Raw genomic sequence first — 72,089 nt, forward strand, 5'->3', positions numbered from 1 at the left:
GTATAGTTTGCAAATATTTTTTCCCATTCTGTCGGTTGCCTCTTCACTTTCCTGTTTCTTTTGAAGTACAGAAACTTCTCAATTTGATGCAATCCCAAATGTTAATTTTGGTTTTGACTGCCTGTGCTCCTGGGGTCTTTCCCAAGAAGTCTTTGCCTGTACCTATATCTTGCAGGGTTTCTGCAATGCTCTCTAATAATTTGATGGTTTCGGGTCGTAGATTTAAGTCTTTAATCCATGTTGAGTGAATTTTTGTTTAAGGTGAAAGGTATGGGTCTTGCTTCAAGCTTCTGCACGTGGAAATCCAATTTTCCCAGACCATTTATTGAATAGGCTGTCCTTATTCCAGGGATTGGTTTTGGATCTTTGATCAAATATAAGTTGGCTGTAGATGTTTGGATTGATTTCTAGTGTTTCTATTCTGTTCCATTGGTCTATCCATCTGTTTCTGTACCAGTACCATGCTGTTTTGATAACAACTACCCTGTAGTATGCCCTGAAATCTGGTATTGTGATGCCTCCGGCTTTGTTTTTGTTGTACACGATTGCTTTGGATATTCGAGGTCTTCTGTGTCTCCGTATGAATTTCAGCATCATTTTTTCCAGATCTGAGAAGAATGTCTTCGGTATCTTGATTGGTATTGCATTGAATGTATAAATTGCTTTTGGGAGAATAGACATTTTGATGATATTGATTCTTCCAGTCCATGAGCATGGAAGATTTCTCCATTTTTTGGTATCCTCTTCTATTTCTTTCTTTAAGGTTTTGTGGTTTTCATCATAGAGATCTTTAACGTGCTTGGTTAAGTTTATTCCAAGGTATTTGATTGTTTTTGTAGCTATTGTGAATGGGATTGATCTTAGCAGTTCTTCCTCAGCCGTGGCATTGCCTGTGTATACAAAGGCTATTAATTTTTGTGCATTGATTTTATATCCTGCTACTTTGCCAAACTCTTCGATGAGTTCCAGTAGCCTCTTAGTAGAGTTCTTTGGCTCCCCCTAAATAAAGAATCATATCATCTGCAAAGAGGGATAGTTTGAATTCTTCCTTCCCAATTTGTATCCCTTTAATTTCTTTTTCTTGCTTAATAGCTCTGGCTAAAACTTCCAGAACTATATTGAATAGCAGTGGTGAGAGTGGGCATCCCTGTCTGGTACCAGATCTCAGCGGAAATGCTTCCAACTTTTCCCCATTCAATAGGTTTTTGGCTGTGGGTTTTTTATATATTGCTTTGATTGTATTGAGGAATGTTCCTTCCATACCCAGTTTGCTTAGAGTTTTCGTCATGAAAGGGTGTTGTATTTTATCAAATGCTTTCTCTGTGTCTATTGAGAGAATCATATGGTTTTTCTTCTGCAGCCTGTTAATGTAGTGTATTATGTTGATTGTTTTGCGGACGTTGAACCATCCTTGTATTCCAGGGATAAATCCCACTTGGTCTGGGTGGATGATCTTTCTGATGTGTTGTTGCATTCTATTGGCCAGAATTTTATTGAGTATTTTTGCATCTATGTTCATCAGGGATATTGGTCTGTAATTCTCTTTCAATGCTGCATCTTTTTCCGGCTTAGGAATTAAAGTGATGCTGATGATTCTTTTTATTTCTGTGGTGTCTGTTGTTATGTTTCCTTTTTCATCTCTGATCCTATTGATTTGGGTCTTTTCTCTTCTTTTTTTAGTTAGTTGGGCCAATGGGGTGTCAATTTTGTTGATTTTTACAAAAAACCAGCTCCTTTTTTGGCTGATTTTTTGTAATGTTTTTTTGGATTCAATCCTGATGATTTCTTCTTTGATTTTCATTATTTCCCTTCTTCTACTGGGTTTGGGTTTGGTTTGCTGCAGATTTTCTTGATCCTTGAGATGACTTGAAAGCTCATCTATTTGTTGCCTTTCGAATTTCTTGATGTAGGCACCTATTGATATAAATTTTCCTCTTAACACTGCTTTTGTTGTATCCCATAGGTTTTGGTATGTTGTGCTGTTATCCTCATTTACTTCCAGAAAATTTTTGATTTCTCTTTTAATTTCTTCTATGACCCATTGTTCATCCAGGAGCATGTTGTTCAATCTCCATGTGTTTGCACGTGCTCTAGGGATTCCTGAGTTGCCAATTTCCAATTTCATTCCTTTGTGGTCTGAGAAGCTGCATGGTATGATTCTAATTCTTTTGAATTTGCTGAGACTTGCTTTATGGCCTAGTATGTGGTCAATCCTAGAGAAGGTTCCATATACTGCTGAGAAGAATGTAAAGTCCTTACATATAGGATGAAATGTTCTGTAGATATCTGTTAGATCCATTTGGGCTATAGTGTCATTTAAATCTACTGTCTCCTTGTTGATCTTCTGTCCTGTTGATCTGTCTATCTCTGAGAGTGGAGTATTGAAATCCCCCAGTACTATTGTATTGGGGTCTAAGTCTCCCTTTAAGTCCCTTAACAAGTCTTTTAAATAAGCTGGTGCCCTGTGATTAGGTGCATATACATTGATAATTGTTATATCTTCCTGTTGAATGGATCCCTTAATCATTAAATAGTGCCCCTCTTTGTCTCTCCTGACAGTTTTTGTGGTAAAGTTTATGTTGTCCAATATTAAGATGGCTACGCCCGTTCTTTTTTCATTTCTGTTGGCATGGTATATATATTTTCCAGCCTTTCACTTTCAGCCTGTATGGATCATTGTTGGACAGATGAGTTTCTTGGAAGCAGCAAAAAGATGGGTTTTGTTCCTTAGCCCAATCAGCCAATCATTGTCTTTTAACTGGACAGTTCAAGCCATTAACATTCAATGTGACTATTGAGAAGGAGTAACTTTGCCCTGCCATTTGCCAAAGATATTTTCTAATATCTGGTTTGAGAATCCTGTGATCTTTTGCTCTGAGGTTTCCTTCCTTTACCTTCTTTCATATTGGTGACCGTGTTTCTGTGTTTCTGTATGTAACACATCTTTAAGCATCTTTTGCAGGGCTGGATGAGTGGCGACAAATTCTTTCAATTTCTGTTTGCTGTGAAAGGTCTTTATTTCACCTTCATTCACAAATGAGAGCTTTGCAGGATATAATATTCTGGGCTGGCAGTTTTTCTCTCTTAGTACCTGGGCTATATCTCGCCATTCTCTCCTAGCTTGTAGGGTTTCTGATGAGAAGTCAGCTGTAAGTCTAATTGGAGATCCTCTGAGAGTAATCTGGCGTTTCTCTCTTGCACATTTTAGGATCTTTTCTTTGTGTTTCACTGTGGTGAGTTTGATTACGACGTGTCGTGGTGAGGATCTCTTTTGGTCATGTTTATTAGGGGTTCTATGAGCTTCCTGTACTAGGATGTCTCTGTCCTTCTCCAAACCTGGGAAATTTTCTGCTAGTATCTCGCTAAAAAGGGCTTCTAATCCTTTCTCCCTCTCCATGCCTTCAGGAACTCCTAGAACCCGAATGTTGGGTTTTTTAATAGTATCCTGTGGATTCCTGACAGTATTTTTAGATTTCTGATTTTTTCTTCTTTTCTTTAATTTGCCTGTTTCCTTTCTTGTTGTCTGTCTTCTAATTCCGATATTCTCTCTTCTGCTTCACCCATTCTGTTTTTAAGGCTCTCTAATGTGTTTGTCATTTGATCTATTGAGTTCTTCATTTCATTGTGGTTTTTTGTCACTATCTCAGTTTCATGTTCTACTAGTTGTTTCATTTCATTTTGATTCCTCTTTAACATTTCATTTTCACGGGAGAGATTTTCTATCTTGTCCTTTAAGGATTTCCGTAGTTCAAGAATTTGTTTTTGAGAACTTCTTAATGTTCTTATCAATTTTTTGAGATCTGCTTCTTGCATTTCCTCTATCTCTTCATCTTCATAATCTTGCATTGGTGTGTCTTTCTCATTTTGGGGCGTCATAGTGTCTTCCTTGCTCTTGTTACCTCGGCTTCTATGTTTGTTTTTTGGCATGTTGGAGATAATTTATGGTGTTTTTGTTTGTTTGTTTGTTTGTTTTTTTGCTGTGGTGTTTTTTTTCTCGTTATACTATGCCTCTAAGTGAGCTGTCTGCTTTGTTGGATCCTTAGGGGCTGTGATGAGTGTGGCCAGAGAGCTCTGCTTGATTCTTCAGGTTTAAGGCTGTGCAAAGAGTGACTCTCCCAGATTGCTCACTCCCTTGCTCCTTGCTGGAATGCTCTCTCTCTCTCTCTCTCTCTCTCTCTCTCTTTTTGACTCAGTTGGGAGTGGAGTTGAGGGTAGTTGAAATCTGGCCTCTGTGAGTATTCGTTTGATCTACCCCTGGGACCACACGAAGAGTTTATGCAGCCCTCAATGTGTTCTTGAGTTTTGCTAAAGTTACTGAGTTTGGCTGCGCTTTACATATGTAAAATCGCGGTGCTCTTTGTTTTGCTTGGTGAGTGAAGGGAGAGGCCTCTGTTCCCCCCCCCCCACATTGTCTCGGCTTTCTGAGGTTTTTGTCTTACCCTCTTCCGTTGGTTCCCACGCTGGCGAGATTCTTTGGCTCATCTCCCGCCGCTCAGCTCGTCTCCCGCGGTTGGTTTTCCACGCGGTGGGCTCCCTGTAGGTCCTCTGTGTCACATCCACTGGATCCCCATTCTCAGGCTTATTAGCAGGGAACTAGATCAGAAGTGCAGAAGGGTCTGCTGCTGTGGTGTAGCAGGTAAAGCCACCACCTACAGTGCCAGCATCCCATATGGATGCCAGTTTGAGTCCTGGCTGCTCCACTTCTGATCCTTCTCTGACTGGGAAAGCAGTAGAAGATCGCCCAAGTCATCAGGCAGCTACACTTGAGTGAGAGATCTGGAGAAAGTTCCTAGGTCCTGGCTTCTGATCAGCTCAGCTCTATCTGTTGCAGCCATCTGGAGAGTGAATCAATGGATGAAAGACCTCTTTTTCTCTCTGTTTCTCCCTCTCTGTAGCTCTGCCTTTCAAATAAGTAAATAAATCTTTAAAAAAAAGAGAAAGAAGTGTAGCAGTTAGTACATGAAGCAGTGCCTATATAGGATGTCATCACTGCAGGCAGTGGACCCAAGATATATTTTTGATAACTGTAATGCTTGATATCTTGGGGATATTTGAACAGGTAAACACACACATAAATGACATACATCCCAGGGTTCATCTTTACCTTTTGGGTAGGGCTAAACATCAATGGCTCCTCAGCACTCCAATTCAGAACCACTCTCAGTGGGTTTATATATTACACTGATGAGTAAACTTGCTTCAAGTGTTCCACAATGAGAAATTACTGAAATGTGTCAATTGGACTCTCTAGGGAGCAATAGTGATGGGCAGTAAAACTCCAAATCCAGTGAATTGTTGGATCTTCCATAACTCACGTGGGTTATGGAAGCCACAGGAAGGCTTAGGAGACTGCAGCTGACAAACCTGTCATTTGGAGGTTCAGAAAAGGGAGCAGTAACATCTTTCTGTAACTTGGGGGTCCCAGCAGGGAAATCTTGTGGTGTTTCCTCCAAGTAGTACAGAGGCTGCTTCTCTCCTCTGGGATCAGGTCCCAGATTCCAGGTCTCTACAAAATTTAAATGTTCATTTGCACTACCAGCCAGTGCTGAAGTCTTCTATGACCCCTTGCTAGCTGAAAGCTGCTGTCATCACAGCATCCCTTGTGACCTGGAGGATGGATGGGCTCTTGTGGCAACAGTGTTCCTGCTCAGAAACTGAATCTCAGAGGAAACAGGTTTGGAGGAGTAGTGACTAGGTTTCAGAATATGAGGGACACTTGTAACATGTTGAGGTACTGTAGAGTATGACACATACAAAACCCCTTGACAAATACTCGCTGTCCCAGGAGCACTCTCAAAATATTGGAGGGGCACCATTGTGGCATAGTGGGTTAAGCCACTTCTAGTGATGCCAGCATCCCATGTGGGTGCCAATTTGAGTCTTGGCTTCTCCATTTCTGATCCAGTTCAATACTAGTGTGCCTAGGAAAGCATCAGAAGATGGCCCAGGGGCCAGCACAGTGGCATAGCGAGTGAAGCCACAGCCTGCAGTGCTGGCATCCCATATGGGATCTTTCATCTACTAGTCTACTCTCCAAATGGCCACAATAGCTGAGGCTGAGCCAGAACAAATCCAGGAGCCTGGAACTCCATTAAAGTCTTTCATGTTGATGAGGGGGCCCAAGTACTTGGGTGATGACTCTGGTGCTTTCCAACATATATTTATAGGGTGTTGGATTGGAAAAGGAGCAGTAAGGACTCAAATGAATGCTCATACAAGATGGTGGCATTGCAGGTTGAGGCCTAATATTTGCACCACAGTGCTGGCCCTGATTTTCAGAGATTTCTATTGGTCACTATGGATGTCATGTAGAATGCTTGTTTTCTTGGAAACAAGCAGTTAAACAGTCACTCCAAAGACACCATGTTAATCTGTCATACAGATTTAGATGTACTAGAAATCTCACATCAAGTATGCCCACTGTCACAAAATTTCAGACAATAGTAACATTTACTATGACACTACAATGGATGTTAAGCATTTTAGAGTATAAACCAAGCTTTGAAAAGTTGATGAATGTTGGTGAAGGATAAAGATATGGATAGTAGAAATTCCTGTAATTTTAGTATTTGTCTAAGAAAGATACATGCTTTCAACAGCTTGAATTAGAACATCTCCTTGAGTCTTATCTTTCTGTTGAAATGATTCTGGGATGCAACAGTGACATCACTGCTGAGGGTTTGCAATATGTTTAGTGTCTTGATCCACAAATATGCACATCTCATCTGAATGGTGTGTGACTTATCTGTGGGTTCTTTGTTGGGTCAGTCCATGTTGGGCTGTTTTGTTGCACTGGAGCTTACCCATGTCATGCAAAAGCTGGAAGTCATAAGTGATATCGCATGGAGGCCACTAAGGTAGCATGTGTGACACTTTTCCTGCACCAAGTCAAAAGCCTATGGCTTCATTTATACAATGAGGAGAGTTAGAGACAGTGGGAGGATTTTAGTAGGTGAGGAAACAAGAGTGCTTGGAACAGACAATCCAGAGAGGAGAGCACAAGGAGACTAATATGTCAGAGATCCTGAGACACTGGAACATCTAGAAGAAAAGTCAACCAGAGAAACAACCTGAGATGTGTTAAATAGCCTCCAGGAACAAGTCTGAGTGAAACCTACATTTGTTCTCAGAAAAATAAACTTTTCTCTGCCTTCTACTGCAGTTTAGTTCACAGGTTCAACACAAAAATGGAATAGGAAATAATCATCAAGAACATGAACATAAAATTCAGTTGCTGGGACTGACATTGTGGTACAGCACATTAAACTATCACTTACGATGCCTGCATCCCATATCAGAGTGCCAATTTGAATCCTAGCTGTGTTCTTTCTGATCCAAACTCCTAACCTGTATGTAGGAATTAGCAGATAATGGCTTGATTACTTGACCCATATGGGGTTCCTGACTGCTAGCTTCAGTCTGGCCCAGGCCCAACTGTTGTAGCCATTTAGGGGAGGGAATCAGTGAATGGAAATCTCTCTCTCTCTCTCTTTCTCTCTCTCTCTCTCTCTCTCTCTCTCTCTCTCTCTCTCTCTCTCTCTCTCTCTTTGCTCCTCCCTCATGTCTGTGAATCTCCTTCCCTGTCACTCTGCCTTTCAGCAAAATAAAATCTTCCATCATGATCAAGCATTTGGAGATACTACACTTTAGCAGGAAATGGATTGATTTGTTCAGAGTACTCAAAGCAGCTCTTTTATATCCCACACTTATGTTTTTATAGCACTTATTATGGCATCAGTGTGTTTTATTCATTTTCTCATATCTGGTCTGTGACCTATTAAAAAGCAGCCTTCCTGATTGTGTGTCTTTGTGCTGCTCCATCCCATATACTTAGAAGAGTGTCTAGTGCCTGATATGTAAAGAACAATTGCTGAATGAGCAAACTGAGTTATTTACTAAGTGTTATGAAGGAACTCATGTATAATCAATCCATTTATAAAATAAAGCTCAGCAGACTATGTAATGTTTATATTTTATATAAAATATATATGACTTTGCAGTCTGCCTTTGAACTTGGTCATAAGCATCATCATCCTGGTCTCCTAAATGTGTTGTGGGCAATAAGAAGATTTCTTTCTGCTCTGCTTAAAGGTCCTCATGGTTCTCAGTATTCAAAGATCTTTTCTATTGGTGACCTTTCATGTCCACCTGGTTTCTCTTTGTATCTAAGCCTGGACTTGAGGATTGTGATTGTTGATATGTATCCCAGCTCAAAACTTAAAATGGGGGCTGGCACTGTGGTTTAGTGGGTAAAGCCACCACCTATACTGCTGGCTTCCCATATGGATACCAGTTCGAGTCCCGGCTGCTCCACTTCTGATCTAGCTCTCTACTGTGGCCTGAGAAAGCAGCAGAAGATGGCACAGGTTCTCAGGCCCCTGTACCCATGAGGGAAATCCGGAAGAAGCTGCTGGCTCCTGGTTCCAGATTGGCTCAGCTTCGGCCATTGTGGCCATCTGGGGAATGATCCAGCAGATGGAAAACCTGCCTCTCTGCCTCTCCTTCTTTCTCTGTGTAACTCTGCCTTTCAAACAAATAAATAAATCTTTAAAAAAACTTCAAAATGAACCCACTGAAATATTTTTTTTATTTTCTTTTTCATTTCTTCTTCAAGCCAATGGCTGTTTGACAGTGTGAATTGAGATCCACGTATGTGTGACTTTTCCATTTTGTGGAGGAACCTAATGTTCATATCAGAGAATAGTTAACTCATGGTCATAGTTGATATGTCAGAATTAATTCATATTTAACTTCTTCATAATGAGTTAGGAGATGCATTTGAAACTGATAAGGAAAGAGTTTTGTATTCTTAAGTTCAAAAATTTATAATCATGTATAATTTCTCACTTTACTCAGACATCTACAGGCTATTTCACAGCATAGCTGTGACACTCCCATATATTGAAATGACTGACTCTTCAGACTGTGTACATATCCCAGTGATTGTGTGGGAAAGACACATGGAAGGCCAGCACAGGGAAATACTTGAGGGTAATCCCAAGCATGGTTTAAATTTTCTATCCATAGAGCCACCCCTTTGGTACAGTTATGACCTGATGGCCTTGGCTGAGCAAGGATGTCCATATTTTAGGAGTTAGTCACATTCAGGGATATGATTATGGATGTCACCAAGGAAGCTCAGACCCCGCTTGAGACATCTGTGGGAAAGCTGTAGAGGATGTGATTCTGAAGAACATCTTTTATAAGCAGTAAGACATATGGATTCTAATTCAATGAAGAGTTTTTAGGAAAAAAAATGTAGCATTCACTTACCTAACATTTTAACGCTCAGGTATTCACCCAAGGGAAGTGAAAATACATATTAAAAAACATTTTCTCAAATCTGCCAGTAGGCAAGGAGACAAGACCAGAGAGTCCTGGATTATATAAAGCAAATGGTCATAAATGAGATTAAAATAAAATCAGAGAGATTTTTTCAGATGCAGAATAGGATTGCAAATTGGGAGACAGATTCAGTTTAAAGTGAACCATGATTCTTCTGAGGGGGAGCAGGACTGAGACTTTTAAAATAAGGAAAGGGAGGGGATGTCCAGCTTTGCATTCTTTGAATACATATAGGATAGAATGAGTGAACTGGTTTGAATTGATGTAGGAACTAGCATGTGATTCAATAGGTTAAGCTGCTCTTCTGACATTGGCATCCCATAGAGGAGTGCAGGTTTGAGTCCTAGCAACTCCTCTTACAGTCTAGATTCTTGCTAGTTTGTCTGAGAAAGCAGTGGATAATGACCCAAGCATTTCTGTCAACCATATGGAAGACCTGGATGAAGCTCCTGACTCTTGTCTTTCATCAAATTCAGCCGTGATTGTGGTGGGCATTGTGTAGTAAGCCAACAGATGAGTGATTTCTGCTGCTTGTCTTTCTCAGTCTCTCTGACTTCCAAATAAAAACTAAATTAAAAATTAAGGAGTGGCCATTTGACCTAGTGGTGTGACCACTGCTTGGGATGCCTGCATCCCATGTCAGAGAGCCTGGGAAAAGTCCCAGCTCTGCTTCTGACTCCAGCTTCATGTTGGTGTGCATTCTGAGAGAAAGTGATGAGGGTTAAAGGAATTGAGTCTGTGCCACCCTTGTAGAGACCCAGATTGTGTTTCAGGTTTCTGGTTTCAACTTGGTCCTGCCCCAGTTGTGGCATAAAGTTGGGGAGTGAACCAACAGATTTGAGATACACCCCATTTCTACTTTTCAAGTACAAAAATAAAATAATTATTTTTAAAGAGCAACAGGGTTTTCAAAACCTTTAAAATAGAAAGATCAAGCTGTTTCCAAACTATCACAAATATATTCCCAAAAAAGAAATGCATTGTGAATGTTATTCTATTTTTTGTGCAGTCTCCACACAAGCATGTAGATGCTTAGAAGGGGACAAATTTTACAACTTTGGCCTAATAAGAATTGGGTAAGGTTTAGCTTTCATAGTATTTGTTGCTGCCCCTGCTTTACTAACATGATATGGATATTGTCATCTTACAAATTGGTCATTTTAAGAGTAGTTAATTTTGAAATTATTTCAAACTTACAGAAATACCATGAGTGAGTCCTATTCATTGAGAATGCCCAGTTATTATCCTTTTAGCACTTTTGCCTCTGACCCACCTTAGGGGGGTCCCTCCAGTGTTCCTTTCTGAGAAAATGTGGGCCCTGTATTATCAGAAGCACGGTGGTTTGATGCTGGGCTCTGCTCAGTCTCCCATCTATGCTATGATGGATGCTATCAACTTGGTATTTAGTGAATTTCTGCCAGATTGATTCACACACAACCTTTTAAGGATTTTTTAAGTGTGTTCTTATGCGAAGGGAAGGAGTGTTGGAGATCCAGAGTCTCAAGGTTGAGACATTTTCGGCCCGAAAGGGGAAGAATCCGCTTCCGCCACTGCACCCGGCCCATGCCGGCCCTTGCTTCCTGCGTCCAGCCTGGTGCTGCAGTGCCGCCTCTTCCTAGTCTCCCTCCTCAGCTCTCCCTCCATGTCGCGTGGTCGCCGGGCACCGGGGCTGCAGCAAGGAGTCCCCCAGAGGCCAGTTGGGCAAGGCGGGCAAAGCTAGCAGCATCCTGAAGTTTACATTAAACTTCTCCTAGTGGAACCCATGACTTCTGGTCAGGACGCTAAAGTTGTGGCTGAACTGCAGGCACAGTGAGGTCAAGAGGGCAAGGGCAGCTCTCATCTGATGAATGGTCCTATATCTCAAACCACTTCTCAAACAAGTTCCATCCCAGCTTTGAGTCAGGTACCGACAACTAAAGTTTCTGAGCTAAACCCTAATGCGAAAGTGTGGGGGACTTATGTTACATTTGGAAGCAAGTAGTGTAGCTGTCAGTTTGAGTGCTGCATGGGAGGAGACAGCTGGGCATGGTGCAGACTGCAGCCTGCAGGGATTGGATGTCAATGGTGATGGTGACAAAGTCATGAGAATGAAGCATTACCAGATTTACCTGAGTCAAAACAGACATGAATGCTTTGGCTCTGGATCATGCAGAATACAAATCTCTACCTGAAAATAGTGAAACAGGAGGAAATGCATCTCAACCAGAAAGCCAGGAAGATTCTCAAGAAGTACTTAAAAAAATTGGAATTCTGTTTATCTAGGGAGACTCTTGCTAGTGCCATCTATCTTACATCACAGATGGATAGTGATCAGTATGCTCAAATTACAATGGTAGCTAACCTTGACCATATCAAGAAACTCAGTACTAGTGTGGCTTTGATTGTTGAAGTGCTAAGGTGGATGAGAAGGCAGAAAAAGTAAGGCCAAATCAAAATCATTGCATAGTAATATTGCGAGAAATATCTGAATCTACCCCTGTGGAAGAAGTAGAAGCACTATTTAAAGGAAATAACTTACTGAAATTTATAAACTGTGAATTTGCCCATAATGATAATTGATTTATTACATTTGAAGCAGAAGTTGATGCACAACAGGCTTACAAATACCTGCGAAAAGTCAAAACTTTTCAAGGAAAACCAATTAAAGTGCAGCTAAAAGCAAAGGAAATAGCTATGATCCCATTTTTGCCAAAGAATGGATTTAGGTCTCTCTACATGAACCTTTATACATAGCAGTGTTACACATCATTTATTTACCTCCAGTATACAGCCCCCAACAAGAGTTTCCTCTGTACAGCCTGACTGCTCCCAGACATTGTCATTAATGCATAGCTATTTCAATCCACCCTTGGTAACTATTTCCAAATACTGGATTTATACATGGGTTTACATCCATCTCCAACCTTCAAGCCTGCAGCCTCTCCTCTGACTTCACTCATACAGTATCCTCCCAGAAGCAGGAAAAATTCCTTTGGCTATAAGAAGAAAAAGGAGGAAAAGTTTACAAGCAGCCAAACTCAGTCTCCAACACGACCAAAGCCTCCATCACAAACTTTGAACTGGGGCTGTCCAACTTCCCCCCATTACCTGGAGCTGAGGCAATTTGAAGACAGAGGACTTGTTTGAAAACAGGCTATCTAGCTTGATAATAGGATTGTCAAAGGAAAGGAGCCCCCATGCAGATGCAAGTAGGAACACTATTCCTGTAGTGGTCCCCAGAGAGCCCTCACCGCTGGCTTCTTGTGCTGTATCAGCAATGTATGAATGATCCCCATCCCTAGCTCATTTACCTGAGGATCCCAAGGTGGCAGAAAAGCAGAGGGAAACCCTCAGTGTGGACAGACTCCCTTCTGTCCTTACTACAACTGTGTGTAAATCAGAGCAGGTGCATGGAGCTGCCACAGAATTGCAAATGCCCAGATTTGTCAGAGAACGAGTAGAGAGCCACCTTCTTCTCCACTGCAACCCTCAAAAGAACAAAAGTCAAATGATGGCAGTTGTAGGAAGGAGGAGAAGAAGCTTTCTGCACCTGTGTGGAAATAGAGGGAGCCCCCTGTCCTCAAGTCCATTCCCAGAGTCCCCAAAGACCAGGGGAAGCAGCCTGGGCACTGGCCCTCACCACCAGCTGTTGGAAATTGTCTTCACAGAGGACTGAACACTACCCCCAAGTCTCATCAGTAAAAATTCTATGTCTGGGAGGGGTTGCAAAGAGCTGCGTTAGCCACAAATGAAACACTTTTCCCACTCAGTATGAGGATGAGTGGCTGGTTGGGCAGTTGCAGTATCTGTGAGACCCATGGAATGCCTGCAGATTATTTTTTCTTCTGTGAGTCAGATTCTCCCCCTCTAAAAAAACTATTTTTCAGGATTTAATTAATAGAAACCTTATTTTTCATTGGTGCTTAACTAGAGGTGATGTTTAAGTCTGATTTTTTAGGATAGAAAATGCATTTATCCCAACAGATTGGTGTTTTCTGTTAAGCCTCTGTGTGGTTCTGAATGCAAGCTATATATAGTGAATTTTTCTAAATTAAGGGAACTATACTACTTTATTTTTTTAAATAATATTGATCTACAAGTGCGTATCTCAGATGCCCCAGCAGATGTATGAGGGCTGTCAAGGGTGGCCTTAGCATCAAGGTGGAAGGGGGTTGGCAGTGTCAGGTCACTGACATACTGGCATGGGAGCTGTGCTTTCATCTAAACTGTTAACAAATAATTCTAGCATTTAAAAATACATATAAATGTACATATAGGACTTTTTTGATCCAGTGGGCAGAAATAATCTGCAGAGAACACCCTAGAGAAACCTGAAAGCTTTGAGTTTTGACATCCTGTCAGCAAGTAGCCAGCTTCTCCCCTCAATTGCAAGTGGCTATTACCTAAAATCAATTCAAAACAAGTGAATAGAACCTAAATGAAAATATACTTTTTTGGCCACTGACATGCTGCCAGTATGTTGTATCATGAAATGGTTTGGATCCCTGTGAGCTGGCTGCTCTGGCTCTTGGCCTAGTGCACCTGCTCCATGCACATTTCTGTCCATGTTCCCCCAACCCCCAGGCACTCTTTCAGAAGAGTTCTCATCTTAACTCCATGACAATGTCTTCCTGAACCTCTGCATCAGCACATGGATTTAAAAGTTATGTGTGAGAGTAGTGTTTGTAGTTTTATTCCCCTCTTTGGCTGGTGGAGGACAAAAATTGTTGCTCTTTTTACCTCCAAGATGAGGGTCTCATTGATTCACTTCTAGAAGTGTTGTACTTCTGAACAAGGAAGCACTAAAGTTATCAAGTTTATAATAAATTTAAATATAAATTATTTTGTCTTAAAATGCCTAAAATTATTCTCTTTATTTATTTGACAGATAGAGTTATATAGTGAAAGAGAGAGACAGAGAGAAATGTCTTCCTTCCATTGGTTCATCCCCCAAATGGCCACCATGACCAGAGCTATGCTGACCTGAAGCCAGGAGCCTGGTGCCTCCTCCTGGTCTCCAATGTGGGTGCAGGGGCCCAAGTACGTGGGCCATCCTCCACTGCCTTCCTGGGCCACAGCAGAGAGCTGGACTGGAAGAGGAGCAACTGGGACTAGAACCCGGCACCCATATGGGGTGCCAGCACTGCAGGTGGAGGATTAACCAAGTGAGCCACGGTGCTGGCCCCCAACATTTTTCTTTAATTATTCTAAGCAGCAGACATTAAAATATTTCCTGCTACATGTAACCATACAGTTTATTCCATAAAATGTTATTTAACAAGACTGAGGTTTTTTAAAAAAAAAATATTTTCATCCAATATTTAAAGGCTTGAATTGCATTTAAACTTGAAAATGACTTTGCTTTAACTTTTGTATAAGACAGCTAAGAGTTCATGGAGACACCCCAGGTTGACATGAGTGGATCATAATTACTCAGTTTCTGTGTGTGTATTTTGTCACTAGTTTTACTGAGTAAGCATACCATAGTACAAGAACTAGCAGCAGTTTTTGTAATATACCTTAAGGATCTTAAACAGGTGATCTTTTTTCTGATTGTTGAAAAATCCTGTAAATGCAAATAGTTGGTACTGTATTAGATATGTGCACTTTGGGAGTGTGCTTTGCTTGTACAGTTGTAAATAATCTGAACATATTAAAAAAAGGTTCCCTACAGAGAAAATCTGATAAAATTATTGATATATTATAAATGTTGATGTTGAGCTGGATGTAGACATACTTAATGCTGTGGTTTGAATGTTATTTTAATTTGTTGAGTTTTTTTTTTTCCCCCTCTCATACTGGTGTGTTGAACTGGCTTTGCCTATTTGCTGCAAAAGGGAAAAGGAAAGTTTTATTAAAAGCTGTGAGATGTTTGTATACTCTCTTTCAAAATATGGAAATGCATATTAGTCATATTTAATGTGAAAGAGTTCTGAAGACAACGTAGTAAGCAGGAACTGGTAGGATCTTTAAGTCAAAATGGAAAATGATCTACTAATTTGAATCATATATTACTAAGTGTGATTTACCCTACCAGAGAAAACCTGCCTGGTGTCTCTCATTGTTTTCTTCAGAGAAGTAGTCATTATTCAAAGATGAAGAAATACACATATTGCTAATAAGTTTCAAATGCCTGATTAAGGAATGGGAGAATTAATTTCTTGGTAGCTGTCAGACTGCTGGACCAAAAACTCAGAAATAATTGACCTCTCCAAACCAAACCAAGAGATGCTGTAAACACTCAAAGAATAAGTTCTGAGATCTGGGGCCCTTTGTGTCATTTCTTAGTAGCAGATGCCAGGGTGTGCTCAGCCATCCCTGTCCCCAAACACCAGTGGGTCTGTGACAGTAAGTCCTCTCTCAAACATGTGATATTTGCAGCATGCTGTGTGTGATTAGAGCCAACTGTGGTTGGTTGGTTGCAAACTAAAAGGCTAGAGCTCAAGAGCAGCATGCAGGAGAGCAGTGGGCATGTGGAGTGGTGTCATCACAGAGAAGGGGCTGTGCTTGTGGGTTCTGCTGCCATCTGGAAGAGGTCAGTACACTGTAATTATCACTTAGCCAGTGACAGTCTGTTGCATCCAGAGCCAAAACCTTGCTCAGATGTGATTTTTATAGTAAAGGTGATATGCCAAATAACTTTTTTAAAAAAAGATATATTTATTCAAAAGTCAGAGTAACACAGAGAGAGGAGAGGCAGAGAGAGGTCTTTCATCTAATGGTTCACTCCCTAATTGGCCATAATGGCCAGAGCTGTGCCAATTGGAAGCCAAGAGCCAGGAGCTGAATCAAAAGTGGTGCAGCCTGGTCTTGAAGTGGCTCACATAAGTGATGCTGGCACTTCAGGCCAGGGCATTAACCCACTGCCTGATATTAAAATAGTGCACTCAGAGAATTTCATCATGACAGCCTCCATTTTGGACTACACCTTCAACACTGTAAGTTTCTACAGCACCAGCAGCAGTGTGGGCCATTAAGGATTCTTGCTGGAAGAGATAAGAGGAAACTTTCAGCATCAGTGATTCATGTGGTGAACAGTCACACTCAAATGATTCATGACCCATTATTATAGCCCAATGAGGACCCCAGCAACACTCAGACCTCCTAGAGTTAATTAAACCAAAGATGTTCTTCAGTTAGCACACCTTCTCTCGCTTATTATTGAGAGAGGCACTTGAGGACTTAATCTAGGAGAGCTACTTTGTCAGATGCTTTGACCCTCAAGAGGAGAGTATTTGCACACAGTAATCATAAGCCTCTCTCCCTGGTCCATGTCCCTAGATGCAATGTGCAAGCTTCATGACACAGAAAAATTAACAAAAAGGAAGAAAGAAAAAGAATGAAAGAAAAAGAAATAGAAAGAAAGGAAAAGAGAGAAGAAAGAAAGAAAAAGAAAAGAAGGAAGGAAGGAAGAAAGGAAGGAACAAGGGAAGGAGAGAAGGAGGGAAGGAAGGAAGGAAAATTGTGTTGTGGTACAACTCATGGGTTTACTGTAAATTTAGATAAAGTGGGAAGCGGTGCGTGCCATAGTCATTAAGCCTCTGCCTGTGGCACTGGTATCCCATACAGGTGCCAGTTCATGTCTCAGCTGCTCCATTTCCAATCCAGCTCTGTGATAATGACCTGGGAAAGCAGAGGATGGTGGCCCAAGTGCTTGGACCCCTGCACCTATGTGAGAGACCCAGAAAAATCTCTGGCTCCTGGCTTTGGATTGGCCCAGCTCTGACCATTGTGGCCATTTGGGAGTGAACCAGGAAGACTTCTCTGTCTCTCTCCTGACTGTCAAATAAATAAGTAAAAATTTTAAAAAATAGATAAGGTGAAATTTATATGTGTAATTTCTGTTCTATAAAGTAAATCAGAAATTGGAGACTAAGTATATTGGTTTTCCAATGTTCTATAAATCAAAAATTTACCTCTTGTAGATTCATCCAGTAAAATTTACTTTCTCAGAGAAGAACACATTTAACAAGAGCCTTCAAAGAATTTTCTATGATGATCCAAATTCACTGTTGTCAGAAAAAAAATTTGTGAATTTTAGGAAGACCTATTAGAATAAATCAGATATGCCTTCTATTCACATGACTTTGTGAGATTAAGAGAGAGTGCTTTGTTTCAACCTTTTTTTTTACAGGCAGAGTTAGTTAGAGAGACAGAGAGAAAGGTCTTCCTTCCATTGGTTCACCCTCTAAATGGCCACTATGGCCAGTGTTGCACCGATCCTAAGCCAGGAGCCAGTTGCTTCCTCCTGGTCTCCCATGCGGGTGCAGGGCCCAAGGACTTGGGCCATCCTCCACTGCCTTCCTGGGCCACAGCAGAGAGCTGGACTGGAAGAGGAGCAACCGGGACGGAACCAGCACCGCAACCAGAACTAGAATGCGGAGTGCCAGGGCCGCAGGTGGAGGATTAGCCTAGTGAGCTGTGGTGCCAGCCTGTTTCAACCTTTTTCTACTAGGCTGATGAATATTGTCACTTGAAATATTTTTATTTAAAACTAAATTCTAATTACCAATAATTAATCATTCAAATTAGTACATGATAATATACATTGGTTGGCGCCACAGCTCAATAGGCTGATCTTCTGCCTGCGGCGCTGGCACACTGGGTTCTAGTCCTAGATGGGGCACCAGATTCTGTCCCGGTCACTCCTCTTCCTGTCCAGCTCTCTACTGTGGCCTGGGAGTGCAGTGGAGAATGGCCCAATTCCTGGGGCCCTGCACCCACATGGGAGACCAGGAGAAGCACCTTGCTCCTGGCTTCAGATCAGCGAGGTGTGCGGGCTACAGTGCACCGGCCACAGCAGCCATTGGAGGGTGAACCAATGGAGAAGGAAGACCTTTCTCTCTGTCTCTCTCTCCCATGTCCACTCTGCCTGTCAAAAAATATATACATTAATTATTTTTCTTTTAGTACATCATAGTGACAAAAGTGCAGTAGTAGCACATTTATAGTCTGTTCTGGAGTCCTTATTAAAATATTTATTTGTATTTTTCTTGAATCTGTTCTGCTTTCTTAGTTTCTTTTTTAAAAATTATTGATTTACTTATCTGAAAGTCAGACTTTCCAGAAGAGAGGGAGGGAGAAGGGGAGAGAGGGAGACAGGGAGAGTATAAAGCACTGTTTGAAGATTACTTTTACAGTTAATTCTCATATTACAACACATTAATGACAGAGGTCCTACATGGGGAGCAAGTGCACAATGACTCCTGTTGTTGATTTAACAATTGACACTCGCATTTATGATGTCAGTGATCACCCGAGGCTCTTGTCATGAGCTGCCAAAGCTATGGAAGTCTCTTGAGTTCACAAACTCTGACCTTATTTAGACAAGGCCAAAATCAAACTGGAAGTTCTCTCCTCCCTTCAGAGAAAGGTACCTCCTTCTTTGATGGCCCCTTCTTTCCACCAGGATCTCACTCACAGAGATCTTTCATTTAGGTCATTTTTTGCCGGTGTCTTGGCTTTCCATGCCTGAGAAACTCTCATGGGCTTTTTAGCAAGATCTGAATGCCTTAAGGGATGATTCTGAGGCCAGAGCGCTGTTTAGGGCATTTGTAATTCTATGAGTCTGCTGTGTATCCTACTTCCCATGTTGGCTCATTCTCTGCTTTTTAATTCTATCAATTATTATTATCAGGCACTGATCTTATTTATGTAATCTCTTTGACACTTAATCCTATCTTTATGATCAATTATGAACTTAAACTGATCACTTTGACTAGTAAGATGGCATTGGTACCTGCCAACTTAATGGGATTTGGAGTCCATGATCCATAGCAAGAGAACAAGTTTTTCAAATGTTGTTTAGTTAAAAGCATATCCATGGGGTTTTGTATATTTTTTCTTATTTAATCTTTGAAGTACACCTCTACTTATAGATTGAATTCCTGATTCCGTGTGAGGAGAAATGTAGGTCAAAGTTTTAGTAATATAACAAAATTGCCTTGCAAAATATAACATGGCAAGAATTTGCATTCATATGTACTTCTTTTCAAAGCTCAGAATCCTAAACATGTACATCTTTAGTGGTACGTATCAGATGCAAATTTTATCTGGAGTATCACCTTCTAGCTTATTCACACTATTGTTCTATATGACTCATTTATAGTACTGCAAGGGGATTCCCCCTCTATTGGACCCACTTCCAATAACACCAACCTCTTATTCATATTTTCCAGTTCACTGTAGTTATTCATTTCATCATACATTAAAAAAGACTCTAAATTCTCATTTACCACATCTTCTGGTTAAGGATGTAAGCTTGGTAACTCCAAACATTTGCAGATCCTGTGGCTGCTTCTGACAGAGCATATGACTAGTGTATTTATACTGGTATAACTAAACTCATCTTTACAAAATCACTTAATATGTGTATCTTTCTATATCTAAAAGTTACACAATTTTTGACCATGAATACTTTATATAATCATGCATGGATTGAGTATTTTCACATATTCAGATCACCATTCCCTGTTCATGTGGAATAGATAATATTACATAATGTCTCTACTGATGCCATAAGATTTATACATAGGGGCTGGCACTGTGGCATAGTGGGTAAAGCCACTGCCTGCAGTGCCAGCATCCCATATGGGAACCAGTTCAAGTCCTGGCTACTCCACTTCCAATTCATTTCAATAATAATTTTATTTTGCACATTGGAATCAAAGGGTGAACCCAATCACAACTCTCTCCATTCATCTTCTCTTCCAGTTATGATCATAAGTACATCTATATATTTCCAAGATCAAAGAAAATTAATTTTTCTCCAGTAAGGTGATTACTTAATTATTCTTAAGCTTATTTTCAGTCTTCTCTTATTTTTAATTCAATTTTCTGCAAACTCTTTGAAGTATGCTTTTTATGTTGGTTGCTAAATCTCATGGGCCTGGCACTGTGGCAAAGTGGATAAAGCCGCTGCCTGCAGTGCTGGAATCCTATGTAGATGCTTGTTGAAGTCCTGCCTGCTTCACTTCCCATAAAGCTTTCTGCTATGGCCTTGGAAAGCAGTGGAAGATGATCCTAGTCCTTGAGACGCTGCAATCACATGAGAGGCCCAGGAGAAGCTCTGGATCCTGGCTTCAGATTATCTCAGCTCTGGCTGTTTGTAGCCATTTGGGGAGTGAACCAGTGGATGAAAGACCTCTCTCACACTCTCTCTCTCTCTCTCTCTCACTCTCTCTCTCTCTCTCCTTCCGCCTCTCTGTAAATCTGCCTTTCAAATAAATAAATATTTAAAAAATCCTTCCCTATTCTCATTAGAAAATAGACATGAACTAAATTTAAAAAAAAATGGGGCCGGTGCTGTGGCATAACTGGTAAGCCTGTTGCTGGCAGTGCTGGCATCCATATGGACACTGGTTCAAGTCCCAGCTGCTCCACTTCCAATTCAGCTCTCTCTATGACCTAGGAAAGCAATAGAAGATGGCCCAAGTCCTTGGGCTCCTGCACCTGCTTGGGAAACCTGGAAGAAGCTCCTGGCTCCTGGCTTCAAATCAGTGCAGCTCCAGCTGTTGCAGCCAGATGGGGAGTGAACCAGTGGATAGAAGACCCCCCTCTCTCTCTGCCACTCCTTCTTTCTCTGTGTAACTCTTTCAAATAAATAAATCTTTAAAAATTTTAAAAATAAGGCCAGCGCCGCGGCTCACTAGGCTAATCCTCTGCCTTGTGGTGCCGGCACACCAGGTACTAGTCCCAGTCAGGGTGCCAGATTCTGTCCCGGTTGCCCCTCTTCCAGGCCAGCTCTCTGCTGTGGCCAGGGAGTGCAGTGGAGGATGGCCCAAGTGCTTGGGCCCTGCACCCCATGGGAGACCAGGAGAAGCACCTGGCTCTTGCCATCGGATCAGCGCAGTGAGCCGGCCGCAGCGCGCCAGCCATGGCAGCCATTGGAGGGTGAACCAATGGCAAAAAGGAAGACCTTTCTCTCTGTCTCTCTCTCTCTCACTCTCCACTCTGCCTGTCAAAAAAAATTTTTAAAATAAAAAACTTAATAGTCTCATGGTTTTCTAAAGTTCTGTGCTTTTCCTTCTCTTTTTTTAAATTAACACGATATCCTCCAGAAGCTAGTATTCTGTTTTGTTTTAAAGGTTTATTTATTTAATAGGCAGTATTACAGAGAGAGGGGAGGAGACAAGGAGAGAGAGAGAGGGAGGAAGTGGGAGAGAGAGAGAGAGACAGAGAGAGAGAGAATGAGAATATTCCATCCATTGGTTCACTCACCAATGGCTGCTATGTCCAGGGCTGGGTCAAGCTGAAGCCAGGAGTCAAGATCTTCATGCAATTCTCCCACATGAGTGCACACTCTCAAGTACTTAGGGCATCTTTTGTTGCTTTTCCAGGTATATTAATAAGGAGTGATCAGAAGTAAACCAAGCCAGGACTAGAATCAGTGCCCAAATAGGATGCCAGCACTCCAGGCAGCAGTTTAACCTGCTAAGCCACATGCTACCTCTCCATTTTCCTTCTCTCTTTCCTGAAGATGAGAAAATATGTATTGATCTATTTTCAGTCTTAGTCTATTTTGTATTGTTACAAAACTGGTGTACAATGTGTAATTTATAAAGAAAAAGTGTATCTTGCAGTCATATGAGAAGTCAATGATCAAGAGGCCCCATCAGGAGAGGGCCATATTCCTGTAACTTAACTTGGCAGAAGTCATTACATGGTGAGAGAGTGTAAGAGATAAAACTTATCACCTCAAGGTCCTTTTAAAATTGGTGTCAATCTATTCCTGAGGGTTGAAACTATTGTCTTGGGGATTTTTTTTAAGATTTTGTTTATTTGAGAGGTAGAGCTACAGACAGAGAGAGGGAGAGACAGAGAGAAAGATCTTCCATTTGATGGTTCACTCCTCAAATGGCAACAATGGCTGGAGCTTGGCCAGTCTGAACCTGGGAGCTAGGAGCTTCCTCCAGGTCTCCTATATCAATGTAGGGGTCAAAGCACTTGGGTCATTCTCCACTGCTTTCTCAGGTGGCAGAGAGCTAGATTGGAAGAGGATCAGCCAGAACATGAACTGGTAACATATGGGATGCTAGCACCACAGGCAGAGGCTCAGCCCACAGTGCCACAGCACCAGTCCCAGGTATTAGGTTTCCAATACATCATCTGGGATGATACATGTTAAAGTCAGACCATTTTAAAAATTATATTGCATTTTTATTACTATTCAAATTTATTTGGCCTACAAGTAGAATTTTTTATTGTAGTTATTCTATTTCACAGCTATTGAAATTAAATGTCAGTTTTTAATTTTTTTTAATTTAAGGTAAACAGATTTCACATATTTCATATATACAGATTTAGGAACATAGTGATACTTCCCATCTTATCCTCTCTCCCACCCACACATTCTCACTCATCCTTTCTCTCTAATTCCCTGTCTTATTTTTCCTTAAATATCTATTCATTTTTTATTTGAAAGGCAAAGTTACAAAGACAAAGGAAGGAAGAAACAGAGAAAGATTTTCCATCCACTGGTTTAGTCCCCACATGGCTGCGATGGCTGGAGATGGGCTGGTCCAAAGCCAGGAGCCAGAAGCTTCTTCCAAGTTTCCCATGTGGTTGCAGGGGCTCAAGCCCCTGAGTGATCTGATCTTTCCCAGACACATTAGCAGGGAGCTGGATTGGAAGTGGACCTCTGGGACTGAAACTGGGCACAGTTCTCCCCAATACTCCACAGTGTCAGCCCTACTTCCTACACTGATCTACTTTCAGTGGACTTTTTACTCTTAAGATTCACCCTATACTTAGTAAAGAGTACAGCACTGTTGTTCAGCAGTAGAGACAAGGGCTGTAAAAAATCATAAACTCTCAAAATGTCAATTTCACTCTTATACATTCCATTTTTTGCTGCTCTATTAGTTACCACAGATCAAGGAGAACATAAGGTGTTTGTCTTTTTGGGATTGGCTTATTTCACTAAATTTAATGGTTTTCAATTGTATTCATTTTGTTGCAAAACAAAGGATTTCATTATATTTTATAGCTGCGTAGTTGTTTATTATAAATACATATATAAGTATGTATATATATATATATACATTTATATATATATATACATTTTTTTATCCAGTCATCAGTTGATGGACATCTAGGTTGAATCCATATCTTAGCTATTGTTAATTGAGCTCAATGAACATGAGGATACAGAAAGCTCCTTCATATGCCTATTTCTTTTTTTAAGATTTAAATATTTGAAATACAGAGTTACAGAGAGAGGTAGAGACAGAGAGAGAGGTCTTCTACCTGCTGGTTCGCTCCCCAGATGACTGCAATGGCCAGAGCTGCACTGATCTGAAGCCAGAAGCCAGGAGCTTCCTCCAGGTCTCCCATGTGGTGCAGGGGCCCAAGGACTTGGGACATCTTCCACTGCTATCCCAGGCTATAGCAGAGAGCTGGATCGGAAGAGGAGCAGGCAAGACTAGAACTGGTGCCCATATGGGATGCCAGCACTTCAGGCCAGGGCATTAACCTACTGCACCACAGCACTGGCCCCTTATATGCCTATTTCATTTCACTTAGATTAATTCCCAGGATTAAGATTGCGGAGTCATATGGTATATCTACGTTCAAGTTTCTGAGGTGTCTCCATACGTCTTCCACAATAGCTGTGCTAGTTTATTTTCCCACCAATAGTGGATTAAGATGCCTTTCCCCCACATTCTGGCCAGCATTTGTTGATTGTTGATTTCTGTTTGAGAGCCACTCTGACAGGGGTGAGGTCAAACCTCACTGTGATTGTGATTTGTATTTCTCTGGTGACTAGTGATATTGAGCATTTTTCACTTGCCTGTGGTTTCTAAAATTTTCTCTTTTGATAAGTGCCTGTAGAGCAGCTCACATTGGTTGTCCAGAGAACCAGCTATATCCTGTGCCTTCTTATGCAGTCAGAGTTTCCACAGTCTCAGCACACAGGGCTCCCACTGTCAATGGGTGCAGAGGATTTGATCCACCTTGCTAGACTGTCTCATTCACAGAGAGGCAGAGACATTCCCAGAGCCTCGACAGTTTGAGCACTGAGAGATTGTGGGGACCTCAGTAATATGTGGGTGCACAGACTCTAGTCAATTTGCCCAGCCAGACTCAAAGTCAATGGGAAACATGGAGTTTTCCTTCTGTTAGAATCTCTGGATCACACACATGCACAATAGCCACCAACCAAATGCTTCCAATTCTCCCCATCAGTTGCAAGTTGCATGCACTCAAGCTGCTGCCACTGGTACTGTTAGAAGATGGCATCTTGTCTCAGCCAGGTGCTGAGCATGTGCACAAGAGCTTCTGCATCTTCTGTTTCTGTCCAAAATGGTGCCCACCTTCTCTCAACTGATTATTGGGCACCATTGTTTAGTGAATGTAGTGAGAGAAACATGCCCCCCTTGTTTTTTACTGGCTCAGCGGGTACACTTTCCCCCTCAGAGCTCCAGGCCAGACTCACGTCAAAGTCTCCCTATGTCTATATCACCAGTGGTATGGGTTGCTGCAGTCTGATCTCACCTCACTCTCCAAAGCCGGTGCTTTCTCCTCCTCTTGGCTGCTGGCATCCTGTTGTGTCTGTGTTCATGCTGCATGTCTGCATCTTCGACACAGATCCATGGCATTTATCTCCTGTAGAATTTCCACCACAGTTTTCTCTAACTCTTCCTCAATAATGTGCTTCCAACATTTTTTGAAACTAGTTACCACTAGTATATGTGCTTCCCTATTCCACCATCTTGGAATCTTCCAACATGCATGCTTTTTATGGAATTTTAGGTATATAAAATCTGGAGATACTCTATTGAAAAATGCTAACATGGCATCCCAAGAGTATCCCTGTATTAAGAGGAACATAGTTAATATCATTGAATTATTTTTCAATTGTTCATTTGTTAGTGACACATGATCTTTCTTTGGAATTCTGTAATTTATTTGGATAAAAATTCTTAAAATTATGTTATCTTTACTAACTTTATTTCTTTTTACAAAATCAGTAGCAAATGAATGTCTTCATGAAACCAAGTTGTGTTTAATCTTTACCAATTAATAAATTGTGAGTGCCCTTTCAAGAATGTCTTTCCAAAAACATTGTGAGGTGGAGAGTGGCAAGATGGCGGAATAGGAAGGGAGCACACTGATAGTCCGGGAAAGGACAGCTTAATAAAAGTGGAGATACTGCAGGTTCAAGGAAGTGTAGGGGAAAAAACAGCAGAGGAAACTCTTCCAGAACTTGTGATTCACAGTGGACCTGCGTGGAGAGCGTGGGAGCCCAAGTTCGGGACACCAGCGGCAGAATCAATGCACCAGAGCTGGAACATGAGGTGAGCCAAACCTCAATAGCTTGAGACACTGGCGGGCAAGCAGAAAGAGGAGACTAGAGGGAACGAGGCTTGAAACTCCGTGGGGAAAAGTTCACCAGGCTAACTAGAAGAGAGAGAGAGAGGGAAAAAAAAGTGACCAATATGGACACGAGTTTCTCTCATCTTGCTAATGCCTGGTCCCCATGACAGTCTGGTTTATGTAATCTCTGAACTGCAATTCTTCCTGTTCCTTCATGGGTCTGAAGACTCATTTCCTCCTTGAATGATTTTACATCCCTGTCGTCTGCTGAGAGTTGGGACAATATTGGATTGCTGGTGGAACCAAGCCCACCAAAAACTATAAATACATTCTTCCTGACCAATGACTTGACTGAGAAGGTGATGGAGGAGGCTCTGCATAAGAAGGCAGGTCTCATCTTTTCCTACATTCCACCTATTTTCCTACACATAAAGCATATTACCTGGATGTCCTGAAAGGAGCACCTGGTGTTCTAGGCTTTGGAGATCACAGTTGGCATCTACTCTCTTCACACAGCCTATGATGCTGCACCCCAGGGATTGAAAAAGTGGTTCTCCAAAGGGCTTAGAGCCTGCACATCGAGGCATATATATCCTTCCAAAACTCATGGCTATCCTATAGAGGGACCACTGAGTACAATTCAACATTAAGCATACCCAAGATATGGATAAAGTTGTGTCTGCAGTGAGAGAAGTTGAAGGTGTTCCTGTCACTTCTTTTTCTGCTAGGATTGATGAAGAGAAAAATAAGGATCAGCCTGGATTGTACAGAGAAGACTTTGATACAGGTGGTGGCTCAGCTCTCTCAAAACAGATAACTTTACCAGAGAACTGAAATTCTTTCACAGCAGAAGCCTTTGCTCTACATACTGGAATGGGTCAATCATGCACCCTGGATGAATCTGTTGCCCTGGCAACCATGATTGAGTGAATCAAAAGACACCTCAAACTAATTCATATTTACTTAGTAGCTCTTGGGATAGGAAGGACCTTAGCATCATGAGTCAAAGCGTTGGCCCTGTGTGCTGGTTCTGAGAGCAGGGTGTGGAAGCAGACCTGTACCTCAACAGGTGGAATGTCCCATTATGATGGTCTGGATGCTACTTCCTAAGGAATAAATGCCATCCTCTGTGAACACAGTAATACTGAATGAGGCTTTCCTACTGACCTTTGTGATATTCTGGGTGCCCACTTGGAGAATAAGATCAATATTATCCTGTCAGAGACGGACAGGGATCTTCTTTGTGTGGTATAAGGCATACAGAAACATCAAGATGATACAACCTAGAGATTGCATCTCCACTCATGTGGATGTGTAACATAAGTCAGTGGAGTCGACATATCATTCTGGAAGAGTATCTTAAGATGCATGAGGATGCTTCAAAAAGTTCATGGACATGTTTATTTTGAGAAAACTGCATACATTAAAAAATTCACAAAATAAATAACTTTTAACTCTATTTTCTGCCAACCTTTTGAACTGCCCTTATATTATCTTTTCTAGTTTATCTGGTTCAACAAATGTTTTATTGTTCATAAGGAAATAACTGAACTACCATAATGAAGAGCAAATATTAAGAAAGATCAACTAAAATCAGTTGACTAAAGATTCTTGGGAAGTAACCAAGTAATTCTCTCCTTAGTTTAATTATAGTTGGGATATGTTAACGTAGATGTCTCTGCCATTGGTTAGTTTTAAAATGTCCTTTAAAACTTGGAATTGAACACCTATTTTTAGGCAGTAGCCAGTTTGGGATGATATGGTCTGTCTCTGTGTCCATGTTCTGTAGATCCACCTAAATTCCAGTCTTTCACCTCAGTTTTAGAATCAACATGAGATTTATTAGGAGGAATTTTTAAAAATATGATTGGTATTCATATTACTATGTCTTTATTGCTTTTAATTTTATAAAAATAAACCAAATTATAACATTAGTCCAAGCCCTAATCCTTACCTTGGCCCTAGCCCTAGCCTTAGTCTTAGTCCTAGCCCTAACCCTAAACCTAATCCTAGATCTAAACCAATTCTGAAGCCTAATACTAGGTCTATCCCTAGACAAAGCATTAACCCCAAACTTGGCCCTCATCTTAACCATAACCTTACCTTAATTCTATACTTAGCCAAAATCCTAACTGTATCCTAACATGGTGCTTTAACCCAATCTAAACTCTAATCCTATCCCTAAAGTTAGCCTTAATAACTCAAGCATTAACCTTAATCCTAATATGAGCCCCACCTCTAACCATAACACTAATACCAAAACTTAAACCTAACCCTGCCTTAACCCTAACCCTAACCCTGGCCTAAAACCTATCCATAGTCCTAACTTTAACTATCACACTAGCTCTAACCATAGTCCTAACTCTGGCTCTAACTCTAAAATTTACCATAGAACTAAATATAACCCTAATCTTAAACTAATTTTAAATCTCACCCCAACACTAATCCTATCTTTCTGCTTTGGCCTAACCATAAATCAAACTAGCATTCAGTGTGAACTTAAACATAGTCCTGAAGCTAACTTTAATGCTATATCTAACACTAGCCTTAAACTAACCATCATGCTAACCAAAGACTAAGCCTCATCCTAGTGATGATGACCCTAACTTCAACTACAACTTTATATTATATATAACCAGAGCTCTCTCTATATATTATATATAGATATATAACCATATACATTTATAACCATATATATATATTGTATATATTATATATATAATGTATATAAAACCACAGCTCTAACTCTATCCCTAGCCCTACACCTAAACTTATCCCTAATCCTAGCTCTATCCCTAGGCCTAACAATAGTCAACCCTATCTATAACTGTAATCACAAATCTAATCCTAAATATAACACTAGTCCTAGACCTAATCCTTATTCTAACCCTAAAGCTAAACATAACTCTATGTCTAGCCCTAACCCTAAGCCTAGCCCTAACCATAACCCTAACAATGGCTTTTAATCTAACCCAGACCTAAGCCTAAACTTAACAGAACCCTAATCCTAAAACTAGCCCTGACTCTTGCCATAAGCCTAATACTAGCACCGACACTAAACATAAACCTAGCTCTAAATCTTACCCTAACCCCAACTCTAACAATAGCCTTAATAATAACGTTCATTCTAAACCTTAACACCAGTCCTAACTCTCATCCTAGTCCTAATAATAACCCTAATACTTATCCTATATCTAGCCCTACACTTACTTCTAACCCTAAATGACAGAATTTGCATTCACATGAACTGTGAGGATTTATATACACTTGAGTAACTGAAATGGTCAGAGAAACAGAAAGAGAGCCCAAGCCCTTTTGTGTTTGAATGGTGCCATCATTAGTCACCAATTCTGAAAACACCCCATTTTCAAGCAAATTGTTGTTAAAGTTCTAGGTGTCACTGTGGTGATACATATGGGGAGGCTTGTGGTTTAGGATGAGGAAAAACTGCAACTTGGCAAAAAAAATTCAGAAAACATCAGTTATTGAAGACATAGAATGGCCGGCGCCGTGGTTTAATAGGCTAATCCTCCGCCTTGCGGCGCCGGCACACCGGGTTCTAGTCCTGGTCGGGGCACCAGATTCTATCCCGGTTGCCCCTCTTCCAGGCCAGCTCTCTGCTATGGCCCGGGAAGGCAGTGGAGGATGGCCCAAGTGCTTGGGCCCTGCACCCACATGGGAGACAAGGAGAAGCATCTGGCTCCTGCCTTTGGATCAGCGCAGCGTGCTGGCCACAGCAGCCATTGGAGGGTGAACCAATGGCAAAGGAAGACCTTTCTCTCTGTCTCTCTCAGTCTCACTATCCACTCCGCCTGTCAAAAAAAAAAAAAAAGACTAATAGAGACTTTATGAGTAACTGCAATGGATTGGCCCTCTAGTCCTAGTATAAAATTTGTAACAGGAGGAAAGCAAACAAAATGCTGAAAATGTATCATTTGAAACATAGTAAGTGAAAAAATAAATATAGAAGGCAGATCAAATGAATTTTATTGTCTACAGATAAAAAAAATGAGCTGAATGCCAACAGTGGCTGTGTTCTATGATGAAAGATAATATCTGAGTAGTACTTGTGGAAATAAACTGCATCCTCTCAGGAAGGCCTGGAAAAGTGATGCTCGCAGTCAAGCATTTAGATGTAATGGGTAAAACACTCCACAGAAAAAGAAAACCTTGAATTTGATCCCAAGTCCAGCTCTAAATAACTCTTCAAACCACAAAAGAGAAAACAGGCATTTTGCATTTTTCCCCATCAGAATAGCAGAAAAATATGCAGTCATGGGAACAGAGAGGAAAGGGAGGACTGAGAAACAGTGAGCAAACCTAAATCTGTTTGTGATTTAATGGGGCTGTGACTTTGCACCTGTTCTCAAAACTGCCCATTTTAAAATAACTTTATCTTTTTATCTTCTTGTGGTGCATTGGCTTTGGGAAGTGGGTTGGCATGGGGACACAGTCACCTTGTGGGCTGCCTTAGATGCTAGAACTGAAGGCATCAAGATCGGCAATGGGGTCCAGCTCTGAGATTAGACCCGAGAACCCTGGGGCTGGCTGAGGTATCTCAGCTTCCAAGCAGGTCCTGGAGGCTGGGGGTGCCTCATCTTGCCAGGCTCTGCTAGATTTCCCCAGGTGCCAAAGTCTGTGCTGTAGGACAGGGTGCTGATGCTTCCCTGCCCCCATTCCTGGCCTTCTCCTACCACTTGCCTCATAGCAAGCAGCGCTGGTTTCTTTAGTGAATTCACTATTGTGTACATGGTGGTTTAATTTTCTGACTTTGTGTTGACTCTGAAACCAGATGCTGTGGAATTATATGGACTTATTATATTTATCCAGAGTAACTGAAATGCTGTTTGTAAAAATTCACCTGAGTATTTATTTTAAATACATAATTCAAGGTTTAGATGGTTACATTTTTAGATGCTTAATTTTGGTAGCAACCACAATATTTTGACAAAACTATTTGTAGAAATTTCTTTCAACCATGAATTCATATAATATAAAATGTGTGTTGTGTTGATGTTATCATTTGCTGCTGACTCTGTAAGTTCATGAAAACTGAGGAACTCAAGAGCAAAACCTGCCCAATTCAGTAAGAGGTGGAGCTCACTTGTGCTTTTCATTCCTTCCCAGCAGATGTCTCCCAGACTTGTTTCCATTACATAAAAGATTCCTTTTTTGCTATGTTTTATGTTTTCAGGTGGGAATGCTGCTTTCATTTTATAACCATAATGCTCTTCACAAGTGCCAGTAATGGGAGGATTGAATAAATGCTGAGATCCCTATCAATGCCAGCTCAGTAAACTAGAATAAACAGGAAATCAGATGTCATTTAAGGGATTTTTTTCCTAAATGTACAAGGTTTTATATATATATAATATATGTTATTATATTTATACAATTATATATTATATTATATTCATTTGTTATTAATATATTATATAATATTTATTTTATTATATATATACATATATATATAATAAAAGAACAAGCACTTGCCAAAAACAAATACAGTGCCAATCTTAAGTGATTTGGAGTGCTAGTTTATTGTGTTTTATATCTCAGCATATCAATTATATTCTTTTGTATGCATCAATATTACATAAGAATGTAAAATAGTCTTTACAAAAGAGAAGTAAATATAAGAAAAGTAAATATTACTAATATGCAGCAGTACGTATTTATTATTTGCAAATGGTTCAAAAATTACAAGGCCCATTTTTTATGATTAAACTTTTATTTAATGAATATAAATTTCCAAAGTACAGCTTATGGGTTATAATGGCTTCCCCCCTTCCAAAACTTCCCTCCCACCCACAACCCTCCCCTTTCCTGCTCCCTCTCCCCTTCCAATCACATCAAGATTCATTTTCAATTCTCTTTATAAACAGAAGATCAGTTCAGTATATATTAGGTAAAGATTTCAACAGTTTGCCCCCCCATAGCAACACAAAGTGAAAAAAAAAATACTGTTGGAGTACTAGTTATAGCATTAAATAAGAGTGTACAGCACATTAAAGACAGAGATCCTACATGATATTTTTTAAAAATTAATTAATTTTCTATGCCATTTCCAATTTAACACCAGGTTTTTTTTTTCATTTCCAATTATCTTTATATACAGAAGCTCGATTCAGTATATAATTAGTAAAGATCTCATCAGTTTGTACCCATGCAGAAACACAAACTGTAAAAATACTGTTTCAGTACTAGTTATAGCATCACTGCACATTAGACAACATATTAAGGACAGATCCCACATGGGATGTAAGTACACAGTGACTTCTGTTGCTGATTTAACAATTTGACACTCCTGTTCATGGCGTCAGTAATCTCCCTAGGCTCTAGTCATGAGTTGCCAGGGCTATGGAAGCCTTCAGAGTGGGCTGACTTTGATCTTATTCCGATAGGGTCATAGTCAAAGTGGAAGTTCTCTCCTCCCTTCAGAGAAAGGTACCTCCTTCTTTGATTACAAGGCCCATTATTAATAAGATAACAATACATGTGAATTATGACTTAGCAACATAGAGTGTAAAGGAATTTACATATTTATATTAAAAATACACGTGCAAATACATACCAGTCTCTCTCAAGTGCTCACCATACACTGCTTCAGAAGCAGGAGGCATGAAGCTGTAGCAGTTTGAGTATACACTACATATTGAAATCTCTCAAGCATAAAAACTGTACCTAAATTGCCATAATATTTTCTTTCTTCAAGTGTTTGGGTCTGAACTCAAAGAAAATAATGAACACCAATGATTTTCATTCTATGAAAATATAAACAGTTTAACAGTTGTAAAAATCTTGAAGAATATGGAGTTTATGAGAATGAGAAATGCATTTCATAAAAAAGGCCATAGTGGATCTATTTCTTTGGGGCTGTATATTTTTTAATTTAAGATCTCTGTCTCTTTTTCTTCCCCCTCCCTCTTTGTAACTCTGCCTTTCAATTAAGTAAACCAATCTTTAAAAACAGTGCTGTACACTCTTGTTTAATGCTATAACTAGTACTCCAACAGTATTTTTTTCACTTTGTGTTGCTATATGGGGGCATATAAGCTGTACTTTGGAAATTTATATTCATTAAATAAAAGTTTAATAAAAAAAAACAGATGGACAGATGTGGCTGCACATACCCAAAAGAATAGATACACAAAGGGAGAATGTTGGATACATGTAGTCTCCAAGTGCAGGATTAGAATGATACTGAACAATCAGTGGTAGGATGACAGCTGCACTGCAGTTATTTTCAGATCAGTGGCAACCCTCAATTCCACAATCCAACTTGCAAAAGTTGGAATTTAGAATTCTCTTTTCCCACTCAAGGATTACCTGAGCCACACATACTGAAAAGGAACTAAGAGGGAGGATCTTCAAGCACATATAGTCATCATTCAATTTCAAAGTCAGAGCTTCAAATGCTAAGGTTAGTCTGAAAGATACCAGGCCCTTTTAGCTTCTTAGGGAACACACACTATATTTTTATTTTTTAAGAAATCTTTTATTTAATAAATATAAATTTCATAGGTACAACTTTTAGAATATAGCAATTCTTCCTCCCATACCCACCCTCCCAACCCCGGGTCATCTTACCTCCTACTGCCTCTCCTATCCCATTCATCATTAAGATTAATTTTTAATTATCTTTATATACAAAAGATCAACTCTATACTAAGTAAAGATTTTAACAGTTTGCACCCACACAGACACACAAAGCACAAAGTAATGTTTGAAGACAAGTTTTACTATTAATTCTCATAGTACAATTCATTAAGAACAGAGGTTCTACATGTGGAGCAAGTGCACAGTGACTCCTGTTGTTGATCGAACAATTGAAACTCTTTTTTTTAACTTTTATTTAATGAATATAAATTTTCAAAGTGCAGCTTATGGACTACAATGGCTTCCACCCCCCCATAGCTTCCCCCCCACCCACAACCCTCCCCTTTCCCGCTTCCTCTCCCCTTCCATTCACATCAAGATTCATTTTCAATTCTCATTATATACAGAAGATCAGTTTAGCATATATTAAGTAAAGATTTCAACAGTTTGCAATCACATAGAAACACAGAGAGAAAAATACTCTGTTTGAGTACTAGTTATAGCATTAAATCACAATGTACAGCAGATTAGGAAGAGATCCTACATGAGGAGTAAGTGCACAGTGACTCCTGTTGTTGACTTAACAAATTGACACTTTTGTTTATGGCATCAGTAATCACCCTAGGCTCTTATCAAGAGTTTCCAAGGCTATGGAAGCCTTTTGAGTTCACCAACTCTGATCATATTTAGACAAGGTCATAGGCAAAGTGAAAGTTCTGTCCTCCCTTCACAGAAAGGTACCTCCTTCCTTGATGACCTGTTCTTTCCACTATGCTCTCACTCGCAGAGATTTTTCATTTAGGTCATTTTTTTTGCCAGAGTGTCTTGGCTTTCCATGCCTGAAATACTCTCATGGGCTTTTTAGCCAGATCTGCATGCCTTAAGGGCTGATTCTGAGGCCAGAGTGCTGTTTAGGACATCTGCCACTCTATGAGTCTGCTGTGTATCTCGCTTCCCATGTTGGATCGTTCCCTCCCTTTTTTATTCTATCCATTAGTATTTGCAGCCACTAGTCTTGTTTATGTGATCCCTTTGGCTCTTAGTCCTATCATTATGATCAATTGTGAACAGAAATTGATCACTTGGACTAGTGAGATGGCATTGGTACATGCCACCTTGAAGGGATTGAATTGGAATCCCCTGGTATGTTTCTAACTCTACGGTTTGGGGCAAGTCAGCTTGAGCATGTCCCAAATTGCACATCTCTTCCCTCTCTTATTCCCACTCTTATATTTAACAGTGATCACTTTTCAGTTAAGTTTCAACACTTAATAATAACTGTGTATTGATTACAGTATTCAACCAAAAGTACTAAGTAGAACAAACAAAAATACTAAGAGGGATAACGTATTAAATTGTTCATCAACAGTCAGTACAAGGGCTGATCAAGTCACTGTTTCTCAAAGTGTTCATTTCACTTTAACAGGTTTCCTTTTTGGTGCTTGATTAGTTGTCACTGATCAGGGAGAACATATGATATTTGTCCATTTGGGACTGGCTTATTTCACTCAGCATAATGCATTCCAAATTCCTAACAGGAATCATTTTTCAGTTAAAATTTAAACACCTAAGAATAATTGTGTGTTTATTACAAAGTTCAACCACTAGTACTAGAACAAAAAAATACTAAAATGGATAAAGTATTACATTGTACATCAACAGTCAGGACAAGAGCTGATCAAGTCACTGTTTCTCATAGTGTCCATTTCACTTCAACAGGTTTCCCCTTTGGTGCTCAGTTAGTTATCGCTGATCAGGGAAAACATATGATATTTGTCCCTTTGGGACTTGCTTAATTCACTCAGCATGATGTTTTCCAGATTCCTCCATCATGTTGCAAATGACTGGGTTTCATTTTTTTTGACTGATGTATAGTATTCTATAGAGTACATGTACCATAATTTCTTTATCCAGTCTACTGTTGATGGGCATTTGGGTTGGTTCCAGGTCTTAACTATTGTGAATTGAGCTTCAATAAACATTAATGTGCAGACCCCTTTTTTGTTTTCCAATTAATTGCCTTTGGGTAAATTTCAAGAAGTGGTATGTCTGGGTTGTATGGCAGGGTTATGTTCAGGTTTCTGAGGAATCTCCAGATTGACTTCCATAATGGCCTAACCAGTTTGCTTTTCCCACCATCAGTGGGTTAGTGTCCCTTTTCACCACATCCTCTCCAGCATCTGTTGTGGGTAGTTTTCTGAATGTGTGCCATTCTCAATGGGGTGAGGTGGAACCTCATTGTGGTTTTGATTTGCATTTCCCTGATTGCTAGTGATCTTGAACATTTTTTCATGTGTCTGTTGGCCATTTGGATTTCCTCTTTTGAAAAATGTCTATTGAGGTCCTTGGCCCATCTCTTAAGTGGGTTGTTTATTTTCATGTTGTGGATTTTCTTGATTTCTTTGTAGATTCTGGTTATCAACCCTTTATCTGTAGCATAGTTTGCAAATATTTTTCCCATTCTGTCGGTTGCCTCTTCACTTTCCTGACTGTTTCTTTTGAAGTACAGAAACTTCTCAATTTGATGCAATCCCAAATGTAAATTTTGGCTTTGACTGCCTGTGCTTCTGGGGTATTTTCCAAGAAATCTTTGGCAGTACCTATATCTTGCAGGGTTTCTCCAATTCTCTCTAATAATATCATAGTGTTGGGTCATAGATTTAAGTCTTTAATCCATGTTGAGTGGATTTTTGTGTAAAGTGAAAGGTATGGGTCTTGCTTCATGATTCTGCACATGGAAATCCAATTTTCCCAGCACCATTTATTGAATAGACTGTCCTTACTCCAGGTATTGATTTTGGATCCTTGATCAAATATAAGTTGGCTGTCGGTGTTTGGATTGATTTCTGGTGTTTCTATTCTGTTCCATTGGTCTATCCATCTGTTTCTGTACCAGTACCATGCTGTTTTGATAACTACTGCCCTGTAGTATGTCTTCAAATCTGCTATTGTGATGCCTCCGGCTTTGTTTTTGTTCTACAAGATTGCTTTAGCTATTCGAGGTCTTCTGTGTCTCCATATGAATTTCAGCATCATTTTTTGTAGATCTGAGAAGAATGTCTTTGGTATCTGGATTGGTATTGCATTGAATCTGTAAATTGCTTTTGTGAGAATGGACATTTTGATGATATTGATTCTTCCAATCCATGAGCATGGACATTTTTTTCCATTTTTTGGTATCCTCTTCTATTTCTTTCATTAAGGTTTTGTAATTTTCATCATAGAGATCTTTAAGATCCTTGGTTAAGTTTATTCCAAGGTAGTTGATTGTTTTTGTAGCTATTGTGAATGGGATTGATCTTAGTTCTTCCTCAGCCGTGGCATTGCCTGTGTATACAAAGGCTGTTGATTTTTGTGCATTGATTTTATATCCTGCCACTTTTCCAAACTCTTCGATGAGTTCCATTAGTCTCTTAGTGGAGTTCTTTGGGTCCCCTAAATAAAGAATCATATCATCTGCAAAGAGGGATAGTTTGAGTTCTTCCTTCCCAATTTGTATCCCTTTAATTTCTTTTTCATATGTTTTTTTTTTTCTTCTTCAGTCTCTTAATGTGGTGTATCACGTTGATTGTTTTGCGAACATTGAACCATCCCTGCATACCAGGGATAAATCCCACTTGGTCTGGGTGGATGATCTTTCTGATGTGTTGTTGCATTCTATTGGCCAGAATTTTATTGAGTATTTTTGCATCTATGTTCATCACGGATATTGGTCTGTAATTCTCTTTCAATGCTGCATCTTTTTCTGGCTTAGGAATTAAGGTGATGCTGGCTTCATAGAAAGAATTTGGGAGGATTCCCTCTTTTTCGATTGTTCTGAATAGTTTGTGAAGAATTGGAGTTAGTTCTTCTCTAAATGTCTGGTAGAACTCAGCAGTGAATCCATCTGGTCCTGGGCTTTTCTTTGTTGGGAGAGCCTTATTACTTTTTCAATTTCTGTGTCAGTTATGGGTCTGTTTAGGTTTTCTATGTCTTCCTGGCTCACTTTAGGTAGGTTGTATGTGTCCAGGAATCTATCCATTTCTGATAGATTTCCCTGTTTGCTGGCATACAAGTCCTTGTAGCAATTTCTGATGATTCTTTTTATTTCTGTGGTGTCTGTTGTTATATTTCTTTTTCATCTCTGATTTTATTGATTTGGGTCTTTTCTCTTTTTTTTTAGTTAGTTGGGCCAGTGGGGTGTCAGTTTTGTTTATTTTTTCAAAAAAACAGCTCCTCGTTTGGCTGATTATTTGTATTTTTTTTTTTTTGGATTCAATCCTGTTGATTTCTTCTCTGATTTTTTTTAACTTTTATTTAATGAATATAAATTTCCAATATACAGCTTATGTGTTACAATGGCTTCCCCCTTCCCATAACTTCCCTCCCACCACAACCCTCCCCTTTCCCGCTTCTTCTCTGATTTTAATTATTTCTCTTCTCCTACTAGAATTGGGTCTGGTTTGCTGCATATTTTCTAGATCCTTGAAATGAATTGAAAGCTCATCTATTTAGTACCTTTCCAATTTCTTGATGTAGGCACCTATTGATATAAACTTTCCTCTTAACACTGCTTTTGCTGTATCCCATAGGTTTTTGTATGTTGTGCTTTTATCCTCATTTACTTCCAGAAAATTTTTGATTTCTCTTTTAATTTCTTCTATGACCCAATGTTCATTCAGGAGCATGTTGTTCAATCTCCATGTGTTTGCACGTGCTCTAGGGATTCCCGAGTTGCTAATTTCCAACTTCATTCCTTTATTGTCTGAGAAGCTGCATTGTGTGATTCTAATTCTTTTGAATTTGCTGAGACTTGCTTTATGGCATAGTGTGTGGTCAATCCTAGAGAAGGTTCCATGTACTTCTGAGAAGAATGTAAAGTCCTTAGATATAGGATGAAATGTTCTGTAGATATCTGTTAGATCCATTTGGGCTATAGTGTCATTTAAATCTACTGTCTCCTTGTTGATCTTCTGCCCTGTTGATCTATTTCCAAGAGTGGAGTATTGAAGTATCCAAGTACTATTGTATTGGGGTCTAAGTCTCCCTTTAGGTCCCTTAACAAATCGTTTAAATAAACTGGTGCCCTGTAATTAGGTGCATATACATTGATAATTGTTATATCTTCCTGTTGAATGGATCCGTTAATCATTAAATAGTGCTGCTCTTTGTCTCTCCTAACAGATTTTGTGGTAAAGTTTCTGTTGTCCGATATTAAGATGGCTACGCCCGCTCTTTCTTCATTTCTGTTGGCATGGTATATATATTTTCCAGCCTTTCACTTTCAGTGTGTATGCATCTTTGTTGTGAAGATGTGTTTCTTGTAAACAGCAAAAAGATGGGTTTTGTTCCTTAACCCAATCAGCCAATCGGTGTCTTTTAACTGGACAGTTCAAGCCATTAACATTCAATGTGACTATTGAGAAGGAGTAACTTTGCCCTGCCATTTGCCAAAGATATTTTCTAATACATGCTTTGAGAATCCTGTGATTTTTTGCTGTGAGGTTTCCTTCCTTTACCTTCTTTCATATTGGTGACTGTGTTTCTGTGTTTCTGTGTGTAACACATCTTTAAGCATCTTTTGCTGGACTGGATGAGTTGAGACAAATTCTTTCAATTTCTGTTTGCTGTGAAAGGTCTTTATTTCACCTTCATTCATAAATGAGAGCTTTGCAGGATATAATATTCTGGGCTGGCAGTTTTTCTCTCTTAGTACCTGGGCTATGTCTCACCATTCTCTCCTAGCTTGCAGGGTTTCTGATGAGAAGTCAGCTGTAAGTCTAATTGGAGATCCTCTGAGAGTAATCTGACATTTCTCTCTTGCACATTTTAGAATCTTTTCTTTATGTTTCACTGTAGTGAGTTTAATTAAAACGTGTCCTGGTGAGTATCTCTTTTGGTCATGTTTATTAGGGGTTCTATAAGCTTCCTGTACTAAGGTGTCTCTGTCCTTCTCCAAACCTGGGAAATTTTTGCTAGTATCTCACTAAAAAGGCCTTCTACTCCTTTCTCCCTCTCCATGCCTTCAGGAACTCCTAGAACCTGAATGTTAGGTTTTTTAATACTATCCTCTAGATTCCTGACAGTATTTTTTAGATTTCTAATTTCCTCTTCTTTTCTTTGATTTGACTTTTTCCTTTCCTGTTCTCTGTCTTCTAAGTCTGATATTCTCTCTTCTGCTTTGCCCATTCTTTTTTAAGGCTCTCTAATGTGTTTGTCATTTGATCTATTGAATTCTTCATTTCATTATGATTTCTTGTCACTTTCACAGTTTCATGTTCTACTAGTTGTTTCATTTCATTTTGATTCCTCCTTAATATTTCATTTTCACGTGAGAGATTTTCTATCTTGTCCATTAAGGATTTCTGTAGTTCAAGAATTTGTTTTTGAGAACTTCTTAATGTTCTTATCAATTTTTTGAGATCCGCTTCTTGCATTTCCTCTATATCTTCATCTTCATAATCTTGAATTGGGGTGTCTTTTTCATTTGGAGGCGTCATAGTGTCTTCTTTGTTCTTGTTACCTCAGTTTCTGCATTTGTTGTTTATCATATTGGAGATATTCTTTGGTTTCTTTGCTGTGGTGTTTTTTTCTCATTATACTATGACTCTAGATTTAAGTGGACTGTCTGCTTTTGATAGATCCTTAGAGGCTGTGATGGGAGTGGCCAGAGAGCTCTGTTTGGTTCTTCAGGGTTAAGGGTATGCCAAAGGTGACTCACCTAGATTGTTCTCTTGCTGGCTCTCTCTCTATCTTCTCTCTCTCTCTCTCTCTCTTTTGACTTAGTTGAGAAGTAATTCCACACAGCTGAGTGGAATTGAGGGTAGTTGATATATGAAATCTGACCCCTATGGGTATTCATCTGCTCTACCCCTGGGACCACACAAAGAGTTTATGCAGCCCTCAGTGTGGTCTCAAATTTCTCGGCATTCTCTCACCAGGTTGCCCAGGTTACCGAGTTTGTGTACATGCTGAGTTCTCTCACCACCCCCTCAGATTTTCACAGTCTCAGTTTGTTGGCTCCACACTTTCATTAGGCCTTAAACTCCTGTTATTTCTTCTTACCAGAGTAAGGTTTTTCTGCTTGGTTAATGGCGGGTGCCACTTTACATATGCAAAATGGCACCTGCTCTTTGTTTTTCTTGGCTTTGTAAGGTGAATGGTGAGAGAGGCTAGTGTCCATGCTGGTTCCCCTTATTTATTCATTTTTTTCTCTCCTCCAGTCAGCCTGCTGAACTTTCCCCAGTGTGGCTTCAGGCCTAATTCCTTGTAGGCTCTTTTTTCCTTTCCCCACCAATGTCTCGGCTTACCGAGTTTTTTGTCTCACCTCCTCTTCCAGCGCTGGCATGCAGACTCTGTGGCTTGGCTCCCACAGCTCGGCTTCCACACGGTGGGTGACCTTGCTCTCCCTGTAGGTCCTCTGTGTCACATCCACTAGATCTGGAAGAGTTTCCTCTGCAATTTTTTTCCTGAGCCTTTTCCTCAGGCTATAGTAACGCCACTTTTATTAAACTATCTTTTCCCGGACTATTGGTGCATGCCCTCACTATTCCGCCATCTTGGCTCCACCTCCCAATTGACACTCTTATTTATGATGTCAGTGATCACCTGGGGCTCTTGATAGGAGCTGCCAAGGCTATGGAAGCATTTTGAGTCCACAAACTCCGTCAGTATTGAGACAAGGCCATAAGCAAAGTGGAAGTTCTCTCCTCCCTTAAGAGAAAAGTACATCCTTCTTTGATGGCCCCTCACTCACAGAGATTCTTCATGTAGATCATTTTTTTGCCACAGTGTCTTTGCTTTCCATGCCTGAAATGTTCTCATTGGGTTTTCAGCAGCTCTATGTTTTTAAGAATTATAATTCTCAGGGCCAGCACTGTGGCGCAGTGGGTTAATGCCCTGGCCTGAAGCGCTGGCATCCCATATGGGTGCCGATTCAGGTCTCGGCTGCTCCACTTCCAATCCAGCTCTCTGCTGTGGCCTGGGAAAGCAGTAGAAGATGGCCCAAGTCCTTGGGCCTCTGTACCCATTGGCAGACCAGAGGAAGCTCCTGGCTCCTGGCTTCAGATCGGCACAGCTCCAGCTGCAGTGGCCATCTAGGAAGTGTACCAGTGGACAGAAGACCTATCTCTCTGTTTCTCCTTCTCACTGTCTGTTACTCTAACTCTCAAATAAATAAAATCTTTTAAAAATGAATTATTATTCTCTATACAAAGCTGCAAGTAAAGCTAGAACAAGCCTGTGACAACATCTGAGAACATTTGTACTATGAGGTTCCTGAGTTAAAGGGATTTAAGTAAATAGATGTGGTTGATTTCCAATGAATCTTTATTTACAAAAAGAGGTGAATCTTTTTTTTTCAGAATATCTTGCATGCATGTTATTACCCATTTTACAGATACCAATGTGTGCCACCCCACATTTTTCAAGTGGAACTTCAAATAAAACTTTCAAATCTTTAATTACAAAATAAGGTTTCTTTCTGCTTTTTTTCTTTTATTTTGTAAGTAATTCAAAATTTAAATATGATTAAGAAATTTTATATTTGACTAGGTTAGAATTACCAAGTCTTTAAGATTTTCAAACATTTTATGGTATCTATAAATCTAAGCAAGATGATAAATAGTATACATTATACATATTTGGGAATTTTGAAGAAATCATTTTATTCTTTAGCTTTAGATGTGTATCATTTAGTACCTTGATCTGTCTTTTACTGCTATATATTCATTTCAGAGTTTAAAATCTTTGAAGTATTGCCAATATAATTTCTAACCATTATTTAAGGATTAGAAAACTCAGATAAAGTAAAATTAGATTGTGTATGATTATGTCACTCAGCAATGATGACTGTGAAAGGACTCTTTATGCATTGTCTCAAATATCCTTTTCCTTTACTCCTTAACTCATTCCAGTAATTTCCACTCCCCTGACCATTCACAATTTGTTCTCTCAAGGTTGACAGTTACTTTTATAAAATTAGAGGTCATTTCTTCAATGTTATTTAATATAACCTGCCAGTAGTATTGTTCTCAACAGAAAACTCTTCTCCAAAATAGCTTCCTCATTTGTCTTCCAAAATATTTGCATCTAGGGAGTTATTTTAGCTCATTTGTCAAATGTTAGTTGGTTGTCAATGTGTGTGTTCATTTCTGGTGTTTCTATTCTGTCCCATTTGTTTACATGTCTATTTTTGTTCCAGTACTAGGCTGTTTTGATTACAGCAGACCACGATTATGTCTTGGAATCTGGTATTCTGATGCCTACAGCTTCGTTTCTGCTTAAAATTGAGTAATTGGGGTCTTGTTTTTTTCCATATGAACTTTAAAATCAGTTTTTTCTATAATTGTGAAGAATGTCCTTGATATTTTGATTTGATTGCTTTGACTCTATCAATTACTTGGGGTAGTATGGACATTTTGATATTACTTTTTCCAATCTATGAACATGAGAGATTTTTTCCCATTTTTATGTCTTTTGTTTCTTTAATTAAGGTTTTGTAATTTTCATTGTAGAGATCTTTCACATTCTTGATTAAATTTAACCCAATTTTTTTTTTTTTTTGCTACTGTGAATGGGCCTAATCTTACAGTTCTTTCTCAGTCAGAGAATTGTTCATGTATAAGAAAGACACTGGTTTTTTGTGTGTTGATTTTACATCCTGAAAATTTTCTTAATTCTATTATGAGTTCTAATAGTCTCTTAGTGGAGTCTTTTGGTTCCTGTATATAAAGGATTATATTATCTGCAAACAGGGATAATTGGAATTCCTCCTTTCCAATTTGTATCACTTTGATTTTTTTTTGCATAATACCTGACTAAAACTTTCAGAAATCTACTGAAAAATAATAATGAAAATGGCCATCTTTGGTTCCAGACTTAGTGAAATTTCTCACAGCTTTTCCTCATTCAGTATGATGCTGCCTGTGGTTTAGTTATATATTGCTTTGATTGTGTCAATGTATGCTTTTTCTATCCCGAATTTTAAGGGTTTTTATCATGAAAGGATGTCATTTTATCAAATGGTTCTCTGCCTCTATAGAGAAAATCAAATGGCTTTATCTTTCATTTTATTGATTTTAAATAACATATTTATTAGCATATGTTGAACTACCCCTGAATCCCTTGAATAAATTCTACTTGGGGTCTCATTGATGTATTATTGATGGTTTTATTGATGTATTTCATACCATTTTGTTGAGGATTTTGAATCTATGTCCATTATGGATATTGGTATATAGTTCTTATTTATTGCATCTCTGTGCTTTTGTAATTGAGCTAATTCTTGTCTCAAAGAATAGATTTATCCCTTTCAATTGTTTTGAATAATTTAAGAATGGGGATCAGTTCTTCCTTCAAAGTTTGATAAAATTCAGCTGCTTCTGGGCTGGCTCTGGGGCATAGAATGTCAAGTTTCCACCTGCACTTTCTGCATCCCATATGGGTGCTGGTTCAAGCCTCAGCTACTCCACTTCCAATCCATGTTTGTTCTATTGCACCTTGGGTCCCTGCACCCATGTGAGAGACTCAGAAGGAGCTCTGTGCTTCTGTAGTTTACCTGGCCCAGCCCTGACCATTTGGGGAGAGAACCAGCAGACTGAAAATCTCTTTCTTTGTCTCTCTTCCTCCCCCACCATATCTCTGTCTTTTAAATAAATAAATAAATATTTTAGAAATGAATTCTGTCTCTTCTATAAATGATGTTTGGAAAGTTGGATTTCCACTGTTGTAGTTCAAAATCAAACCTATATCTTACTCCCTATACAAGAATCAACTCACAATGGATCAAGGATCTAAATCTAATACCTGAAACCATCACATTACTGATGAACAACATAGGGGAAAGGCTATTGGCCTAAGCAATGAAGCACAAGTAATAAAACAAACACCAATAGACTAATGTGATTACATCAATCTAAGAAATTATTTCACGAAAAAAGAAAATAATTAACAAAGTGAAAAGGTGATCAAAACAATGAGAGAAAATATTTGAAAACTATGCATCCAATAAAGGATTAATATCAAGAATATATAAGGAGTTCCAGAAACTCAACAACAACAAAATAATCCAGTTAAAAATGTGCCAAGGGCAAGAACAAGCATTTTCAAAGGATGAAATAAAAAGGGCCAACATGGGGCCAGCACTGTGGCATAGCAGGTAAAGCCACCGCCTGCAATACCTGTATTCCATATGGCTGCTGGTTCAAGTCCCAGCTGCTCCACTTCTGATCTGGCTCTCTGCTATGGCCCAGGAAAGCAGTAGAAGATGACCCAAGTCCTTGGGCCCCTGCACCCACATGGGAGACCCAGAAGAAGCTCCTGGCACCTGGCTCCAGACTGGCTCAGCTCTGGCCATTGCAGCCATTTGGGGAGTGAATCAGTGGGTGGAAGCCCCCCCTTCTCTCTGTGTGTAACTCTGACTTTGAAATAAATAAATAAATCTTTTTAAAAAAAGAAAGGCCAACAGACAGATGAAAAAACTCCAGAATCACTGTCATCAGGGAAATGCAAATACAAATTACAGTGTGGTGTCACCTCACCCCAGTTAGAATGGCTGTCATTCAAAAATCAAAAATAGAAAATGCTGGTCATTATCACTCAAAAATATTCTGAAATAAGCATTAAAATTATCACTCACCTAGTTTTCCTATTGCTTTTCTAGTGTATCCATAACAGCCTGTTTCTTTTGATTTTTTCTCATCTCCCCCTTTTTAAACAGAAGTGCTGTAGAGCTCAATCTTTGATATTCTTTCTAATTACTTTTACATCTTTGTTTGCACTAATGGTTTCCAAATTTGTATCTCCAGCACAGGAACCCCTCCTTAATTTCAGATCGGTATATCACACTGCCTACTTGAGACCTCTCTTTGATTATCTATTGTGTATTTAAATCCCAACAGGTCCAATATATTACTAATGTTATTCTTTCTCATACATGTCCCTTAGGTAGTCTTCCCTACATGAGTTAATGGCAACTTCTGCAGTTGCTGTGCTGAGATCCACAATGCAATTATTTATTTATTTATTTGCCAGGCAGAGTAGACAGTGAGAGAGAGAGACAGAGAGAGAGAGTTATCGACAGTGAGAGAGAGAGACAGAGATAAAGGTCTTCCTTCCATTGGTTCACCCCCCAAATGGCCACTACGGCTGGCGTGCTGCGCTGATCTGAAGCCAGGAGCCAGGTGCTTCCTCCTGGTCTCCCATGCGGATGCAGGGCCCAAGCACTTGGGCCATCCTCCACTGCACTCCCGGGCCACAACAGAGAGCTGGACTGGAAGAGGAGCAACCGGGACAGAACCGGCGCCCCAACTGGGACTAGAACCTGGGCTGCTGGCACTGCAGGTGAAGTATTAGCCTTGTGAGCCACAGCACTGGCCCACAGTGCAATTCTTGATTAATCTCTCTTTCACAACTCCTCTCTTGTCTGTATACAAATCCTATCAAGTTTACCTCAAAAATGTTTCCAGAGGCAAGAAATATCTACCTTTAGTTCACCAACAGATGCAGTCTATATTAGTAGGCTAATTGCTTTTCTTCATTTTTTTTTTTAAATGAAATACTCAGTTAATTGATTTTAATGCAGGAGTCTGCCTCAAGTGAATGATGAAAACTGTTCATGTGATCAGGATAAAAAAGGTAAACTAAATCCTTCATTTTCTTTTGCAAAAATGTTTGCAGTGATAACTTTTCTGGCAATAAACCAGGATTGTATCTTCCCTGGGTCATAGCAAGAAAACATTTTACTATATCAATGACCTTGAATGCTTTATAGGTAGCTGATAATTGAATTTGTTAAGGAACCATTTCAATAGATGGTTGCTATAGAATTTTGACTGATATGGTTAAATTCAGAGAACTTAAAACATTTTTAATAAGAAAGGCAATAGGAAAGTTGGTGATAATTGAGGAATGTGGAATTCTAAGAAGTTTTCTTTTAAAAATTAATCAATTACAATATGTTTTTACAGTGCTTTAAGTGATCTGGTAGAGAAGGCTGTGTTTATTCTATATACTTTTGTTTGCATGTGTAGGCAGTACAAATCTTGAAACATATTTTATAAATTTACTGTGACAAAATATACATATGTTAGCAAAATTGAGACTTTAAAATGTGAATATGGTTTACTGCGCTTGTCTATACTCTTGAAGAACAGTGGTTTTCCTACTTGATATCTATTGAATTCTTTACTTCATGGAGTTTTAAAAGTATGTCATTGTAAAAATTAAAAGAAAAATTAAGAAAAGAAGGAAGAGGGAATATGGGAGCAAGGGCGAGAGAGTTGGTGGGAAGTATTACTATGCTCCTAAATCTGTACATATGAAATGCATGGAATTTGTTCACCTTATGTAAATAAAAAATTTAAAAATAATTCTGTTTAGAACTTTAATTGCTTTATAGTTCATGGTTAGATGTGATTCTTTATTAAATGACTCAGAAATAGAATTACTGTCATTTTTTAAATTTGGAAGGCATAGAGACAAAGAGATGGGAATTTAATGAAAGAGCTAAACTCTTCATGTCCACTCCATGAGTGCCTAAACACTTGGGGTTAGGTCAGCAGAAAAGCACTCAATCAAGGCCTCCTAGGTTGGTAGCAAGAGCAGTTATCTGTCTCCCAGGATCTGGATTATCAGGAAGCTTGAGTCAGGTTCTAGAGCCAGAAATGAAACCCAGGTACTCTAACATGGGATGCAGGCATCTTAACTTCAAGGTTACATACCTGCTCCACAAATGAAATATTCTAGAACAACTGAACACTGAAATGCTGAACTGAAAGTTGACCTATCATAAATTTATGTGATAGTAAACAGAAACAATAAGGACATTCTGAATATAATTTACCTATTTCTTTTCCTCCCTAGGACTCCTGGAAAAGGATGACATGAGGCAGCTGTGGGAATTTCTTAGGTATGGACAGTTGAGAATTAACTTTTTTTTTGGCAAGACAATACTGGGTTATGCTGCAAATTTGGGCTTTAGATTTTGTAATTCACTTTCATGAAATTAATTTTATAGTTCTGATGGTTTCTTGTAGTAATAATTATTACCTACTTAGAGCTTTGTATGTAGTAAATTATCCAAAGGAGATAGCTGCTGTTGAGAGCACTGCATTTCTAGTAATAATGCCTATTACTGTATGAATGTCTCTAGAATAGTTGCCACAGATTGGTGTTCTTTTCCTTTTGAGAATTACCCTAACAGTTGCCTTGGAAACCCCAGGAGGCCAATGAAGTGATCCTAACCACCCCCAAACTTAGAGAAAGCAAATGAGGACATTGATTTCATCCTGGAAGGTCTTTATTTGTGGTGAAGAAATGAGCAGAACTCATCATACATTTTGGTTATTAACATCTGTTTTGTTTAGATAATTCTGATTTCCTAAGCTGGGAATTTGTACAACTGTTACATGTGCATGTGTATATTTTGTTGCATATGTGTATATTTTGTTGCATCAAAGTAGCTTCTATATGTTATTCAGATTTGATTTTTTATATTCTCAGAGTTATACTGTAGGATTTGTGTCTAGTAAAATCAAATTCTTGCCTCACGTGCATTTGGGATTGTCTTTTAATAAAGAAGGCCAACTTCATATGTATGTCTGTATGTATGTATTTATTTATTTATTTATTTGACAGGCAGAGTGGATAGTGAGAGAGAGAGACAGAGAGAAAGGTCTTCCTTTTGCCATTGGTTCACCCTCCAATGGCCGCCGCGGTAGGCGCACTGCGGCCGGCGCACCGCGCTGATCCGATGGCAAGAGCCAGGTGCTTCTCCTGATCTCCCATGGGGTGCAGGGCCCAAGCACTTGGGCCATCCTCCACTGCACTCCCTGGCCACAGCAGAGAGCTGGCCTGGAAGAGGGGCAACCGGGACAGGATTGGTGCCCTGACCGGGACTAGAACCCGGTGTGCCGGCGCTGCAAGGCGGAGGATTAGCCTAATGAGCCGCGGCGCTGGCCCTTCTTATGTATTTAAATTTCATAGTAGCTCTGCAAAGTCGGCGTTTTATCTCTGCAGATGAGGAGACAGATGCTGAGGAGCAAGATCATTGGCTCAAAGTCTTGTGACAGACTAACATGTTGCAGGACCTGGATTGGAACCAAGACTGGTTAGTTAAGTACATGTTGTCTCTACTACTCAAACCTGAATTACACACTTCACCATATTTCTTGTTATTGTGCCTTGTCTTCACTCGAGTTTGGCTTACCAGTCTCTCTGGTCCATCCAGCTACAGAAGCTGAGGATTTTGAAGTAGGGCTTGGGGATAGGGTATAAGCTTCAGTGCTGCTGAACAGAGTAGAGGCCAGCTGATGAATGATGATGGCTACAGTTCAGCTAGGGGGGAAGTATGGCATCTGTTTACCAAAAGGGCACCAGACCCTGGACAGATGCTTCATGAGATGGAGATCATACTTCAAGCATCATGTTGAAAAATGTGTTTCTCTTCTTGTCTCATTGGAGTCAACCTAACTGGATTCTTTAGCTGTCTTTTCTTCCTGGGGCATCTCAGTTTCTGGGAAGCTTGTTTCTGAATTTTGGAAAGCAAGAACTTTTGGTGTGGACCATCACTCTTTCAGCTAGGGTTGGCTTTTGCTGGTTCAGAGCTTGCACTCTTGTCCAAACTCTTCTCTTCCTCAAACTGCCAGCTGCCTCCACGAAAAAAGGAAAAAATAGCAGCACCCTAGGTTCATTTTCTTATTCGTTCCATGATGCTATGTTATCTCTTTGTCCTAATGTAGTAAGTAGCTGATCTAATAATCTAACAAATTTTCATTGGCTAACACAAATGTGTTAGAGGAAGACCTGACCTTTTTTTTTTTAATAGGGAACTCTATGCTGTCTGTCTTGATCCAACTCCTTGGTGACCTTAGCCATGAGAATTGTAATCTACAGGCTCTGGGAAGACACAAAACCCATGAAGTGTAGGATTGTTCTTGTCTTTTTTTAGTGCCTATTTGTTGAAGGACATAACAGTGACCGTTGAATGACAGAGTGGCTGTTTTTGGAGGTAGAAGCACACAAGTGTCCAAAAAGCAGCATCTAAACAGGAGATGAAGTGATTTGCTCTTCACATTAGTTGTCAGGTGCATTCTTTTTCAGAGAGTGAAGATGATACAGAATCCAAGTTAGAGAGGGCAGTTTGTAGGGAGGGAGGTGCGGTTGGGAAAATGAGCTTAGGGTGAAGCCTTTCTAGTAGTGTTCTCACAAGCATGCATCCAATAAAAGCAATTTGAAAGATGAAATTTAGCCATTCCTTAGCATTATATATATGACAGTGTCATTGACCCTGTTATCATAAATGGCTATGATTTTTCAGGGTGCTGTATAATAGTTGTTTGTACTCTAGGGAAAATGAGAAGACTTGGTATATGTACTTTAGAAAATAAAATATTGACAATCTATCACAGATTATCATTTTTATTATAAAATTTTAAAATTTAAAAGCCATGTTTCTTTCCATCATGACTATCATGGACATGCATTGGTTGTTCAATAAGTATTTGTTGAACCCAATAATAAACAATTGAACAGATGAGTAATTGAACAGATAATGAATTTCTTGAGAAAAAATAAATCAAGGATTGGATTAAGATGGAGGAATAGAGGGAGCTTACTGTTGTAGAAGATAGTATGAAAAAACTGGAGAGAGTACAGTCTCAAGGAAGAGTTAGGGAAAAAATGGCAGAGGAAACTCCACACAAATTAGAGGGACATTGTGGACCATGTGCAGGGTGTGGACATGCACAACTCAGAAACCCAGCAGCCAAGAACCTCAGCAGCAGCTCAGGAAGTGAGACCAGACTGGAGCATCCCAAGCCACTGGTGATAAAGTTGCAGAAAGATCCTGGTGGGAATCCAGCTAGGAGCCCTAGGTAGGACAGTGTACCTGTCATGTTTCTGTCTCCCTGATCACCCTGAAACTGGCATTCTGTAATAAGCTGATAGAGAGCAGGCATCATTTTGGACATATGTAATAGATGCACCAGTGTCTGTACACCCAGCAAACAGCAGAGCAGAGAAACTTGAATTTGGTGGGGGGAACTGATGGAGGGCTGGGTGCCCATGACTGTGGGAGGCTTGTGTGCTGGGACTGTGAGAACACTGATGCTGTGTGGGAGGGCTCACGGTGTGGCTGGGACTTTGGGCAGTCACTGTGGGAAGTTGCATCTACTCAGGGCTTGCTGATTACCTGGTGAGGATCACTGCATATCAGTCTCCCACATATGTGCCAGGGGGTCAGAATATGTGTGGAATCCACTGCTGCTTTCCCAGAAGCATTAATATAACTGATTTGGAAGTATAGCAGCCAGAATTCAAATCAGCACTCATATAGAATCCCAGTATTGTAGGAGATGGCTCAACCCATTATTAAACAACAGCTCCCTTTCCTGTCTTCTGTGGTGAACTATTTCTAACATGCTTACTATTTTAGAATTAAGGGTTGTTTTGTTGGCATCTTATGTATTACACTATAAAATTTAATTTATCAGGTATATTTTTCCTTTTTCTTTTTTTAAAAAAAGATTTATTTATTTACTTGAAAGCCAGAGTTGCACAGAGCGAGAAGGAGAGGCAGAGAGAGAGAGGTCTTCCAACTGCTAATTCACTCCCCAGTTGGCTGCAATGGCCAGAACTGTGCCTATCCAAAGCCAGGAGCCAAGCATTTCCTCTGGATCTCCTATGAGGGTGCAGGGGTCCAAGGATTTGGGTCATCTACTACTGTTTTCCCAGGCTATTGCAGAGAGCTGAATCAGAAGTTGAGTAACTGGTACTCAAACCGGTGCACATATGGGATGCCGGTACTCTAGGCAGAAGATTTACCCACTATGCCACAAAGCTGGTCTCAGTATATTTTTAAAGGATTTTTTTGCTCTGACTTTCATTCTTTAGACAGTATTTTGAAAAGAAGTTTTTGGGGCCATGCTATGGCATAGTGGGTAAAGCTGCTGCCTGCAGTGCTAACATTCCATATGGGTATGACTTTGAGTCCTGGCTGCTCCACTTTTGATCAAGCTCACTGTTATAGCCAGGGAAAGCAGTAGAAGATGGCCCAAGTGCTTGGGTTCCTACACCCACATGGGAAATCCAGAAGAATATATTGCCTCCTGACTTCAGATCAGCCCAGCTCTGGTCATTGTGGCCATCTGGGGAGTGAACCAGCAGATGGACGATCTCTCTCTCTCTCTCTCTCTGCATCTGCCATTCTGTAATTCTGCCTTTCAAATAAATAAATAAGTCTTGAAGAAAAGAAGTTTTAGGCTTTGATTAAGTGTTAATTATCCCTGTACTCAATTATAGATTTTAATTTTTTCTTGTATCTAGGAAATCTTTGCCTAACTTAAAGTGAAAAAAAAATTTCTTCTATGATTTTTTTTTCTGGAAGTATTGTAGTTTTCAGTACTACAGTTAGATCTGTGGCATATTTTCTTTTCAATTTTGTAAATAGAAGCTATTTTATTGGAAATTAGTATCTCATTGTGCTAACAGCATGTGTTGAAAAGGCTATACTTTCTCCCCTGCACTGTGATAGTGCCTCTGTAGAAAACCTGTTCACTGTGTTTGGATCTTCTCTGGAACCTCTTTTGTGTTCCATTCATCTGTCTGGCTTTCTGTATGACAACAGCATACTTTAGATTAGTATAAATTTATAACACTTAAAAATCATCATCCCTTTGATTTTATTATTTTTTCAGTTATTTTGGCTATCCTAGATTCTTTGCATTTTCATATGCACTTATATCAGCTTGTTATTTTAAAATAACCAGGTTGCTAAATGAAAGATCTCTGTGAGTGAGATCCCAGCAGAAAGAATGGGCCATCAAAGGAGATATCTTTCTCTGAAGGGAGGAGAGAACTTCCACTTTGATTATGGCTTTATCTAAATAAGGTTGGAATTTGTGAATTCAAGAGGCTTCCATAGCCTCGGCAACTCAAGATAAGAGCCTTGGGTGATTACTGACTGTCAATTGTTAAATCCACAATGGGAATCACTGTACACCTGCTTCCCATGTAGGATCTCTGTCCTCAGTGTGTTGTACTATGTGAATTAATGGTAAAACTACTACTCAGGCTGGCACCTTTGGAACAGCATGGTGCGCCGGCCGCAGCGTGCCAGCCGCAGCAGCCATTGGAGGGTGAACCAACAGCAAAGGAAGACCTTTCTCTCTGTCTCTCACTGTCCACTCTGCCTGTCAAAAAGTAAAAAAAAAAATGATTGGCTAAAGTATAGGGTCAGAGCCACTATGGTGTACTTGCCAAACTACAGGGTCTCAGGATATTATCAATTACCTTAAGTGCCTGAAAAGACACCTGAAATTTTAGGTATCTCCCTGCTAGCTGCTGATTGGCTGTTGCTAGGTGGGGTTTATTGCAAGGGGAGTTCATTTATTTATTTTTTCTTTCATGAGCTTCAGGGTTCAGGGCTCGGTCAGGCCTGAATTACAAGATGGAGGCCTATTCTAAAATAGCTGCGCCTTCATCCAGGCCGAGGTCTCTCAGACACAACACAGTTTACTCATACATTCACCTATTGAAGAATATCCTGTTTCAAAATTTAGTTTGATTTTTTATATTATTGCTCATGTGGAAATTTGATTTCTTCAATCATTGCAGTTGTATAATGTTTGCATTATGGATTAGTCCAGATGTATTCTTCCTCTTTATCTTTTGAAAAGTGTGTAGAATCTTTTTCTCCAGTTTTATTGACTTCTTCATCCTGTCACAATGAAATTGATTTTGAAAACAGGCTGGTGTTCAGACATTGGGACAGACAAGTGATTTGGGTGCTTGGCTCAGGGGCAGTGGTGTGGCTTCTTTATGTTGACACTATCCTCACTGACAGAGGCCATGCCATGCACTGAGCAGTGCTGTGGGGTCTGCTTGGCCATGTCTGAGATTAATTCTAGGCAGCCAAGGGATGAGCCAAGTTTTGCATGGGGCTAAGGCCTCACAGCCAGCATGATTCACATAGTAACCAGTCCTGAAGTGAGGATTGCAGGTGAACAATCCTCTGCCTGCAACAAGAAGTCCACCAGAGGCATACTCACTGTCCTCTGTGAGACCTGGGGAACTCCTGGCCACACTGCCATGGGTCCTTGCCGCTTGTAGAGACTCCAGCTCCAGGCTCCACCTCTGTCACTGTGGGACTGTTCTTGTTCTCTGCAGTGACGCTGGCAACCCAGTTTCCTGTAACAGAGAATGGGGAGCCCTGCTGGGGTTATGCTGAGGTCAAGGTGGTCAAAGTCAGAGGGGCCTCTGGGTCCATGCAGGAGGAGCTGCAGAACCTTGGGCTACATTTTACTGATTTTCAAGTGCAAATGAGCTATGGCCTGACCAGAGTCACTCCATTTTGTCACTGATTGTCCTCTTATTTTTTTGTAACCAGTCCCGCAAATGCTAGCTACTCAAAAACTAGTCTTGTGAAAGGTTTTTTGTAAGTTTATTTACACTAAGTACTGGGAAACTGGTTAATGCCCCTGAGATAAGCATAATGTTGCTTGCTCTAGCTCCTGTAACAAATGCTTGGCTTTGTAATTAACTTCAACAAGATATGGTTTTGGCCTTTTGAAGCTTACCCTTGAGCTCTATCAGGGCAGTACGATTTGGAGAGCACAGGCCCCTGTGTAGCCACAGGCTTTTAGAAATAAAAGACTCCATAATTTGGCCCTAAGACTTCAGCACTTATTAATATTTCTGAAATTAATAATCTGTGTGGGTTCTTGCCATGAATTCAGAGACAAATTCTGAATACTGGCTCAAATAGACCAGATGATAAGCTGAGTTTTTAAGCTTTTATTCAGTGAGAGAAACACATAGGAGAGTGAGGGCTTTATCTAAAGGAGAAAGGAAAGTCTGGAAATTCAGTAGGGTCCATACCAAGCAGGGAGCAGGCCAAGAGCTGTGGACTTGTCCTGTGAGGCCCCACCATTGGGGAGAGTGAGGCAATGGTGTTCTTCCACAGAAAGCACCAGGGACAGGCTTCAGTGAACATGTCCACCTTTACTAATGACCATGTACACTTTCAAAGGGCAGGCAGAAGGGGCATAACTAATTCAGGGCAACCCTAACTCTATAGGATAGAACCAACACTGGCACCAATATGCATCTCCAATTACCTTAAAGGTCTTATAGTTAGGGTAGCTTTCAAGGTGGGCCTGGACCACTCCCAGCAACAGTTTACCTAATTGGCAGAAGGAGGGGGTGGGAGGAAATGTGCCTGAGGCTCCCACCTCCCACCATCAGTCAGGCTAGCCACATGGGCTAGGCAGAAAGTCTCACAGGATCACCCACATCTCCTCCCTTTGTTTTAGGGCAAGTGTGACTCTGCTTAGCGTGGCACGGCAACAAGCTGCAACCCATAATAAGCTTTAAATTAAATTGAAGAATGCCTACCATGGGAATTAAGGGCAGGGAGGAAAAGAAGGGCAAAGGGAAAAAGATCAGGCCCACCATGTTTCAGGCCTTTGTAATTGGCAGGCGGGTGCACAGATATGGGAAAGCAGGGGCATGAGATCATGCAGGGGGCATGGGGAAAGTGTGATGAAGTCATAGCCTTTCAGCTCTCAAGTCTAATGATGTATGACTGCCTGCATCATTCCCCCTTCAGAGACTCCATTCCCTTAATCCTAGGGATGTTGAAGGGTGTAGAATCATCACATCTTCTATAGCTGCTTCCTGTTTATGAGGGATGTAGTGCAGGCCCTGCCTGTCCTGGGTCTGGAAGTCTCTGCCTATCTCATTTAACAAATTCTCTTTGTGAGCTGGAGCAATCTTGGTCACTACCAATGTCTGTGTCCCCTGCATGGTCAGTTACTCCCAGAAGTTGTTGAGTTCTGGAACATGTAAGTTTGTTAATTAGTATGAGCAAAACTGGAACATGACCAATTGTAAGTGGAGTGCCCCTTTAAGATGAAAAGACCACATCCTACAGACTCCCAGATAGTGGCTGGTGATACATTATAAACCCATTTAGCTTGAGTATAGAGAATTATAATAGAAGAACACATTAGGAGTTTTATTATTAATAACAGAGAATCAAAAGAGGCAGGTACACCATGCCTGCCTTCAGGTGCAGCACTCTTGATGTGAGGAAAGCAAAGGCTTTACTTTTCTTTTTGCTTAAGATCTCTGGCTTACAGGAATAATCAGGCATGTCTTTTGAGTACACCTGTTAGGACTTGAGAGGTAGACATTTAATCCTAATTTTACTGAGGTAGTCATGTTCAGTAGCACCTGGTAAGGTCCCTTCCATTTAAGCTGTAGCTGATCTGAAGAGGATCTTTCTGTGAATGGCTTGTTCAGGGAAAGGCGCTGAAGTTGGCTTGTCAGAGGGTGAGCTTTCAGAGACTGGGTCCAGGGTTTGGCATTTCAGGCTGCTATCCACACAGGCTGCAGAGTGATCTCTGGAAAACACAAGCAAAACCTTTGCCCATCATTATGAGGGGATCAGGCCCCTTCCATTGTTGGGTGGTTGGGTCCCTCCATCAAACCAGAGGCAATTGAGTTGCACCTGTGAGAGGTCTCCAGTGTTTCAATGCTGGTGGCTCTCCAGGGGGTGAGACCTATAAGAACTTTATGGTGAAAGGAGCAAAGTTAATACACTAATAGTGGGGGTATCATACTCTCCCCTCTGTTTTTTTAAGCATAGTCTTGAGGTCCTGCATGGGAAGTTAGTGCACAGTGACTCCTATGGTTAATTTAACAATTCACACTCTTTTGTGTGATGTCAGTGATCACCCAAGGCTCTTGACATGAGCTGTCTAGGCTATGGAAGCCTTCTGAATCCACAAACTCAGTCAATATTTAGAGAAGGACGTAAGCAAAGTGAAAGTTCTCCCTTTGAAGAGAGTACATCCTTCTTTGATGACCACTTCTTTCCACAGGAGTCTCACCCAGGGAGACTCTCCCTGTAGGTACACCTTTTCGCACAAGTGTCCTGACTTTCCATGCCTGAAATGCTCTTGTGGGCTTTTTAGCCAGATCAGAATGCCTTTAGGGATGACTCTGAGGTCACTGAGCTTTACTTAGAGCAATTGCCATTCTATGAGTGTGCTGTATGGACTGCTTCCCATGTTAAAGCATTTACTCCTCTTTAATTATATTAATTCTATTGATATGATCACTTTAACAATTAGTGCCTCCTACATGACCAACTTAAAACTTAATGCAATCAAATACAGTCACTTTTAAACTTAAGATGCCACTTTCACCATCTAGCCCAAGGGAATTTGGGATCCCATGGTGAAGTAAGTCCAGCCATGAAATTATGATTTAAGCTCTCATTTTGGCTATGCTGTTACACAGAACATGTTAGTCACTCCTTTCATAAGATCTAAAAATCAAACTACATCCTGAGGAATCCCTCAGGACAGAGTCAGTGTCCCATCTTAAAGAGAATAGAGAAATGTGGGAGCAAGTCAGGCTTGCCTGAATGCCCACTGACAATGTCAAATGGAATATTAACAAGTGGTTTTAACCATTAAATAATAGCCTATAAAATATTTACTGTAGGTCCAATGCCTTCTATAAATTTTAAGAATACATGTATTTAAATATATCTTAAATATCTAACATGATGTGGCTTGTTTAAACAACAAACAGAAACATAAAACATTTTTTAGTTCCTTTCTATCAACAAATTTAAAGCTTCTGACAAAGAGATTCAGGTCAGATGAATCAAATGTATCTTCAATTAATTTTAGCTATTAAATTTATGAGCAATCCTTCCTTGATAAACCAATTAAGACAGAGCTCAAAGTAAATTTTCCCATGTAGACATACAATATGAATACACACATAACACAACATACAAGATAGAACAATAAAGCAGTTTTAGTAATAGTTTCCTAAAATCTTTAGCTTTTTTTTATTACCAACCAATTAAAATTACTTTCTGTTCTTGAAAACTTGATTAACTATACTTTCTTCCAGTTGGAACCTGTAGTGCATTATTGACTTCATTTGTTTACAGAACAATTCAAAACTACTGAATTCAATAGAAGTGGCTGGAAAAAGTCCATCAGAACCTATAGGAGGGCAGCTAAACACAGAACCAACAATATTTTAGTTTAGAGCAGCAAATCTGATATACAAAACTGTGGATGAGTAAAGACTTTAAATAGCTATGTTTAAAATGATAAACTCATTAACCAACAAGAGGCATTTGCATACTTCACACAGTATTTTCAAAAGCACCTGTAGGATTTTACAAAACATTTAATTCTTTTTGGCCTCTGGGCCTTTCTCATTAAGAGTAACACAAGATTGTCTAGTAACACATGATCATTAGACTTTTTAACTTTCAGACATTTGTATCAGTGGCATTTTATTTTATATTATCAAAACTTAAATTGAGCACGACTTCACATTTTAACAGTATCTGTAATGTAACCCAAATAGCCTGATTAATTAGCTGGTGTCTCTCCAAGATGAGAGACATATATCCTTTGACATTTCCAGGAACCCAACTGGAAATATCAAAGTTCAAATTCTTTGGAACTTTGATTTTTTTGAATGCCTGTAAAAGATGACAAGAAAGGAGAGCGGCAAGATGGCGGAATAGGCAGGGAGCACACTATTAGTCCAGGGGAGAGACAGGTTAATAAAAGTGGAGATACTGCAGGGTCAAGGAAGAGTAGGGGAAGAAACAGCAGAGGAAACTCTTCTGGAACTAGTGATTCACAGTGGACCTGCGTGGAGAGCGTGGGAGCCCAAGTTCAGGACACCAGCGGCAGACTCAACACACCAGCGCTGGAACGCGAGGTGAGCCGAACCTCAATAGCTCGAGACATCAGCGGAAAAGCAGAAAGAGGAGACTAGAGGGAAAGAGGCTTGGAACTCGGTGGGGAAAAGTTCACCAGGCTAACTAGAAGAGAGAGAGGAAAAAAAAAAGTGACCAATACGGACACGAGTTTCTTTCTCTCCGCTCACTCCTCAAAGGCGAGCAAGACTAGAGCTGGCGCCATTTTGACATACGTCATAAGCAGGGCGACCTCAGGTCTGCACCGGCCCTGAGCCTAGCAGAAAAACCTGACTCTGGGGGGAGGGGTAAAATAACAGGAGATTAGGATATAACTTGGCAACCCAGTGGGAGACTGTAGGAGAATTGGCGCCCACACTGAGGGCAGCAGAGATTCCCTGTGTGGTCCTTGGGAAAGAGCTTCCAATCTCTGGCTCCTGTGGGTGTATCATTTGCCTGCTAACTACCTCCAATTACGTTCAGCTGTGTGGAATTACTTCCCTTTTGAATCAAAAAAAAGAAAGAAAGAAAGAGAGATTTACTACACCTAACCTGGGAGTGTCATCTTTGACACACCCTCAACCCTTAGGAACCAAACACAGCTCTCAGGCCACACTCATCTCAAGCCTCTAAGGCTCCACCAAAAGCAGACAGTCCACTTAATATAGAGCCATAGTGTAACAAGAAAAAACACCACAGTGAAGAAACCAAATATCTCCAACATGCCAAACAACAAATGCAAAAACCAAGCTAACAAGAACAAGGAAGACACTATGACATCCCCAAATGAAAAAGACACCCCAATTCAAGATTATGAAGATGATGAGATAGAAGAAATGCAAGAAGTGGATCTCAAAAAATTGATAAGAACATTAAGAAGTTCTCAAAAACAAATTCTTGAACTACAGAAATCCTTAATAGACAAGATAGAAAATCTCTCTTGTGAAAATGAAATATTAAGGAGGAATCAAAATGAAATGAAACAACTAGTAGAACAAGAAACTGTGATAGTGATAAAAAACCACAATGAAATGAAGAATTCAATAGATCAAATGACAAACACATTAGAGAGTCTTAAAAACAGAATGGACGAAGCAGAAGAGAGAATATCAGACTTAGAAGACAGAACAGGAAAGAGGCAAACCAAAGAAAAGAAGAAGAAATTAGAAATCTATAAAATATTGTCAGGAATCTACAAGATACTATTAAAAAACCCAACATTCAGGTTCTAGGAGTTCCTGAAGGCATGGAGAGGGAGAAAGGATTAGAATGCATTTTCAGTGACATACTAGCAGAAAATTCCCCAGGTTTGGAGAAGGACAGAGGCATCTTAGTACAGGAAGCTTATAGAACCCCTAATAAACATGACCAAAAGAGATCCTCACCACGACATGTTGTAATCAAACTCACCACAGTGAAACATAAAGAAAAGATCCTAAAATGTGCAAGAGAGAAACGCCAGATTACTCTTAGAGGATCTCCAATTAGACTCACAGCAGACTTCTCATCAGAAACCCTACAAGCTAGAAGGGAATGGCAAGACATAGCCCAGGTACTAAGAGAGAAAAACTGCCAGCCCAGAATATTATATCCTGCAAAGCTCTCATTTGTGAATGAAGGGGAAATTAAGACTTTTCATAGCAAACAGAAACTGAAAGAATTTGTCTCAACTCATCCAGTCCAGCAAAAGATGCTTAAAGATGTGTTACACACAGAAACACAGAAACATGGTCACCAATATGAAAGAAGGTAAAGAAAGGAAACCTCACAGCAAAAGATCACAGGAAGCTCAATTTCTCTTTGACATAGAATTAAACTCTGATGCTCTGTTAAAGCAATGTGTTAAAGTAATCTATTATGTTCTCTTGATGTCTGTTAAATTCTAATTGTTCAAAAACAGCTGAATTTTTATTAAGAGCTATAGGTTATTTAAATATGTGCTTATTTTCAAAGATTTGAATAATCACCTTGTAACAATGATCAAATTTGGTCTATGTTATGTCCTGATTTTAAGGAATCTTATTTCAACCAGATAATTTGGATTTTGAGCCTTCTTGGCATTCTTGACAGGCATTCAAAAATTCAAAGTTTCAAACAATCTGGTCTCTAAAATTTCCAGTAAATCCTGGACTTTGGTTTTTCCAGTTTGGGCCTAACTGAAAAAATCGAAGGATCTATGTCTCTCATCTTATAGAGACCCCAACTAACATCCAACTATTTTGATTATATTAGAAGGACTGTCAAGATGTGATGTGGTACCAGACTTTAAGTTTCTATAATGGAAAATGCTATTAATACAAACGTTTGAGAATTAAAAAGTCTAAATATTTTGTGTTACTAGACATGATAGTTATCTTAATGAGAAAGCCCCAGAGGCCTAAAGGGTTAAATACTTGTAAAATCCTACAGGTGCTTTCAAAAATACTGTGAAGTAAGCAAGTGCCTCTTGTTGGTTGATGAGTTTATAATTTTAAACATGGCGACTTAAAGTCTTTTGTCATCCACAGTTATATATGATGTGCTGCTCATAAAACTAAAGCCTTGTTGGTTCTGTGTTTAGCTGTCCTCCTATAGGTTCCTATGGACTTTTTCCAGCCACTTCTATTGCATTCAGTACTTTGGGATGGCTCTGTAAACAGATGAAGCCAATAATGTATTAACATTACCAACTGAGAGAAAGTATGGTTAACTGAGGTTACTAAAAACAAAAAGCAATTCAAATCAATTGGCAATCTACAAAAAGAGTTAAAGATTTTAAAAGCTATTACTAAAATTGCTATATTGGTCTACTATGCTATGTTATATGTGTATGTCCACATGGGGAAATTTTATTATTAAAATTATTATAAAATAATTAAAATTATTATAAAAATATTATTAAGAGTTTTATTTTAAATGGCTTATATATAAGATTGTCAATAAATTTAAGTTGCTAAAATCAATCAAATATACATTTTAATTTGTGTGACCTGAATCTGTGTATCATATGTTTTAAACTTGTTGGTAGAAAGAAACTAAAAACATTTTAGATGGTTGTGCTTAAGTATACTGGTTAAACAAACTACACCATGTTAGATATTTAAGAGGTGTTTCCAAATACATGATTCTTAAAATTTATAGAGGGCATTGGACCTTCTGGTAAACATTTTCTTAAGTTGTTATCTAATGGTTGAAACGGTTTGCTAAGTATTCATGTGATATTGCTATTGTCAGCAAGCGATCTAGAACTTGCTCCCTCATTTCTCTATTCTAAGCCCAAATTGTTCTTTCATTTCTCTATTCTCTTCAAGGTAGGAAACTAATTCTATTATGAAGGAATCTGTAGGACGCACAATTTAATCTTTAGACCTTATAAAAGAGATGGCTCACATTTTTCTGTAATAGCATAGCCAAAATAAGAACTTAAATAATAATCTCATAGCTAGATTCTCTTCGCCATCAGCGAAGTATACAGTAAGTAGAAAAAACCTCCCTTTCAGACAAAAGGGAAAGAAAGTTTTAGAGCGAGAATATAATTTTCCTCATGGGCATTGTCTACCTTAGAAAAACTACTACAGAACATGCCTGTGACTATAGACTTGTATTTCAGGCCACCGAAGGTTAGAGATGGGACTTGGGCACTCCCTTGACTTGCATCCTCTGGTCTGCTTTAACACAAACCAGGAGGAAAATAAAGCTAGGCATCAGAAGCAACATTCGGGTTCTAGGAGTTCCTGAAGGCATGGAGAGGGAGAAAGGATTAGAAGGCCTTTTTACTGAGATACTAGTAGAAAATTTTCCAGGTTTGGAGAAGGACAGAGACATCCAAGTACAGGAATCTCATAGAACCCCTAATAAACATGACCAAAAGAGATCCTCACCACGACACGTCATAATCAAACTCACCACAGTGAAACACAAATAAAAGATCCTAAAATGTGCAAGAGAGAAATGCCAGATTACTCTCAGAGGATCTCCAATTAGACTCACAGCTGACTTCTCATCAGAAACCCTACAAGCTAGGAGAGAATGGCAAGATATAGCCCAGGTACTAAGAGAGAAAAACTGCCAGCCCAGAATATTATATCCTGCAAAGCTCTCATTTGTGAATGAGGGTGAAATAAAGACCTTTCACAGCTAACAGAAATTGAAAGAATTTCTCGCCACTCATCCAGCCCTGCAAAAGATGCTTAAAGATGTGTTACACAGAGAAACACAGAAACACGGTCACCAATATGAACGAAGATAAAGGAAGGAAACCTCACAGCAAAAGATCACAGGAGTCTCAAACCATATATTAGAAAAAACCTGGCAAATGACAGGGCAAAGTTACTCCTTCTCAATAGTCACATTGAATGTTAATGGCTTGAACTGTACAGTTAAAAGACAAGGATTGGCTGATTGGGTTAAGGAACAAAACCCATCTATCTGCTGCTTACAAGAAACTCATCTGTCCAACAATTATGCATACAGACTGAAAGTGAAAGGCTGGAAAAAATATATACCATGCCAACAGAAATGAAAAAAGAGAGGCCATAGCCATCTTAATATCGGACAACAGAAACTTTACCACAAAAAATGTTAGGAGAGACAAAGAGGGGCACTATTTAATGATTAAGGGATCCATTCAACAGGAAGATATAACAATTATCAATGTATATGCACCTAATTACAGGGCACCAGCTTATTTAAAAGACTTGTTAAGGGACTTAAAGGGAGATTTAGACACCAATACAATAGTACTGGGGGATTTCAATACTCCACTCTCAGAGATAGACAGAGCAACAGGACAGAAGATCAACAAGGAGACAGTAGATTTAAATGACACTATAGCCCAAATGGATCTAACAGATATCTACAGAACATTTCATCCTATATCTAAGGACTTTACATTCTTCTCAGCAGTACATGGAACCTTCTCTAGGATTGACCACATACTAGGCCATAAAGCAAGTCTCAGCAAATTCAAAAGAATTAGAATCATACCATGCAGCTTCTCAGACCACAAAGGAATGAAATTGGAAATTGGCAACTCAGGAATCCCTAGAGCACGTGCAAACACATGGAGATTGAACAACATGCTCCTGAATGAACATTGGGTCATAGAAGAAATTAAAAGAGAAATCAAAAATTTTCTGGAAGTAAATGAGGATAAAAGCACAACATACCAAAACCTATGGGATACAACAAAAGCAGTGTTAAGAGGAAAGTTTATATCAATAGATGCTACATCAAGACATTGGAAAGGCACCAAATAGATGAGCTTTCAAGTCATCTCAAGGATCTAGAAAATCTGCAGCAAACCAAACCCAAACCCAGTAGGAGAAGAGAAATAATTAAAATCAAAGAAGAAATCAAGAGGATTGAATCCAAAACAACATTACAAACAATCAGCCAAACGAGGAGCTGGTTTTTTGAAAAAATAAACAAAATTGACACCCATTGGCCCAACTAACTAAAAAAAGAAGAGAAAAGACCCAAATCAATAAAATCAGAGATGAAAATGTAAACGTAACAACAGACACCACAGAAATAAAAAGAATCATCAGAAATTACTACAATGACTTGTATGCCAGCAAACAGGGAAATCTATCAGAAATGGACAGATTCTTGGACACATACAACCTACCTAAATTGATTCAGGAAGACATAGAAAACCTAAACACACCCATAACTGAGACAGAAATTGAAACAGTAATAAAGGCCCTCCCAACAAAGAAAAGCCCAGGACCAGATGGATTCACTGCTGAGTTCTACCAGACATTTAGAGAAGAACTAACTCCAATTCTTCTCAAATTATTCAAAACAATCAAAAAAGAGGAAATCCTCCCAAATTCTTTCTATGAAGCCAGCATCACCTTAATTCCTAAGCCAGAAAAAGATGCAGCATTGAAAGAGAATTACAGAACAATATCCCTGATGCACATAGATGCAAAAATACTCAATCAAATTCTGGCCAATAGAGTTCCGGGCAAGATGGCGGAATAGGCAGGATCACACTTAGTCCAGGGGGAGAGAAAGTTTAATATAAGTGGAGATACTGCAGGGTCAAGGAGGAGTAGGGGATGAAACAGCAGAGGAAACTCTTCCGGAACTAGTGATTCACAGTGGACCTGCGTGGAGAGCGTGGGAGCCCAAGTTCGGGACACCAGCGGCAGACTCAATGCACCAGCGCTGGAACGCGAGGTGAGCCGAACCTCCATAGCCCGAGATACCAGCGAGCAAGCGGAAAGAGGAGGCTAGAGGGAACGAGGCTTGAAACTCCGTGGGGAAAAGTTCACCAGGCTAACTAGAAGAGAGAGAAAAAAAATAAAAAAAGTGACTGATACGGACACAAGTTTTTCTCTCTCTCCGCTCACCTCTCAAAGGCGAGCAAGACAGAGCAGGCGCCATTTTGGACATACGTCATAAGCAGGGCGACCTCAGGTCTGCACCGGCCCTGAGCCTAGCAGAAAAACCTGACTCTGGGGGGAGGGGTAAAATAACAGGAGATTAGCATCTAACTTGGCAACCCAGTGGGAGATTGCAGGAGAATTGGAGCCCACACTGAGGGCAGCAGAGATTCCCTGTGTGGTCCTTGGGAAAGAGCTTCCAATCTCTGGCTCCTGTGGGTGTATCATTTGCCTGCTAACTACCTCCAATTACGTTCAGCTGTGCGGAATTACTTCCCTTTTGAATCAAAAAAGAGAGAGATTTACCACACCTAACCTGGGAGTGTCATCTTTGACACACCCTCAGCCCTGAGGAACCAAACACAGCTCTCAGTCCACACTCATCTCAAGCCTCTAAGGCACCACTGAAAGCAGACAGTCCACTTAATATAGAGCCATAGTGTAACAAGAAAAAACACCACAGTGAAGAAACCAAATATCTACAACATGCCAAACAACAAACGCAAAAACCAAGCTAACAAGAACAAGGAAGACACTATGACACCCCCAAATGAAAAAGACACCCCAATTCAAGATTATGAAGATGATGAGATAGAAGAAATGCAAGAAGCGGATCTCAAAAAATTGCTAAGAACATTAAGAAGTTTCAAAAACAAATTCTTGAACTACAGAAATCCTTCATGGACAAGATAGAAAATCTGTCTCGTGTAAATGAAATATTAAGGAGGAATCAAAATGAATTGAAACAACTAGTGGAACAAGAAATGGTGATAGTGATGAGAAATCATAATGAAATGAAGAATTCAATAGATCAAATGACAAACACATTAGAGAGTCTTAAAAACAGAATGGACGAAGCAGAAGAGAGAATATCAGACTTAGAAGACAGAGAACAGGAAAGGAAACAATCAAATCAAAGAAAAGAAGAAGAAATCAGAAATCTAAAAAATACTGTCAGGAATCTACAGGATACTCTTAAAAAACCCAACATTCGGGTTCTAGGAGTTCCTGAAGGCATGGAGAGAGAGAAAGGATTAGAAGGCCTTTTTAGTGAGATACTAGCAGAAAATTTCCCAGGTTTGGAGAAAGACAGAGACATCCTAATACAGGAAGCTCATAGAACCCCTAATGAACATGACCAAAAGAGATCCTCACCACGACACGTCGTAATCAAACTCAGCACAGTGAAACACAAAGAAAAGATCCTAAAATGTGCAAGAGAGAAACGTCAGATTACTCTCAGAGGATCTCCAATTAGACTCACAGCTGACTTCTCTTCAGAAACCCTGCAAGCTAGGAGAGAATGGCGAGACATAGCCCAGGTGCTAAGAGAGAAAAACTGCCAGCCCAGAATACTATATCCTGCAAAGCTCTCATTTATGAATGAAGGTGAAATAAAGACCTTTCAAAGCAAACAGAAATTGAAAGAATTTGTCGCCACTCGTCCAGCCCTGCAAAAGATGCTTAAAGATGTGTTACATACAGAAACACAGAAACACGGTCACCAATATGAAAGAAGGTAAAGGAAGGAAACCTCACAGCAAAAGATCACAGGAATCTCAAACCATATATTAGAAAGTATCTTTGGCTAATGGCAGGGCAAAGTTACTCCTTCTCAATAGTCACATTGAATGTTAATGGCTTGAACTGTCCAGTTAAAAGACACCGACTGGCTGATTGGGTTAAGGAACAAAACCCATCCTTTTGCTGCTTACAAGAAACCCATCTATCCAACAATGATCCATACAAGCTGAGAGTGAAAGGCTGGAAAAAGATATGCCACGCCAACAGAAATGAAAAAAGAGAGGCCATAGCCATCTTAATATCGGACAACAGAAACTTTACCACAAAAAATGTTAGGAGAGACAAAGAGGGGCACTATTTAATGATTAAGGGATCCATTCAACAGGAAGATATAACAATTATCAATGTATATGCACCTAATTACAGGGCACCAGCTTATTTAAAAGACTTGTTAAGGGACTTAAAGGGAGACTTAGACACCAATACAATAGTTATGGGGGACTTCAATACTCCACTCTAAGAGATAGACAGATCAACAGGACAGAAGATCAACAAGGAGACAGTAGATTTAAATGACACTATAGCCCAAATGGATCTAACAGATATCTACAGAACATTTCATCCTACATCTAAGGACTTTACATTCTTCTCAGCAGTACATGGAACCCTCTCTAGGATTGACCACATACTAGGCCATAAAGCAAGTCTCAGCAAATTCAAAAGAATTAGAATCATACCATGCAGCTTCTCAGACCACAAAGGAATGAAATTGGAAATTGGCAACTCAGGAATCCCTAGAGCACGTGCAAACACATGGAGATTGAACAACATGCTCCTGAATGAACAATGGGTCATAGAAGAAATTAAAAGAGAAATCAAAAATTTTCTGGAAGTAAATGAGGATAACAGCACAACATACCAAAACCTATGGGATACAACAAAAGCAGTGTTAAGAGGAAAGTTTATATCAATAGGTGCCTACATCAAGAAATTGGAAAGGCACCAAATACATGAGCTTTCAATTCATCTCAAGGATCTAGAAAATCTGCAGCAAACCAAACCCAAACCCAGTAGGAGAAGAGAAATAATTAAAATTAGAGAAGAAATCAACAGTATTGAATCCAAAAAAACATTACAAAAAATCAGCCAAACGAGGAGCTGGTTTTTTGAAAAAATCAACAAAATTGACACCCCATTGGCCCAACTAACTAAAAAAAGAAGAGAAAAGACCCAAATAAATAGGATCAGAGATGAAATGGGAAACGTAACAACAGACGCCACAGAAATAAAAAGAATCATCAGAAATTACTACAAGGACTTGTATGCCAGAGAACAGGGAAATCTATCAGAAATGGACAGATTCTTGGACACATACAACCTCCCTAAATTGAGCCAGGAAGACATAGAAAACCTAAACAGACCAATAACTGACACAGAAATTGAAACAGTAATAAAGGCCCTCCCAACAAAGAAAAGCCCAGGGCCAGATGGATTCACTGCTGAGTTCTACCAGACATTTAGAGAAGAACTAACTCCAATTCTTCTCAAACTATTCAGAGCAATCGAAAAAGAGGGAATCCTCCCAAATTCTTTCTATGAAGCCAGCATCACCTTAATTCCTAAGCCAGAAAGAGACGCAACATTGAAAGAGAATTACAGACCAATATCCCTGATGCACATAGATGCAAAAATCCTCAATAAAATTCTGGCCAATAGATTGCAGCAACACATCAGAAAGATCATCCACCCAGACCAAGTGGGATTCATCCCCGGTATGCAGGGATGGTTCAACATTCGCAAAACCATCAACGTAATACACTACATTAACAGACTGCAGAAGAAAAACCATATGATTCTCTCAATAGACGCAGAGAAAGCATTTGATAAAATACAACACCCTTTCATGACGAAAACTCTAAGCAAACTGGGTATGGAAGGAACATTCCTTAATACAATCAAAGCAATATATGAAAAACCCACGGCCAACATCCTATTGAATGGGGAAAAGTTGGAAGCATTTCCACTGAAATCTGGTACCAGACAGGATTGCCCTCTCTCACCACTGCTATTCGATATAGTTCTGGAAGTTTTGGCCAGAGCTATTAGGCAAGAAAAAGAAATTAAAGGGATACAAATCGGGAAGGACGAACTCAAACTATCCCTCTTTGCAGATGATATGATTCTTTATTTAGGGGACCCAAAGAACTCTACTAAGAGACTGCTGGAACTCATCGAAGAGTTTGGCAAAGTCGCAGGATATAAAATCAATGCACAAAAATCAACAGCCTTTGTATACACAGGCAATGCCACGGCTGAGGAAGAACTTCTAAAATCAATCCCATTCACAATAGCTACAAAAACAATCAAATACCTTGGAATAAACTTAACCAAGGACATTAAAGATCTCTACGATGAAAACTACAAAACCTTACAGAGAGAAATAGAAGAGGATACCAAAAAATGGAAAAATCTTCCATGCTCATGGATTCAAAGAATCAATATCATCAAAATGTCTATTCTCACAAAAGCAATTTATACATTCAATGCAATACCCATCAAGATACCAAAGACATTCTTCTCAGATCTGGAAAAAATGATGCTGAAATTCTTATGGAGACACAGAAGACCTCGAATAGCCAAAGCAATCCTGTACAACAAAAACAAAGCCGGAGGCATCACAATACCTGATTTTAGGACATACTACAGGGCAGTTGTTATCAAAACAGCATGGTACTGGTACAGAAACAGATGGATAGACCAATGGAACAGAATAGAAACACCAGAAATCAATCCAAACATCTACAGCCAACTTATATTTGACCAAAGATCCAAATCTAATCCCTGGAATAAGGACAGTCTATTCAATAAATGGTGCTGGGAAAATTGGATTTCCACGTGCAGAAGCTTGAAGCAAGACCCATACCTATCACCTTACACAAAAATTCACTCAACATGGATTAAAGACTTAAATCTATGACCAGACACCATCAAATTATTAGAGAGCATTGGAGAAACCCTGCAAGATATAGGCACAGGCAAAGACTTCCTGGAAAATACTCCAACAGCACAGGCAGTCAAAACCAAAATTAACTATTGGGATTGCATCAAATTGAGAAGTTTCTGTACTTCAAAAGAAACAGTCAGGAAAGTGAAGAGGCAACCAACAGAATGGGAAAAAATATTGGCAAACTATACTACAGATAAAGGATTGATAACCAGAATCTACAAAGAAATCAAGAAAATCCACAACAACAAAACAAACAACCCACTTAAGAGATGGGCCAAGGACCTCAATAGACATTTTTCGAAAGAGGAAATCCAAATGGCCAACAGACACATGAAAAAATGTTCAAGATCACTAGCAATCAGAGAAATGCAAATCAAAACCACAATGAGGTTCCATCTCACCCCGGTGAGAATGGCTCACATTCAGAAATCTACCAACAACAGATGCTGGAGAGGATGTGGGGAAAAAGGGACACTAACCCACTGTTGGTGGGAATGCAAACTGGTTAAGCCACTATGGAAGTCTGTCTGGAGATTCCTCAGAAACCTGAACATAACCCTACCATACAACCCAGCCATTCCACTCCTTGGAATTTACCCAAACGAAATTAATTTGGCAAATAAAAAAGCCATCTGCACATTAATGTTTCTTGCAGCTCAATTCACAATAGCTAAGACCTGGAACCAACCCAAATGCCCATCAACAGTAGACTGGATAAAGAAATTATGGGACATGTACTCCATAGAATACTATACAGCAGTAAGAAACAACGAAACCCAGTCATTTGCAACAAGATGGAGCAATCTGGAAAACATCATGCTGAGTGAATTAAGCCAGTCCCAAAGAGAAAAATATCATTTGTTTTCCCTGATCCGTGACAACTGAGCGCCAAAGGGGAAACCTGTTAAGCGAAATGGACACTATAAGCAACAATGAACTGATCAGCTCCTGTCCTGACTTTAGATGTACAATGTAAGACTTTATCCTTTTTAGTATTTGTTGTTGTTGTTGTTGTTCTAGTACTATTGGTTGAACTCAGTAATTAACACACAATTATTCTTAGGTGTTTAAATTTTAACTGAAAAGTGATCCCTGTTAAATCTAACAGTGGAAAAAGAGAGGGAGGAGATGAACAATTTGGAACATGCTCAATCGGACTGGCCGCAAATGGTGGAGTTAGAAATGTGCCAGGGGATACCAACACAATCCCATCAAGATGGCATGTACCAATGCCATCGCACTAGTCCAAGTGATCAATTTCAGCTCACAATTGATAGTTCTGATAGGTCTAAGAGTCAAAGAGATCACACAAACAAGACAAGTATCTGCTAATACTAACTGATAGAATCAAAAAGGGAGAGAAAGATCCAACATGGGAAGTGGGATACACAGCAGACTCATAGGTTGGCAGATGTCCTAAACAACACTCTGGCCTCAGAATCAGCCCTCAAGGCATTCAGATCTGGCTGAAGAGCCCATGAGAGTATAGCAGGCATGGAAAGCCAAGATATCATGGAAAAAAAAAAAGACCTAAATGAATGATCTCTGTGAGTGAGATCCCAGTGGAAAGAACGGGGCCATCAAAGAAGGAGGTACCCTTCTCCGAAGGGAGGAGAGAACTTCCACTTTGACTATGACCCTATCGGAATAAGATCAAAGTCAGCGAACTCTAAAGGCTTCCATAGCCCTGGCAACTCATGACTAGAGCCTAGGGAGATTACTGACGCCATGAACAGGAGTGTCAAATTGTTAAATCAGCAACAGGAGTCACTGTGTACTTACACCCCATGTGGGATCTGTCCCTAATGTGTCGTCTAAAGCCAAGTGATGCTATAACTAGTACTGAAACAGTATTTTTATACTTTGCGTTTCTGTGTGGGCACAAACTGATGAGGTCTTTACTAATTATATACTGAATTGATCTGATGTATATAAAGAGAATTGGAAATGAAAAAAAAAAACCTGGTGTTAAAATGGAAATGGCATAGAAAATTAATTAATTTGAAAAAAAAAATTATGTAGGATCTCTGTCTTTAATGTGCTGTACATTGCTATTTAATGCTGTAATTAGTAATCCAATGGTAGTTTTTTCACTTTGTGTTGCTATATGCGCAAAATGTTGAAATCTTTATCTAATATATACTAAACTGATCTTCTGTATACAAAGAGAATTGAAAATGAATCTTTACATGAATGGAAGGGGAAAGGGAGCGGGAAGGGGGAGGATTGCGGGCGGGAGGGAAGTTATGGGAGGGGGGAAGCCATTGTAACCCATGGGCTATACTTTGGAAATTTATACTCATTAAATAAAAGTTTAAAAAAATAAAATAAAATAACATACTAAAAAAAAAAATTCTGGCCAATAGAATGCAACAACACATCAGAAAGATCATCCACCCAGACCAAGTGGGATTTATCCCCGGTAGGCAGGAATGGTTCAACGTTCGCAAAACAATCAACGTAATACACTACATTAACAGACTGCAGAAGAAAAGCCATATGATTCTCTCAATAGACGCAGAGAAAGCATTTGATAAAATACAACACCCTATCATGATGAAAACTCTAAGCATACTGGGTATGGAAGGAACACTCCTCAATACAATCCAAGCAATATATGAAAAACCCATGGCCAACATCCTATTGAATGGGGAAAAGTTGGAAGCATTTCCGCTGAGATCTGGTACCAGACAGGGATGCCCACTCTCACCACTCACAATGTAGTTCTGGATGTTTTAGCCAGAGCTATTAGGCAAGAAAAAGAAATTAAAGGGATACAAATTGGGAAGGAGGAACTCAAACTATCCCTCTTTGCAGATGATATGATTCTTTATTTAGGGGACCCAAAGAACTCTACTAAGAGACTATTGGAATTCATCGAAGAGTTTGGAAAAGTGGCAGGATATAAAATCAATGAACAAAAATCAACAGCCTTTGTATACACTGGCAATGCCACGGCTGAGGAAGAACTTCTAAAATCAATCCCATTCACAATAGCTACAAAAACAATCAAACATCTTGGAATAAACTTAACCAAGTACGTTAAACATCTCTATGATGAAAACTACAAAACCTTAGATAAAGAAGTAGAAGAGGATACCAAAAAATGGAGAAATCTTCCATGCTCATGGATTGGAAGAATCAATATCATCAAAATGTCCATTCTCACAAAAGCAATTTATACATTCAATGCAATACCAATCAAGATACCGCAGACCTTCTTCTCAGA

General features: G+C 39.7%; 1 long non-coding RNA gene and 2 pseudogenes across 1 annotated transcript; 2 read left to right on the forward strand and 1 right to left on the reverse strand.

Moving 5' to 3' along the window:
* Window positions 1-11,107: 11,107 nt before the first annotated feature.
* On the forward strand, window positions 11,108-13,026 carry LOC133755081 (la-related protein 4B-like; annotated as a pseudogene).
* A 3,200-nt stretch (window positions 13,027-16,226) lies between these two features.
* On the forward strand, window positions 16,227-26,895 carry LOC133755082 (NIF3-like protein 1; annotated as a pseudogene).
* A 28,318-nt stretch (window positions 26,896-55,213) lies between these two features.
* Window positions 55,214-56,812, reverse strand: LOC133755122 (uncharacterized). Its single transcript, XR_009865361.1, has 2 exons — window positions 55,730-56,812; window positions 55,214-55,622 (listed from the first exon to the last, which is right to left on the reverse strand). It is a non-coding gene; the product is annotated as an uncharacterized LOC133755122 (long non-coding RNA).
* Between the last annotated feature and the right edge of the window lie 15,277 nt (window positions 56,813-72,089).

Source organism: Lepus europaeus, unplaced genomic scaffold (assembly GCF_033115175.1).
Source record: "Lepus europaeus isolate LE1 unplaced genomic scaffold, mLepTim1.pri SCAFFOLD_3_1, whole genome shotgun sequence".
Lineage (NCBI taxonomy): Eukaryota > Metazoa > Chordata > Mammalia > Lagomorpha > Leporidae > Lepus > Lepus europaeus.